The 72,089-nt window shown below is 38.1% G+C and overlaps 2 protein-coding genes and 1 pseudogene across 2 annotated transcripts in view; 2 read left to right on the plus strand and 1 right to left on the minus strand.

Annotated features, from left to right (window-relative positions):
* The window catches only part of PSMA1 (proteasome 20S subunit alpha 1), a 15,208-nt gene extending 9,630 nt beyond the window's left edge, over window positions 1-5,578 (plus strand). Inside the window, exons 9-10 of the mRNA XM_055423331.2 lie at window positions 3,668-3,778; window positions 5,212-5,578. Coding sequence (XP_055279306.1) covers window positions 3,668-3,778; window positions 5,212-5,268 — 168 coding nt within the window. The 3' untranslated portion in view covers window positions 5,269-5,578. The remainder of the gene's footprint in view (window positions 1-3,667; window positions 3,779-5,211) is intronic.
* On the minus strand, window positions 1,838-2,328 carry LOC129554487 (bolA-like protein 3 pseudogene; annotated as a pseudogene).
* A 7,354-nt stretch (window positions 5,579-12,932) lies between the features above and the next one.
* Window positions 12,933-48,234, plus strand: COPB1 (coat protein complex I subunit beta 1). The gene is made up of 22 exons (XM_055423332.2): window positions 12,933-13,079; window positions 13,825-13,985; window positions 17,270-17,499; window positions 17,922-18,091; window positions 20,316-20,430; window positions 21,628-21,720; window positions 23,297-23,434; window positions 25,284-25,403; window positions 26,786-26,893; window positions 26,977-27,123; window positions 28,412-28,557; window positions 30,011-30,107; window positions 31,646-31,806; window positions 32,616-32,736; window positions 37,284-37,511; window positions 37,665-37,844; window positions 40,123-40,267; window positions 41,220-41,339; window positions 44,079-44,224; window positions 44,826-44,915; window positions 45,856-46,011; window positions 47,888-48,234. The coding sequence occupies exons 2-22, from the start codon at window positions 13,895-13,897 to the stop codon at window positions 47,945-47,947; spliced, it is 2,862 nt and encodes a 953-aa protein (XP_055279307.2). The 5' UTR covers window positions 12,933-13,079; window positions 13,825-13,894; the 3' UTR covers window positions 47,948-48,234.
* Window positions 48,235-72,089: the final 23,855 nt, after the last annotated feature.

Consider the following 72,089-nt stretch of genomic DNA (forward strand, 5'->3'; position numbering starts at 1 on the left):
CAAGGGTACTCTATCCTTTAGAGATTAGAGGGTGAGAGTAGGAATCAGCAAAAAGGGACTGAGAAATATGCCAGGGAGGTAGGAGGAAAACATGGAAAATGTGGCATCTTTAAAAGGAAATGAAGAAACCAGTCATCCATTGGAATCAGTGGTAGGGGGATTAGTTCCAGAATCCCCTACCATGGATCCCTAAATCCAAGGGTGCTCAAGTCCCTTATGTAAAATGATGTCATACTTGCATATAGCCTATACACAATCCTCCTGTATACCTGAAATTATCTCTACATTACCTGTGTCACCTAATACAATGTAAATGCACGTAAATAGTTATAATTGCAATATAAGTGCTGTGTAAACAGTTGCCAGGGCACAGCAAATTTAGTTTTGCTGTTCAGAACTTTCTGGAATTTTTTTCCCCAAGTATTTTTGATCCATGGTTGGTTGAACCCACAACTAACAAATAAAGAACCTACTAATAGAGAGGTGAACTGACTTTTAAGGAGAAGAGAGTGAAACACTCACAGTAGGCCATGAAAGATGTGGACTGAGAATTAACATTTAGATTAGCAGTGGTGTTACTGAAACTTGACTAGACAGTCTTAATGGAATGGAGGGGAAAAGTACGCTAGAAATAGAGTCAGGAGAAAATGAGAGAAATTGGAGACAGCTCTTCAGAGGAGACTTTCTGTTACAGGTCCAGAGAAAGGGGGTGGTGGTTGGTAGAGAATGTAGGGGAAAAAAAGGGTTTTGGCTTGTTAAGATGGGAGAGATTACAGAAGTTTGCTGCATGGTTATAAAAATAATCCAGTATCAAGAAAAAGATTGATGGAACTTCCCTGGTGGTCCAGTGATTAAGACTGCACTCCAGTGCACGGGGCATGGGTTCCATCTCTGGTTGGAGAACTAAGGTCCTGCATGCTACATAGCACAGAAATAAATAAACAAGTAAAGATGTGCACTAAGTAGATTAAACATCATTATTAAGGAAAAAAAAGGTTAAAACATCTATATAGGATAAAATGAGAAGAACTGCTGGACCAATCACCAACAGTACCTAGGTGAAAAGGTAGACTTCAGAGAGGACTGGGGCTCTTCATTCCCAGTAACACGAAGGGAGAGAATCTAGGGATAGATATAGGAAAGATTGGATACTGTGGAAGCTTATGAACATTCTCTTCTGATTGCTTTCTCAGTTGAATAGAAGCAAGGTTTTGAGCTGCAAGAGAAACGGAGAATGTTAGAGTTGTCCAGGGAAGGGGAGATTGAATGATCTAGAAACTTGTATAATACAACAACTAAAGCCCTCCTTGAGGTTAATGATCACTAGAGAGATCAGTTACCATATTATAAAATACATTTTGTTATGATTGGGTAATTAAGTTAATGTGCGTATGAAGACTTTATAACCTGCATAATCTTTTTTTAAACAGCATTTCCTATCATAAAAATAATATTCTTTCAAAAAAATTAGGAAAGTACATTAAATTGTTTTTATTTGTTTTAAAAATACCTATAATGCCATCACTTCAAGATGACTGTCTTTTAAATTTTGGGTATACAGTTGACTGTTGGCATTTACAACTTGGAAAGTTTGGCTCAGGTATCTAGCTTTCTGATTTTACATTTTTAGTGAATCATAGAGAATGCCCTATATATCCTTAATGTCTCAAGTTCTCACTGAAATTTTATTTTATTTATTTTTTAAAATTTCATATAGTCTTTCTTGGTCTGCTTCTATTAATTACATTATCCCCATGTTAAGAATGTTGCCCAGGCACAGAGCAGGATTCAGTACGTATTTTGTAATGAAAAATTTTTACTTACCTGTTGCCTTTAATTTAATATCTAAATAGATACCATATTCTTCTATAATTACAATATGGAAATGTCTATGAACAAAATAGATAAATTTTTTGTCATATGCTGAGGAAAGAATGGTGGCAGTAAGATTCATCCAGAGTTTTAGCAGCAGCAGCAACGCAGCCAGAGTATGGTCAGTGTTTGGGGACAGAGGTAAATATCCGCAATCCATGCATACCTTTGATTTCTTCTTTTAGTGCCTGATTAACCATCTGGTGCTGCTGGACAGTTCTCTTCTCTTTAAATTCTTCTGATTCAATTTTAATTTCATACATTGCCCCACAGCCTCCTGAAATGTCAGTGACTTTGAGAGCTGTAGCTTGAGGAAACTTTTCTTTTGAGAATCTGGGTCACTTTGAGCTCCCCCTCAGTCTGTGAGGCAAACATGCGCTGGGCCCAGTGGAGAAGAGGAAGCTGGCGGGTTCTGCGAAGCAGAGGCGCTGCCGCAGCCAGGCTCCACACCACCATCCCGGCCGACGCGGCCCACCATCCCTCACTGAAATTTTAATCTTACAGGAGCTCTACTGTACTGGTTAGCATTCACTGAACATTTTAAGAGTTGCTTTTTAATTTTTCCATGTAGAACATAGTTCTAAGTCCCCTAAACTCAATATTTTAGAACCCAAAATTTATTTCCTTAAGAACCATCATGTCTTAACTTACACAAGGAACAAATTTAATTATTTCTTAGAATGTAGGCTTTACCTCTCAGATGGTAAAGAATGAAGGCTTCAGTTCAGTTCAGTCGCTCAGTCGTGTCCGACTCTCCGCGACCCCATGAATCACAGCACACCAGGCCTCCCTGTCCATCACCAACTCCCGGAGTTTACTCAAACTCATGTCCATCGAGTCGGTGATGCCATCCAGCCATCTCATTCTCTGTCGTCCCCTTCTCCTCCTGCCCCCAACCTTTCCCAGCATCAGAGTCTTTTCCAGTGAGTCAACTCGTCGCATGAGGTGGCCAAAATATTGTAGTTTCAGCTTTAGCATCAGTCCTTCCAATGAACACCCAGGATTGATCTCCTCTAGAATGGACTGGTTAGATCTCCTTGCAGTACAAGGGACTCTCAAGAGTCTTCTCCAACACCACAGTTCAAGAGCATCAATTCTTCAGCGATCAGCTTTCTTCACAGTCCAACTCTCACATCCATACATGACCATGGGAAAAACCATAGCCTTGACTAGACGGACCTTTGTTGGCAAAGTAATGTCTCTGCTTTTTAATATACTATCAAAGAAGGCTTGCTGCTGCTAAGTCACTTCAGTCGTGTCCGACTCTGTGCGACCCCATAGACGGCAGCCCACCAGGCTCCCCCCGTCCCTGGGATTCTCCAGGCAAGAACACTGGAGTGGGTTACCATTTCCTTCTCCAATGTGTGAAAGTGAAGTCGCTCAGTCATGTCTGACTTGTAGCGACCCCAGGGACTGCAGCCTACCAGGCTCCTCCGTCCATGGGATTTTCTAGGCAAGAGTACTGGAGTGGCTTGCCATTGCCTTCTCCGAAAGAAGGCTTACTTCTTAGCAAATGGTTTGTTTCCTCACACTGGTCTTCACATTCTGACTGTGAGCCAAGTTGCAAATTTCTAGGTGACATAGACCTTCAGGATTATTCGTAGTTATCAAAAGTGAATATTAAATCTGCAGATTACAAAAATTTACCAGTTTTCTTCTTTTTCTCCCTAAGTTTTTTTTTGTCTCATTCAAGTGCTGTATAAATTTTTATTCAGCTTTTTTTCATTTTATCATAAGCCTATTTCCAACCTAAATTCTCTCGATTTTTAATTTTTACCTTTTTTTCCCCCTTCAGAATGTTTCCATTGGAATTGTTGGTAAAGACTTGGAGTTTACAATTTATGATGATGATGATGTGTCTCCATTCCTGGAAGGTCTGGAAGAAAGACCACAGAGAAAGGCACAGGTATATAACTAATTATAACCAAGAGACTAATTCTTTTGTGAACTGCTGTTCCTACCACAACTGTGTAAATCTACTGTTTTTGTCTTTAATTTTTGAGATAGGCTCATAATTCATGTGGCAGTAGGAAAACTAAGAACTAATACTGAGAGGTTCAGTGATCTCCATAAAACACAAAAAGGGTGATTTAGTTCTCTGTTGTAGCTTCTGAGTTCTGTGTGTTGATGGGCTCAGCTAGATGGTTCTTTGGCTCATGTCACTTCGGGTTTCTCAAACATTGCAGTCAGTTGAAGGGGTAGGGCTGGAACATCTGAGATGGCTTTACTCTTGCGTCTTCTTTACTCACATTTGCTAGGTATCTTGGAGGGACAGCTAGAAGGGTGGCTGGGCCTCCGTCCATGTAGTCTCAGGGCCTCTCCTTCACCAGAGTATCTCTGGCAGGAAGCAGCTCAGAGGTTGCAAAAGTTCAAAAGCTCAGAAGTACAGGCTGCCAGGCATTCTTAAGGCTGAGGCCCAGGACTGGCACAGCATTCTTTCTTTACTTTATGTTGGTTAAAGCAAGTCATAGAGCCAGCCAAGATTCTATCAGAGGTGGGACTGAGAGAAAACTCACTGGTGACCAGCTTGGGAAACCAAGTTGACTCTTTACAAATATTGAGAAAAGGATCAAGAAGTACTGGTGAATCTCAGGTTAAATACTGGCCTTTTTTGTCAAAAGTTTGAATACACATTTGCTTTTATAGGTGCGTATTTAATAGCTGTGTAATTGGGAAACAAAGTACCTTGTACAGAAATTTCTTCTAAGCATGAATTCTTTTTTTAACTTGAAAAAGATGTTAGTATTATTTGGAGCAGCAAGATTTGCCTTATTTAACTGCTGTTGGGAACGATGCAGCTTAGTACCTCACAGCTGCTTTGTTGGAAAATATTTTTGCTGTGTTTATTAGTGCAAGATGGAGAAGGCAATGGCAAGCCACTCCAGTACTATTGCCTAGAAAATCCCATGGATGGAGGAGCCTGGTAGGCTGAGTCCATGGGGTCACTCAGTCGGACACGACTGAGAGACCTCACTTTCATTTTTCACTTTCACGCATTGGAGAAGGAAATGGCAACCCACTCCAGTGTTCTTGCCTGGAGAATCCCAGGGACGGGGGAACCTGGTGGGCTTCCGTCTATGGGGTCGCACAGAGTCGGACACGACTGAAGCGACTTAGCAGCAGCAGCATTAGTGCAAGAATGTCTAAAGTGTGCCGGTTCTATTTTTAAGGCTAGTAGTAGCAGCAGCAGTGATAGAAAAGCCTTTATTCTTGAGCAAAACAAAGTATGATGAAATGCTAGAGTTGTTCATTGATTTTTATTATGTAATATTTGTGAGTAAAAGTATATATTGGTTAAGTGTTCTTTTTACATACCTTGTTTTTTCTTCCTCTCTTAAGCCAACTCAACCTGCTGATGAACCTGCAGAAAAGGCTGATGAACCAATGGAACATTAAACAATAAACCAGTCTATATATGTATTGTCATACCTGTAAGAATGCAGGAGCACATACTGATGACAAAAATCTATACTTTGAACCAAAAGATGCAGAATGGTGGAACAGAATGGTATGTTTTAGGAATCAGTTCAGATGTGAGTTTTTCCTAAGCTGCCACCAAAACCATATAATTGGGTTCATTTTTCTTTAAGAGGGTCTCTATAATCATTTTCTAGAAATATAGTTCTCTTTACTAATGTTTTTATATGAAGAACATAGTGTCTTTGTGGTTTTAAAGACAACTGTGAAATAAAATTGATTCACCTGCTGATGTATCAGGGTTTTACTTTTTAAGTAGCTTCAACTGTAAACAGTAGTCTGAGATTATAGCTGTGTCATCATCATATGTGGTCACCATGTGTGCCAATTAAATTGCCTTATTTTTAGTGACAGGAAAAATATTACCTCTTAAATAAAACAGCCTGATGGACAGGGAGGCCTGGCGTACTGTGATTCATGGGGTCGCGGAGAGTCGGACACGACTGAGCGACTGAACTGAACTGAACTGATACTAATACCCCAGCGAATAGACTGGCTGCATGAGAAACCTCCATGGAGGTTTGGTCCAGAATACTGATTTTTAGACCTTAACCTTGGAGATTCTGAGTAAAATCTAAGAAAAAAACACTTTCTAATAATAGTAGTGGGAAGATTATTAACATGGGAATGATTTTTCTTTACAACCAGCAGATGGCAGTAATAGTATCTGTGGTCTCAGTGTAGGTAATTTTTGCAAAAATCAGTTCAGTTCAGCCGCTCAGTCGTGTCCAACTCTTTTCAACCCCATGGACTGCAGCACACCAGGCCTCCCTGTCTATCACCAACTCCCAGAGCTTGCTCAAACTCATGTCCATCGAGTTGGTGATACCATCCAACCAACCCATCCTCTGTCATCCCCTTCTCCCTCCTTCAGTCTTGCTCAGCATCAGGGTCTTTTCCAATAAAAAGTCAGTTCTTCACATCAGGTGGGCAAAGTATTGGAGCTTCAGCATCAGTCCTTCCAATGAATATTCAGGACTGATTTCCTTTAGGATTGACTGGTTGGATCTCCTTGCAGTACAAGGGACTGTCAAGAGTCTTCTCTATCAACACTGTTCAAAAGCATCAATTTTTTGGTGCTCAGCTTTCTTGATAGCCAACTCTCACATCCATACATCACTACTCGAAAAACCAGAGCCTTGACTAGATGGACCTTTGTTGGCAAAGTAATGTCTCTGCTTTTTAATATGCTGTCTAGGTTGGCCATAGCTTTTCTTCCAAGGAGCAAGCATCTTTTAGTTTCATGGCTGCAGAGTCACCATCTGCAGTGATTTTGGAGCCCAAATCAAAGATTCTCACTGTTTCCCATCTACTTTCCATGAAGTGATGGGACTGGATGCCATGATCTTACTTTTCTGAATGTTGAGTTTTAAGCCAACTTTTTAACTCTCCTCTTTCACTTTCATCAAGAGGCTCTTTAGTTCTTCTTCGCTTTCTGTCATAACGGTGGTGTCATCTGCATATCTGAGGTTATTGATATTTCTCCCGGCAATCTTGATTCCAGCTTGTGCTTCATCCAGCCCAGCGTTTCTCATGATGTACTCTGCATATAAGTTAAATAAGCAGAGTGACAGTATACAGCCTTGATGTACTCCTTTCCCAGTTTGGAACCAGTCTGTTGTTCCATGTCCAGTTCTAACTGTTGCTTCTTGACTTGCATACATATTTCTCAGGAGGCAAGTCAGGTGGTCTGGTATTCCCATGTCTAAGAATTTTCCACAGTTTGTTGTGATCCACACAGTCAAAGGCTTTGGCGTAGTCAATAAAAATAGCAAAAGGGAAATTTTAATCTCAAACCATCATTTCCTCATATTCTTGCCCAGCCCTACTTTAGCATAATCTTTAGCCTGCCTTCCATTATTCCTATGAAGTGTGTATGTAAATACTGCAGTACAATTTTTATCTTAGATCATGCAAAATTAGAGGAAATCTGTTTTAAAAAAACAAAGCGAGGGACTTCCCTGGAGGTCCTCTGGTTAGGCCTCCACACTTCCCCTGTAGGGGTTGCAGGTTCAATCTCTGATCAGGAAACTAACATCCCAGAAACCCTGTGACACAGCCAAAAAATAAAAGACAAAGCCTGTAATCCAGAATTTTACTGCTCAGAAGCCCAAAGGAGTTATTAGATTCATATCTTTCTAGAAAGGAACAGGTCATTCATAGATTGGCAATTTGGATTTTAGACTTAATTCTACTAATTAGCTGCTTTTGACTGAGCTGTTGACTTAACCCTGCTTTAGGGAAATCCTTTGGAGAATTATTGTGAAGTTGAACTGTGGTGTTGGAGAAGACTCTTGAGAGTCCCTTATACTGCAAGGAGATCCAACCAGTCCATTCTAAAGGAGATCAGTCCTGGGTGTTCATTGGAAGGACTGATGCTAAAGCTGAAACTGCAATACTTTGGCCATCTCATGCAACGAGTTGACTCACTGGAAAAGACTCTGACGCTAGGAAAGGTTGGGGGTGGGAGGAGAGGGGACGACAGAGAATGAGATGGCTGGATGGCATCACCGACTGTGGACATGAGTTTGAGTGTACTCCTGGAGTTGGTGATGGACAGGGAGGCCTGGCGTGCTGTGATTCATGGGGTCGTGGAGAGTCAGACACGACTGAGCGACTGAACTGAACTGAACTAAGTGGGAAAATTTATGTGAATCTTAATAGGTTTAACTCTTTTGTGACTTCTTGAAGGGAGAGTGGTAAGAGAAACTCTGGCATCCTTGTTGAAGGAATGAAAAGTGAAAATGTTAATTGCTCAATTGTGTCTGACTCTTCGACCCCATGGACTGTAGTTCGCCAGCCTCCTCTGTCCATGGAATTCTCCAGGAAAGAATACCAGAGTAGGTAGCCATTCCCTTTTCCAGGGGATCTGCCTGACCCAGGGATCAAACCCAGGTCTTCTACATTGCAGGCAGATTCCTTACCATCTGAGCCACCAGCCAAGGCCACCTATAACTAAATACAGGAATGTGGAGATACTGGTCTCCACTCTGGAATCAGCTTCAAGAGCCTGCCATTTGAGCTTGCAGTGAGCCCACCAGTGCCATTTGACCTACACTGAAGCTGTGTCAAGCTCATGAAACACAAACACACAACAGAGAAAGGGAGTCATTCCACATGTCTCCAGTCTCAGTGGGTGTACTGATCTGTATTGTACTTTGGGGGAAATTTTAGTAATTTTTTTCAGTATGTAGTTTTAGTCTAGCATACTGACTTTAGAACTTAAAATCCTCCCCACCCCAATAAGATTCAATTCTGTTTGTACAGAATTCATTTTAATGCCTTTTCATGTTTTATCCAGTGTGTTCTCATTCATTCCATTTAGTCTGTGTTAAATAATAAAATTCTTAATAACATCTTTATAAAATCTATCACTTTGATATAAGATAACATTTAATTCACTTTGAATTTTTTAGGCATCCATATATGCATCTTTGAAGAACTGGAATAGTTAAAAATAAGGTGCAGTAAAGTAGGTAACAGAATTCATCCTAGTTTTTTCAGTATTGAACCATTTTGTGATTTGGGGGACAAATCCCTTTTCTTTAGGCCTTGATTTTCTAGACATCTAAATTTTTCAGTTCTTACATGACAGGTTCTTGCACTCAATTTATAATTTAAAAAGCATTCAAAATGATATAATTACATGCTAGATAAAAAGAAGTCCCAAGACAAAGTGATGTTATAACAAGTGAGGAAGAATTAGGCTCTTTAAGATCCTGATACCTGTTAATAAACTCTGTACTTAATACACAATGGAATATCACTCAGCTATTAAAAATAATGCATTTGAATCAGTTCTAATGAGGTGAATGAAACTGGAGCTTATTACACAGAGTGAAGTAAGTCAGAAAAACACCAATACAGTATAATAATGCATATATGTGGTATTTAGAAAGATGGTAACGATGACCCTATACATGAGACAGCAAAAGTGACACAGATATAAAGAACAGACTTTCAGACTCTGTGGGAGAATGTAAGGTTGGCATGATTTGAGAGAGTAGCATTGAAACATGTATATTATCATATGTGAAACAAATCACCAGTACAGGTTTGATGCATGAGACAGGGCACTCAGGGCCAGTGCACTGGGATGACCCTGAGGGATGGGATGGGGAGGGAGGTGAGACGGGGGTTCAGGATGGGGAATACATGTACACTGATGGCTGATTCATGTCAATGTATGGCAAAAACCACTACAATATTATAAAGTAGCCTCCAATTACAAGTTAATTTAAAAAATATATACAATACTGTATATACACTGGCAATGACAATTTTCAGTGTAGGCTCAAACTGCTGAGCTTTTGTTACTGCTAAATTTAGTTTTTAATGCCTTTTGGGTCATTTCATGCTGATCAGTTCAGTTCAGTCGCTCAGTTGTGTACGCCTCTTTGCGACCCCATGAAGCACAGCACGCCAGGCCTCCCTGTCCATCACCAACTCCCGGACTTCACTCAAACTCGTCCATCTAGTCAGTGATGCCATCCAGCCATCTCATTCTCTGTCGTCCCCATCTCCTCCCACCCCCAATCCCTCCTAGCATCAGACTGTTTTCCAGTGAGTCAACTCGTTGCATGAGGTGGCCAAAGTATTGCAGTTTCAGCTTTAGCATCAGTCCTTCCAATGAACACCCACGATTGATCTCTAGAATGGACTGGTTGGATCTCCTTGCAGTCCAAGGGACTCTCAAGAGTCTTCTCCAGAACCACAGTTCAAAAGCATCAGTTCTTCGGCGATCAGCGTTCTTCACAGTCCAACTCTCATCCATACATGACCACGGGAAAAACCATATCTTTGACTAGACGGACCTTGGTTGGCAAAGTAATGTCTCTGCTTTTTAATATGCTATCTAGGTTGGTCATAACTTTCCTTCCAAGGAGTAAACGTCTTTTAATTTCCTGGCTGCAATCAGCATCTGCAGTGATTTTGGAGCCCCAAAAAATAAAGTCTGACACTGTTTCCCTATTTCCCAAGAAATGATGGGACCAGATGCCATGATCTTCGTTTTCTGAATGTTGAGCTTCAAGCCAAACTTTTCATTCACTCTCCTCTTTCACTTTCATCAAGAGACTTTTGAGTTCCTCTTCACTTTCTGCCATAAGGGTGGTGTCATCTGCATATCTGAGGTTATTGATATTTCTCCCGGCAATCTTGATTCCAGCTTTTGCTTCTTCCAGCCCAGCGTTCCTCATGATGTATTCTGCATATAAGTTAGATAAGCAGGGTGACAATATACAACCTTGAAGTACTCCTTTTCCTATTTGGAACCAGTCTGTTGTTCCATGTCCAGTTCTAACTGTTGCTTCCTAACCTACATACAGTTTTCTCAAGAGGCAGGTCAGGTGGTCTGGGATTCCCATCTCTTTCAGAATTTTCCACAGTTTATTGTGATCCACACAGTCAAAGGCCTTGGCAAAGTCAATGAAGCAGAAATAGATGTTTTTCTGGGACTCTCTTGCTTTCTCCATGATCCAGCGGATGTTGGCAATTTGATCTCTGGTGCCTCTGCCTTTTCTAAAACCGGCTTGAACATCTGGAAGTTCATGGTGCACATATTGCTGAAGCCTGGCTTGGAAAATTTTGAGCATGACTTTACTAGTGTGTGAGATGAGTGCAATTGTGCGGTAGTTTGAGCATTCTTTGGCATTGCCTTTCTTTGGGATTGGAATGAAGACTGACCTTTTCCAGTCCTGTGGCCACTGCTGAGTTTTCCAAATTTGCTGGCATATTGAGTGCAGCACTTTCACAGCATCATCTTTCAGGATTTGAAATAGCTCAATTGGAATTCCATCACCTCCACTAGCTTTGTTTGTAGTGATGCTCTCTAAGGCCCACTTGACTTCACATTCCAAGATGTCTGGCTCTAGGTGAGTGATCACACCATCGTGATTATCTTCGTCGTGAAGATATTTTTTGTACAGTTCTGTGTATTCTTGCCACCTCTTCTTAATATCTTCTGCTTCTGTTAGGTTCATACCATTTCTGTCCTTTATTGAGCCCATCTTTGCATGAAATATTCCCTTGATATCTTTAATTTTCTTGAAAAGATCTCTTGTTTATTCATGCTGATAGATTGCCACTCCTTGAGAAGTGGACTTGGAAACCAGATAACTGAATTTGTGAAAATTCCATATTAAAAATAAAGACAGAAATGGAATAACTTGTTGCACACATAGCTTGAGTTGATCTTAAGGGAATTAACCTTAAGTGAAAAACAAAGCCAAACTAAAAGGTTACACTGTGTAATTCATTTATATTGCATTCTTGAAATGACAAAAATTACATACATGGGGATCAGGTTAGTAGTATCCAGGGGTTAAGGAGGGAAGGGACAGTGACAGAAAGATGGTAGGAGGAAGCTTTGTAATGGAATTATTAGTGATCATATGAATCTTAGCATAATTGCCCGGAACTAAATACACAATGAATACATGTAAAACTGGTAAAATATGAATGAAGACTGAATTGTATCAATGTCAATTTCATGGATTTGATACTGTACTATAGTTATACAAGGGTTTTTTTTTTTTTACAGTTGGAAGAATCTAGGTGAAGAATATATGGGATCTCAAGAAAAATAGTTTTAATAAAATGAATGATAGGGTTTGAGGAGCACATGGCTTTTGTGATATATTTTGGGTTCTCAAAGAATTTACTTTTTGTCTGATGGTTCTAGAAAGAACAACCGTCAAAATGGCTGGATTCTGGATAGAGAGGCACTATTTGTGTTATATCTCCCGGAGGTGAGCCTGTTGATGTCAGGTTCTGTCAGGTCTCTTTGTATTCACATTATTTTGCTTAAGGCCTCAAAGAAGTTTTTATTATTAATGATTGGTCAGAAAATCCTCTTGCGGGGGTGGGGGGAGGTGGGAGGGATGAGGATGTGGAAACTTAAATGTGCAAAATCGGAGGTACTGTGGCTGATTATAGCTGTAACAATTAGGTCTTTGGAAACAGGTAAAATCCTTTAAAACAGTGACTGTCAATCTCCCCTTATGCATAAAAATATTTAATCTAGGTTCTTCTAAAGGATCATGAAGGGGACCGTTACTAAACAAAGACCAGAAATCATAACCAATGCGACTCTGATGTTCAAGCAACTCCAGCCTAACTGCAGAGGCAGAGGTGTTAAGAACTGAAATGGATCTTCATACAATCTTCATACAATCTAGTGTCTCTTGAAAGAACTGAAGTTACTTCCTCAAGTTGTATTTAGTTACTTTCCCAGTTTATTCGTGGGTGAGCTAGAAAAGGGATTCCAGCTCCTAGGATAGCATTCTTTCCCACCAGGCCATCAGTCCTGTAAAATGTTCTTGAGTCCAAGCACTCCCTCTCCTCCATTGGCTGCTGTGGAGTTTCTGGCAGAAAATACAATTTCTAAGTAGTGTTTAAATGACCTCAACGCTTAATTCAGGCTTGCAGGGAAAACTTAGCTTGTGCTTCCAGTCTCCTCTTCGGCCTAAAGCAGCCGACGATAAGAAAACAGAGCCTTTTCAAGTTCCTTCGGAACTGGAAATGCTTGCGACGTACTCGGAGCGCGCAGGCGCAGGACGGAGAGGGCTTGTCCTCTCCGAGTTGCCGTAGGGGCTAGGTGGCTGCGGCCTGGGTCGGCTCCCCACCCACTTCCACGTCAGCGGAGGACTGCGGATCTGCCGCTGCTGCTGCGGGTTGGAGCCGGAGTCTACGGTTCCGCCGTTGCCCCAGCTGCTGCCCCTCGGAGTCAGGTAACGGCCTACAAGCCCCCTCACCCTGGAGGCCCTCCCGGGCTGGGCAGACTCGGAGGAACTGGGCTCTAGCGGGGAGATTCGGAAGGGGAGCGACTAGGCCGCTAGCGTCCGGGCCTGGCGAAGTGGAGTGCAGGACGGGGAAGCTCTGAGCGGGCCGCCCCATCCTGGCCTGCCTACTGGCCGGGGTCTTCTCCCTCCCAGGCCCCCGGGGCTCGCCATTCCCGGCCGGGGCTTCCTTTGCAGGAGGGAAGGAACGGGGCAGGGGCGTGGGGGTGCAGAGCACCAGTTGAGGGACTCCTGGTCCAGAGTCGGGTCGCATGGATGAAAGTATTAAAGCGCTGTAAGGGTTTTAAGTAGAGTATTTTTGCACGGGCTCTTTTTAACTTCAGAAGTTCAGATTGTGTATTATGTTTAAAAATCACTTTTATATCGTGATGGGGTGGGGCTGGGGGACTTGTCACTGTATTGTGGGCTTTAATTCTGGATGTAGTACAGCTTTCTAGACTCTGGGCGGGGTTATGGGGTGGGAGATAATGTAACTTAGGCCAAGACTGACGAGTGTGTGTTTTAATACATCAGGATTTATTTCTATGCAACGTAATATAGATTGACCCTCCCCGTCTAATGCTTTAAAATTCATAAGCCAAGCTGAGTGAACTTTAGACAGAAAAGATCACGATAGTTACTGGTTCTGTTTTTATTTTGTTTTCTCGGTTGTAATACTTTATATTTCTTTTTCTAGGTTTTTTTTTGTGTGTGTGGCATCTGTTATCTTTAAATCTTCCATCGAGAGTAGGCTGTCACCGGGAACAATGACGGCTGCCGAGAACGTATGCTATACGTTAATTAACGTGCCAATGGATTCAGAACCACCGTCTGAAATTAGCTTAAAAAATGATCTAGGTAAATGTTGGTAATATTTTGAAAATGAAAGTATAAAGTTCACTTGCATTTCAATTTTCTTTATAATTAGAAATACTTCATTTTTTTAAAAGACCTCTTCAATAAAACTTTGTCTTACTAAAAATGGAAATGTGTTACTTTAGGCCTGCAATATTGGTTTTTGGAAATAAAAGAACATCTCAGCTTGTATCACGGTGGGGTGGAGCTAAATAAATGTAGTGATTTAGTGTTTAGCTATTCCTCAAGATAACATAATGGCTTGTTTAAATATAGCTGATAGTTCTCTGTAGATAACAGATTGAGAGTGTGCATTAGGATGTTTTAATCTCTTTGTGCACTTAGCTTGATATTACTTAGCTTGTTCTGTTTGTCTTACTGCCTGTTGAACAGATGAAGTCAACACTGGAACATATATATGTTTTCTGAGAAACATTTAAGCTTTTGATTTTTAAAGCATTTATGCAAAGAAGAAAACAAAAACTTTATTTCTGAATTTTAAAAGTGTGTACTGTATCTCCTTTTTGTGAGTGATTCTGTCAAAATTTTTTTAAAGTAATGCACGTTCCAAGATAATAATTCTTGCTTAATTGAACTAATAAAAATAAGTTTTACTTAAACTAATAATTACCATTTAAAACAGACTGGAGGGAAAATTATGCTTCAAATCTTGATAGTGTCTTTTAGAAGACAGTTTACAGTTTGAAAGGAGATGATATTTTAGTTGCATGTTCCTGCTCTTAATCAGCAGTAATGGAATACCTTGTGATTTTAGGTTACATAATATTCGGTTTCTATTGAGGTCTGTTTCTAGAGAAGGAAAAATAAATATTATTTTATGGCATTTAAGCTGATCTTTTTCGTTTACGAAAACCACACATACTGTATTTCCTTTTTTTCCCCATAATCATGTAAGAATGGAATACAAATTGAGTAAACTTTCATTACTTTTTTTTTCTAATTTCAAAATCTTCAAATTTTCATAATTTAAAGGTTTTCACTTTTAAACCCCCCAAATACTTAAGTTTATCGGTGGGTGATAAGGTAAAGGACAAACTTGTCCTTAACTGTAAAAATACTCTTTTCTTAATTATACTCCACCTACCAAGTAAATAAATAAGTAGTGTTGAATTTTATGTTTATCTTTGACTGTATTTCAATAGAGTTGAGATGAAAAGATTTAGAAATAGTTTTCAATTTGAATAACAAATAGTTTTGTTTGGTGAAACACTGATACGGTTTAATTTCAATTTACCTTTGATCTCTGGATATGAGCCCTGATGACTGTACATTTCCTGGAGTATATTTTGATGAATTAAATTGACATTTAAAACTATTTTTCATAAAGGAGAAGAAGGTCTGAAAATTTTGAGGATGTGAAAAGAAGCATTCTTCACCTCAGTTTGAATTGTTAGAATAAGTGGAAATAGGGATTGGGGAACTTGAAATAAATGGTGTTGATTTTTTACAAGTTTACTAATAAACTTACTTTTAAAACTTTTTAACCTTTAGTTACAAGTGGATTTTTCAGGATTTTCCCTGGTAGTCCAGTGGCTAAGATTGCATGCTCCCAATGTAGGGGGCGCTGGGTTTGATCCCTGATCAGGGACTAGATCCCACATGCTGTGACTAAGACCCAGAGCAGCCAGATGAATAAATACATATTGAAAAAAAGAAAAAGCTGAAGGGCTGCCCAGATTAATGTTTAACTTCATCCTTTTACATTTGTTCAGTTCTTGATTTGATGTGGCACACAGTTTTGTGTTTTTTTTTTCATGTGTAGCAGGAGATATAATACTGTGAAGCATGGAGAGATGCATAAGAAGTTAGTCTGTTTTAAACAAAAATATTGACACTTAGAAGGCTTCCCTGGTGGCAGCTCAGACGGTGAAGAATCTGCCTGCAATGTGGGAAACCTGGCTTTAATCCCTGGGTCAGGAAGATCCCCTAAAAAAGGGAATGGCAACCCACGCCAGTATTTTTGCCTGGAGAATTCAGACACAGGAGCCTGGGAAGCTGCCATCCATGGGGTTGCAAAGAGTCAGGCAGTCGGGCACAACTGAGCATAACACTTTGTCACTTCACATTGACACTTAAGGTATAACTGGCAGTAACCCTCACTGTGTTCGATTCTTTTAAAGAGATTATTTATTTATTTTTGGTTGCACTGGGTCTTCGTTGCTTCTCACAGGCTTTCTCTGGCTGTGGGGAGGTTGGGAGGGCGGCTGCTATTGGTTGCCGTGCGCTGGCTTTTCACTGTGGTGGCTTCTCTCGACGAGCATGGACTCTAGTCACACTGGCTTCAGTAGCTGTGGCTCACAAGCCCTAAAACTTGGGCTCAGTAGTTGTGGCTCAGGCTTAGTTGCTCTGAGACTTGTGGAATCTGCCTGGACCAGGATTCGAACCTGTGTGCCCTGCATTGGCAGGCGAATTCTTATCCATTGTACCACCGGGAAGTCTTGTGTGGCATCTTTAATGCATATCTTAAATTCGTCAGTATTCAGTATACTTGTCTCTTATGTTTCTGCCTTCAAATTTTGGATCCAGAAGATTTTAACCATAAATTCTTCAGTATGCAATAATGATGTGAAATTATAGATTGTTTTGCATAACATGTAGAACTTACTTTTAGGTTAAATAACACTAAACTAGCATCTGATCTTAAATGTGTCATCCTTAATTATAAATAATGTTTGTTGATCCAGTACATTTTAATTTTCTTCCAATTTTTTAGGTAATTTCTCAAGAAAGATTCTGAAGTTTTATAGTCTGTAGAAATATGATGAGATTTTGGAATTAATCTAGTCTGTTAATTCCAAACTTTTTCGAGTTTGAGGTTCTTCCTAATGTTGAAAAAATGTCACTTATCCCCATCCCCACCCTTCATAATAGTGGCTCTAACTTTGGTTTAGAAAATACATACTGACTAAAAGCTACTTTGAATTCCAAAGCACATAAGGTATCTGTTTACATTGAGATACACATTTTTTGGTATACCTATAGATTCATGGCTTCCACCTTAACTCCATTGGTTTAGGGTCGAAGATCTAATCCAGTGCTTTTCTATTATATGTAAATGAGGTTCAGAGATAAATGACTGTAAAATCATACAGCTTGTTTGCGGCAGAGCCAGGTGGAATACCCTTGTCACTTGAGTTGGTACCTTTATTACTATTGCCACTGATAAAGTGGAACATGTTTTATTTTGTTAATTGCTTTTAAAATCATCTGAGGAATTTTCTTTTAAAATAATTGTGCTTTTAAAAAAATTTTTTTTTTTTAATCAGAAAAAGGAGATGTAAAGTCAAAGACTGAAGCTTTGAAGAAAGTAATCATTATGATTCTGAATGGTGAAAAACTTCCTGGACTTCTGATGACCATCATTCGCTTTGTGCTGCCTCTTCAGGATCATACCATCAAAAAATTACTTCTGGTATTTTGGGAAATTGTTCCTAAAACAACTCCAGATGGGAGGCTTTTACATGAAATGATCCTTGTTTGTGATGCATATAGAAAGGTAAACCAAACTGTAATTATTTCCAAATATTGCTTTGATTTTTAAATAATTGTAAAGTTGGTGATGTGGGCTATGTTTTAATTTTTAAAATTAAATCTCAGAAATGATGTCAGTTTTAGATATTTGAAGCAGAAGTTGTAAAAAGTTATTGTGAAAAGTTTATTGTTGCTTTTTTCCAGACACTTTCCATGCATTTTTATGTGTTATTAATAAAAAATGGTGACACATAGAATATAAGACATTGATGTGAGAAGTAAAAATTGCTTTAATCTATAGGAATCTGATGGAAATTGTGTAATAATCTAGGTGTTTGTCCTGAAACCTACTTCCTAATTTTTTTTTTTGAAAAATTTTGTATTTAAACATTGTGGTTTTTTGTAAAATACTGGGACTCAGCATTTCATATTTGATTTTTATATCAGGATCTTCAGCATCCTAATGAATTTATTCGAGGATCTACTCTTCGTTTTCTTTGCAAGTTGAAAGAGGCAGAATTGCTGGAACCTTTAATGCCAGCTATCCGTGCTTGCCTGGAACATCGACACAGCTATGTTAGAAGAAATGCTGTTTTGGCCATCTATACTATCTATAGGTAAATAAAGGTCTTCCTTTGGCTTGCTTCTATATGGACTGTTTAGTCTTTCAGACCAGTAGAAGTTTCAGAGTGGTTCCTTACAGATTTTATGTATCTTACAAATATGTTCTGATTAGCCTGAACATTTTTCCTTATTATCATTGAGTTGTTAACATTGAAAAGTCAAAAGATCTGGTAGCACCAGGTCCTGGTTTCTGCATGACAGCAGTCTGCTGGAAGTGAATGGCAGGGGCCCCGTTTAAACAGGTGGGATGCTTTCCAGTTTACGTCACTACCTATCTTTCTCAATTTTAGTGCTCCAGCCCAGTTAATTAAATGGCACCCCACTCTACTGCTCTTGCTTGGAGAATCCCATGGACGGGGGAGCCTGGTGGGCTGCCATCTGTGGGGTCGCACAGAGTCGGACACGACTGAAGTGACCTAGCAGCAGCCCATAACTTTGAGGTTTTGACCTTATTTTAGAATTCTCTTTTTGTGGGACGTGGATCTTGTCTTTTTATACTTAGAGGAGGAAACTTTTTAATAGGAAGGGTTGCACTTCTCAGCTGATTCCTGTTCTTAGAAAACTGAAAATTTTGGACTTTAAAAAAGCAGTTCTAAAAAGGCAGTTTTAAAGTTTGAACTTTAAAAGAGTGAGTTAGATAGGCTGGAATGCTTGGTTTTTACAGTCACTGTTGTCAGTCTATTTAGAATTAGGATGTAATTTATATAAACATCTTTGTACTTTAATAGTCAATAATTTAGTAATTTCACAGTTCTTTCACTGTTATGTTGGATTTTGCTATCTGTTCAGGAAGGTGGTAGTCTGGTTAATAATGTAGAGCTCTTTGAAAGTTATCATTACAGATTACACAGATTTCAGAATTTAAACTTACAGTACACACAAAAAAATTATGATGTCTATAGGACAACTGGAAATTTGAACAGTCTATATGATGATACTAAGAAATTGTTACAGTTTTTACTACATGATAATGTTAGTTTTAAAAGAAAGTTCTTAACTTTAGAGAAGCATACTAATACATTTACAGAAGAAATGTTAAATGGTCTGGGATTTGTTTCAGAATAATATGGGAGGAGAGGAAGTGAGACATAAGTGAAACCAAAATGACTATGAATTAATTATTGTTAAAGTTAGGGGGAAAAAAGCTAGGGGACGGTTTTTATTAAGCAGTTGTTCATTGTTGTGTATATTACAAACACTTCTAAGTTTTCAAAGTAAGAAGTTAGTAGATAAAAGCAGTGCATAAATAATAAAAGTGAAGGGATTATTTCTTCTCCATTAATTCTTTTTTTTTTTTAATGTTTAAAAAAATTTATTTGGCTGCATGGGATCTTAGCTGCAGCATACAGAATCTTTAGTTGTAGCATGTGGGATCTAGCTCCCTGAGCAGGGATTGAACACTGGTCCCCCTCCATTGCAAGCACAGAGTCTTAGCCACTGGGCCACCAGGGAAGTCCCTCCAATAATCCTTAATGTAGCATCTTTCAGTACCTTGAGGTTGTCATTATAACATCAATATTATAGCCCTATGGATGTGAGAGTTGGACTGTGAAGAAAGCTGATCGTCAGAGAATTGATGCTTTTGAACTGTGGTGCTGGAGAAGACTCTTGAGAGTCCCTTGGATTGCAAGGAGATACAACCAGTCCATTCTAAAGGAGATCAGTCCTGGGTGTTCATTGGAAGGACTGATGCTAAAGCTGAAACTCCAATACTTTGGCCACCTCATGCGACGAGTTGACTCACTGAAAAAGACTCTGATTCTGGGAGGGGTTGGGGGCAGGAGGAGACAGGGACGACAGAGAATGAGATGGCTGGATGGCATCACCGACTCGATGGACATGAGTTTGAGTGAACTCCAGGGGTTCGTGATGGACAGGGAGGCCTGGCGTGCTGTGATTCATGGGGTCGCGAAGAGTTGGACACGACTGAACGACAGCTGAACTGAACTGAACTGAAAAGTATATGAAAGAGAATTATTAGAGCTGTCCAATTGATAGATAGCATGTTAAGTAAATCAGCTTTCTCTAATTTGAACTAAAAAACACAATTTGATAAATAGATGAAGATGTAAATTTTTTATTCATACTCACAATTTTCTAATTGATTTAAAGTTTAAAAAATCAAAATAATTAATAGTGGTATAAGGTTTGATAAATGTTAATTTTGGTAGAGTCCAGAGAGTTACTAAATATGAATATTACCTGTTTTATTTGAAGAAACTTTGAACATCTTATACCAGATGCTCCTGAATTGATACATGATTTTCTGGTGAATGAGAAGGATGCAAGTTGCAAAAGAAATGCATTTATGATGCTAATTCATGCAGATCAGGTGAAGTACTTTTTAAAAAATACTTTTACGACTATTTAAATGAGAATTAAAGATATTACAGACTCACAAGTTTTTAGTCAGTAATTTTGTTTGTAGTACATATGATTTGTATTATTTTGATTTTTTTAGATTTTTGAATTTATATGAAAGTGAGTTTTAAAAATTCATTTTGTGGTATATTGCTTATGTAAGTGTTCTTTTCTTTTTTTAAGTAAACATCAGACAGACATTTTTATTAACAGCCATTTTACAGTTCTTCAGATTGAAATTATTGTGGCCATATGCGTTGGCACCCAGGTTTGGGGCTTTATTTTTCCTTCTGTTGGTAAAGATCAAAAATTGTTTAATGGAGAAAAACAGAAGTTCTTTATAGAGTCTGTCCTGAGCCATAGCTTTGAAAGAGGGTGGACTTCAATGTAGATGTATGTTTTTGTTAGGCTTTACAAACTTCGTAAGTAAATGTCAGCCCTATATCCAGCTCTGCTGGTGATTGAAGTTTATTCTTCTGCTGGTTAGCAGAGATTCTGCACCCGTTGGTGGCATTTAATCTTGGAACTTTTGCCATCCAGTATTTATTATCAAAATATGCATGAAGACTGAAAAAATAATGGAATCTATCCATTCTTCTGAAATCTAGATGCTATCATTTTATCTTTGTAAACAAGATTATAAGAATGCTGCTTATTTGGGCCACAAAGTTTTGTCCTTTTGTACAGTTGGTTTTATTGACCTGTGTTTTTGGTATTACGCTGTTTACCTACATAATTAGAATTTCAATAAAATGTATTGATACTTTTACTGAAGAGATGTTGATGAAGCCATAGTTTTCTGTGTTACAGTGTTCAGGGTGTGAGAATCAGTTAGATTTTTATTTTAGGTCTCAGAAATAGGAGTAACTGTACTCATAGGCAACTGGTTTGTTTAGATTGTGTAGATACCCTGAATCAGATAATAACATAGTGTTTTTCTCCTTGGGTTAGCTCCTAGAAAATTCTGATGCTAGATTTGTGGCCCGTTTCTATTAATAGAAAATGTATTTGACTTTGTATCTTATGTGTTAACCTTTATTTTTTTCTGTCAGTTAATTTTTCTTTGCCCTGATTTCCTCATTGGTTTTAGGTGTATGTTTTTTTAAAGTTCTTTAAGTCCTTTTATTGAATGAGGTTGAGTTTGATAAATATATTCTTATTTTTTCAGGATCGAGCTTTGGATTACCTAAGTACTTGTATTGATCAAGTTCAGACATTTGGAGACATTCTTCAGTTGGTTATTGTTGAACTAATTTATAAGGTAAAACTAATCTATAATAGGTAAAATTAAGAGTTTGAGATAAGATTAAACAGTCTTGAGGACACAACTTAATTGGTAGGGTAATATGTTTTAACAGTAGAAATATTTTGCAGCATGGCCTATTAAAGTCTTCCCTACTCCCTTTGGTTTGTCATATTTTCCAAATTCCTCCATTCTTTGTATATCTCTGTAAAGAATTCTGTAAAAATTCATGGTTTGACCCAATACACATGTGAAGAAGTTGTTGTGTACTGCTCAGTCACTGAATAGACTGTGAATTAGGCTTTGAACTAAAAGTCAAGATCTTTTCTTGAATACGTACCCAACTACTTTGGAAATCTAAAGACAAACGAGAGAAAGTCTTAAATATATTTTTGTTCCTCGTTTGTAAAAGAGAATAGAAAGATTTTAAATATGTTAATATGACATTTTATGCCATTGACTCACAGGAATTTTAAAACTTGATCAGAGATTTGGATTTTAAAATGACAACATTTTAATTCAATATATCCTTTGAAAGATTGATTGCATCTTAATATTCTGAGAAAAAAGATGCAGTAACATCCAGTTTTGCTATTAATACCATTGGAAGCCAACAAAAGTATATGTGAGGAATGACTTATTGCATAGAATGGCATGAACAGAATACATAGCAGACCCTGCTAACTCATTATATCCTCTGCTTCTGCAGGAAAGAGGCCCCTTTCAACAAAGGGTATCCAATCATTTTGAATTGGCATTTAAGATGAAGCCAGAATTATATTACATATGTAAATATATAAATGTTATTTGTCTGTATGGTTTAAGGATGCCACTGAGATTCTCAAAAGGAGTTCTCTGCTATCCCATGACTTCTTTGTCTAGTAGGGTCCAGGTTATAGTAAGAGGAAAGAGGTTTTGAGTCTTAGTGGAGTAATAGAGATTTGACTGTGTACATTTTAGAAAAATCTAACATAAATGCTAACTTCAAAAGAGAAAAAATAAGAAATATTTGCTTCACAAGTAAAAGTATTAAGATGCATTTAGAATGGAATAGAAAATGTTAATTGTCTTTTCAACATTGAATATGGTTCCAAATAATAAGTACAATAGTAGTACTTGAAAAAGAAGTGCTCTTGCTTTATTAAAAAGCTAGTATTTTTCAGTTATTATCTATTGAAATTCATATAATCCATCATGTTTACCTTTTTGATGTGACATCCAGAATAGAAATGTAGGACCAAATTTAATACCTGTTACAGTACTCATGTTACTTACTTGGTTAATGTCTTGTGTATAGTGTGCATGTCTTTAATTATAAGCCATCTGAAAATGTTTTATGAAAGAGTGGAAATATATATTATTATTGAATTAATAAATGAATGAGTAGCTGTAACAGTTAGTTATTTGAAGTAAAATCTGTTTCTTCCTGAAATTAGCAGTGTTGTATCATGATGTCTCATCCTGCGTTGGCCGACATCTCTTAGCTTTCAAATGAAGAAAACTCATATCCCATAAGCTGACATCTGTCCTTAAGAATGTGTTTGAAAGCAAGTGTTCCTGAATTCAGTTGAAACCTAAATGTTTTCTTCTCCAGGTCTGTCATGCTAATCCATCAGAAAGGGCTCGTTTCATTCGCTGCATCTATAACTTACTGCAGTCATCTAGCCCTGCTGTAAAATACGAAGCTGCTGGAACGTTAGTGACACTCTCTAGTGCGCCTACTGCCATCAAGGTACTGTCCTTTTTTGTATGTCTGTGTGCCAGTTAGATGATAGATATGCTGTCTTCTCACTTTTGATTTAGTGACGTTACAATCAACTACAAATTTTAGAAAATTCTTTGATTTCCAATGTAGTCAAACCTTCTTTTCTTACTTTCTGCTTTCATATGTATATAAAGAGTAAAAGTGACAGAATAGCAGTATTTCTAGTTTCTGGAGCATGATACTGAAATTTTAAGATCTCCACCCCATACTTCAGTTACATTAAGAACTAAATCTGGGGAAATGGATGCTGAATCCTAAATGATGGACCCTAAAAAGGTTCCAGTAAATGTTTTCGATAATGAAATATTTTAATGTACTCTGTCAAGACTATGTGAGGAACCCTACTCTATTCATAGAATGAATTATTGTAGAAAACCAGATTGTATAAATAGGGGAATATAGTGCTTTTACCACCAATACTTAAAAAATTCTTTTTAATGTATTATTTTGAAATAATTTTAGACTTAAAAGCAGAAAAGTTGCAAAAATAGATCAAAGTTCCCATTACCCTTCACCCACCATCCCATGATGTTCATGTCTTAACGTAACAGTTGTGTACTTGTCAAAACTAAAATTATCATTGGAACAATATTGTTAACTAAACTATAGACTTTATTCAAGTTTCACCAGTTATCCTATTAAAGTGCATCCTCTGTCCCAGGACTCAGTCCAGGATCCCATGTAACATTGTTACCATGTGTTAGTGTCCTCCTGTCGGTGACAGTTCCTCAGCCTTTCCTTATTTTTCATGACATTGATGCTTTACAAGAGTGCTGGGTCAGTTTGTTTGTAAAATATCTCTTAATTTTGGTTTGTCTGGCATTTTCTCCTCATTAGTTTAATATGCATTTCAGGGAAATACCACAGAAGCGGTACACCATTCTCAGTGTATCCTATCAAGAAGTACATGATGCTGATATACCTTATTACTGGTGATGTTCACCTTGATCATTCGATTAAGGTGGTCTCTGTCAGATTTCTCCACTGTTGACTTACAATTTTTCCTTTTGTAATCAATAAGTGTCTTGAGAACATACTTGGAAACTGTGCAAATAGCCTGTTTCTCCTCAGACTTACACCAACTAATTTTAGCACATATCAGTGAATCTTTTCTACAACAGTTTCTATTACGATGTTCTAATGGTGATTTTTTGTTACCCTCATTCTACACTTATTATTTGGAGTTCTGCAGGGAAGAGCTGTCCCTTCTCCTTCATCCCTTCTTCCCTCCCTCCCTCTCTCCTTTCCTTCTTTCCTTCTGTATATCAGTATGGATGTTTTATGCTATGGATTATAATCCAATATTATTATTTATTTTGTTGATCAAATTGTCCTAGCTTTAGTCATTAGAAACTCTTTCAGAATTGCTTCTTTGTCCTTTGCTTTTAGTGACTCAGAGACATCTTTATATTCTTGATTTTTTTCTGTTCTATAATGCAAGTGGGTTAGAGTTTGTAACTAAAAGTTTCTCAGTAGCTAAACTGTTTGGAATTCTCATCTGCTCTTTTCTGCCTTGTTCCTTAGGTTCAGTCCTTAATTATTGGCTGTTAATGAGGGTTTCTGCCTGTAACAACCTCTTTTCATCCTTTTAATTTGCTATGCTTCTCATTTTTTGTAATCTTAAAAAAATAATGAAATTAGTTAGAACTTGGGTAGCAGAGGGATACATTCCCCTGAGAAAAATGCATAAACTTTCAGTGCAGGAGTAGTGAACGTGTTTTGGCTTCTTGGAGGCTTTACTTTCTCTTATTTTCAAATTCTGTGTTTAAGATAGGTGAATGTGTTCTTAAAATGTATTTCTTTTTTTTTTACATAGGCTGCTGCTCAGTGTTACATTGATTTAATTATTAAGGAGAGTGACAACAATGTAAAGCTTATAGTTCTAGATCGATTGATAGAATTAAAAGAACATCCTGCTCATGAACGAGTACTACAGGTAAATATTTCTGAAACAAAGAAATCCTAAATAGAATCTTCTTTCAAATTGAAATAATTCCCAATACTTGCCGTCTTGGTTAGCTTAAATGCTTGGAGATTTGGCAGTTTAAATTTTGGTCAACTAAAGTATAACTCTTGAAGAACCGTAGCCTTTTGGGGTATTGTCTTTGTTATTAAAAAGAATTTCTAACATGAATTAATGTGTTACCTTTTATCTTTTCTATTTGTACTGCACTTGGTGTTCTTACCAGTAGAGATATATTTGTTTTATTTTTAATATAATTTACATTTTTTGCAAAATAATTAACACCAACTGAGAATGAAAGATGAATAGATTCTAGAAAATTATCAGTATACCTATTTAATCTGTGACAATGATTATTGTAAAACTAAAGCCCGTGATAAAAATAAAGCTACATTCAATGCTGATCCTGGATCAGAGTAACAACAAAAACATTTTCTATAAAGGACATTATTGGGACAGTTGGAGAAATGTGAATACAAACTCTGTATTAGTTAATAGTATTGTTAATCAGTGTTAAGTTCTCTACATTTTATAATTGTGTTATATACAAAAGTTTTCTTATTCTTGGGTATACAGTGAAACATTTAGGAGTATAGAGAATAAGACACAGCAAATGTGGTGAGATATTAACAACTCGTGTATATATATAAGTGAAGGTTATAGAGGAGTTCATCCTTAAAAATTTTTAAACATTTTTATCAGCATTTTTTAAAAATATAAAGTTTTAAAGAACTGAAATCTTTTGTTTTGCTTTATTTAAAAATACTTGCTATAGAATTTTAAGTATGCTTCTTTAAAATATTAGTTTCCTGCAGAGCCAAAATAACATTATCACACTTAACAAAATTGTTAATGATTTCTTATTATCATCCAATTTTCCCAGATATTCCTAAAACACCCTTTTGGTTTGATTTTTCCAATTTATAGCCATACACCACACTTGGTTGTGATGTATGTAGTTGTGATGTGTGGTTCCTTGAGTCTCTTAATTTGAGCAATATCGTTTTTTTTCAGAACACTGACTTGTTCAAGAGACTCCTTCTGGATGTGTCTGGTTACTTTTTTTGGTGTCATTTAGCTTGTTGCTCTGACTTCTGTATTTCCTATAAACTGCAGGTTTGAGCTAAAGCTTGACAGAGTAAACATGTTCAGTTTGAATGTATCATATGTGATATTACATACTTCATGTTGCCTTACAACAGGCAACTCAAATTACTGTTTTGTCCAACAGTAGTGATTTTATTATTGATCAGAGAATTAAGGTCATGATAGAACCCTCTATTCTACAGTTAAGATTTTCTTCTTGTGACCAGAAATACTGATATTAATTCTAGATTATTTTTGTTCTTTTTCAGGATCTGGTTATGGACATCCTAAGGGTATTGAGCACACCAGACTTAGAAGTACGCAAGAAGACGCTGCAGTTAGCACTGGATCTTGTCTCCTCTAGGAATGTTGAAGAGGTAAAACAAAATTCTGATAGCACTTTGTAAACTGTCAAGCCAAACATGATGTCATTCTCACTTATTTTTGCTTTGTCCTACAGCTGGTTATTGTCCTTAAGAAGGAAGTAATTAAAACAAATAATGTGTCAGAGCATGAAGATACTGACAAATACAGACAACTCCTTGTGAGAACATTGCATTCCTGTTCTGTCCGATTTCCAGATATGGCGGCAAATGTTATTCCCGTGGTATGTAATTCCAGTGATCTTAATTGATCTTAATTTTGAAATTCTCTAAAAATAAAAATTAAGAGATTTTAGTTATTTGACAGTTAAATTCTAGAAATCTCAGCTCTTTGTAATCACTAAATCTCATGGTCAGAAGAGATCTTTATGTCTGCTACTAAGCTCAAGAGGATAAGGACTCCTTTCTCTCATATCTTCACTGAAAAAACAACAACAAAAAATAATGACAAATATACCTCCATATACTATTATAACTAATGTTTGGTGGTGGTGCTTTAGTTGATAACTCGTGTCCGACTCTTGTGACCCCATGGGCTGTCTGCCAGGTTCCTTTGTCTGTGGGATTCTCCAGGCAAGAGTACTAGAGTGGGTTGCTGTTTCCTTCTCCAGGGGATCTTCCCAACCTAGGGATTGAACCCAGGTCTCCTGCATTGTAGGCAGATTCTATACCAACTGAGCTGTGAGGAAGCCCTTAATGTTTGTTACTATTATCTGTAGTAAAATATTCTGTGTATATAAATCAATCAATAAGGCAAATAAGTTTCTTTCAGATATCAATAATTTTATCTCTTAAATTTGAAGGATTTAGTTAGAGGAAAAATTAGCATACCAAGAATGTTTTACTTTCTGTCATTGTCAGACAAATGAGGTATGTTATTGTAATTTGAAAATTTGACTTTGAGCTCTGAATTTTCTCTAAAATGATTTTACTTTTAGTTACAATTTTGTGTGTCTCCAGTTAATTTATTTTAATTATGGATTTTCAGCTTCAGTTTTTGTTTTTTGACTAAGCTGGGCCTTTGTTGCTGCTCATGGGCTTGGCTTTCTCTAGCTGCAGCGAGCAGGGGCTACTCTAGTTGTGGTGTGCGGGCTTCTCATTGCAGTGGCTTCTCTTGTCGCAGCACAGACTCTAGGGTGATGGGCCTCAGTAGTTGGGGTGCACGGGCTTGGTTGCTCTAAGGCACGTGGATCTTCCTGGACCCCTGGACCAGGAATCAAACCTGTGTCTCCTATGTTGGCAGGTGGATTCTTATCCACTGGACTAGCAGGGAAGTCCTCTAGCTTCAGTTTTATCATGTGTTTTGTAATAAACTGCTGCATGTAAACTGAAAAGTCATCATGCCTTTGTTTACACAATGGTACTTGTCTCTCAACTGACATTTTGCTATGTATTTGGAAAAGTATTATTTATTTTCTTTGTAAACTTGTTCAGGTTACTCATTAACCTTAGGTAATATGTAATTTTCTTTCTGAAAATGTGTAATTGTTATCTTTTTTTTTTTTCTTTTAGTTAATGGAATTTCTCAGTGACAGTAATGAAGCAGCAGCTGCAGATGTCTTGGAGTTTGTTCGTGAAGCCATTCAGCGCTTTGATAACCTGAGAATGCTTATTGTTGAGAAGATGCTTGAAGTCTTTCATGCTATCAAATCTGTCAAGTAGGTTTAAAATCTGTTTAAATGTAAAGTTAAGTAAACATTTTACCAATTGCTGTCTTTAAGGGTAAGTTGATAGAAAATATAAGATAGGAGAGCTGTCTTAAAACAGTTAAGACAAAATGAGACAAAATAAATGTCAGAGACATGTCACCCCTACTCTCACCCTTAGTGAATCCATAATCAGCAAAAAAAATTTTGGTAGGTAGGTATGATTTAGATAGGTTTCTCCATTCTCATTTCCTCTAAAGCATCATAAATTCTAAAATGACTAAGAAATGTATTTTTATTTATTTGTTTTGTTATGTACCTTGACCAAGTGGGTTTATTACAGGAATGCAAGACTAGTTAAAAAAATTCAATCTATGTAATCCACTGTATTAACAAGGGAAGGAATTACCCCCACTCCCCACCCCATGCACATAGAAGCAAAACTATTAGAGCTAATAAATGAGCTCAGGACTGCAGCTTACAAGATCAGTATTAAGTATCAATTGCATTTTATACACTTGCAAGGAATAATCTGATAAGGCAAATATTTTTAAAAGGTACTATTTTGGGATACCATTATTATTTATATTCCCTCTTTAGCATTTACTGAAGTGGAGGATTGGAAATAACAGCCTAAATCTGTTATGTTTCCCATCAGATAGCCTTTGCTAATGAGAAAGGACTATTGCAGCTGAGTTTGCTTCATTTAAATCATCTGATGGATTGTAGTAGACTTGCCTTATATCTGCCTGTATAGAAAAGAAGGGAGTACAATGTTGGTTTTATGATATGAAAATGTATTGAGATTTATGGAAGTGAGAAAGATTTGTTTCCTTTCTGGGAAAAAAAAAACCATGTCAAAGTTTAGCTTTTGGCAGCCATAACCTCTTAGGGTTTCAGTTTCTAGAATTTTTTTGGAATAAATTTAATGAAAATCTTAGGGAAAAGATGACTGAAGACAATTCACGTCAACATTTTTAACTAGAAAATTGTTGTTTGCTTTATTTGAGGTGTTTTTTGTTGTTTTGATTTTCTGCATTCCTTCCTTTTTCATTGGTCTGTTTGGCGTCCCTGCCTCTTCAGTGAATTACTTTTTATATAAAAATAATACATACTTTTAATAGTGGTAGGTTGTAAAATCAAATTTACCTTAAATTCTGTCTGAAATGAAAGACAACATGTTTCTGGGAAACATTTGGGTATTTTATTTTTTAACCTCCTGGGTTTACCAGTTGTAGAATGTTCCTAAAAATGGTAAGAACACTTACTTTCCTTTTAATTCTTGTGACTTCAGGAGAGAATCAAAGAAACTTAGTATCTTGTTATATTCTTTCTTAACATTTCATCCATAGTCCCTTGGAACTGCAGAATTTTTTAGTCCTTAAGCTTAAACTCACAAAAAAAGATAACTGCTTCAAGATTTGTTGGCTGAGTCAGTTCTTCATAGCTTGTATTCTTGCCTTAGGATTTACCGAGGAGCATTGTGGATCCTGGGAGAATACTGTAGTACCAAGGAAGACATTCAGAGTGTGATGACTGAGGTCCGCAGGTCCCTTGGGGAGGTATGTTTTACTTAATAAATGCTATTTTATGCGGTGATTTTTATTTTAGTAAATCTGACTTTTATGTGGTGATTTACTTTTGTGTTTTTATTTAATAGTGTTTGGGCTAAAGAACATTGAAAAAATTTTAATTACCCAGATAATTAAGCCTCTGGTCAATGGGAAATTAGGGGAGTTGCCCTCCCCTGCATTGAGCCATAACACGTGTTCTTTTATCTGTATTATTTACCATTCTGGGTAAGATTTTATTTGAACAAAAGGTTATATATTTTAAAAACGGAAAAAGAATTATAAAACTCTGCTTAATCCTCTGTGTTATAAAAAAAAAAAGAATTCTTGTAAGAACAGGGCTGACTTCTGAATACCTGTTTATGTACTAAAACTGGCAGCATTTCCTCATCTAAACAACCCCATATAGTAGAATAGAAAGAACAGTGCTTGTTAAGAACCTGGATTCCAGTCTTGCTTCTGCCAGTAATAACTCTGGGACTTTGGATATAATTTCCTTAACCTGACTGGACATCAAATTTTTCATCTATAGAATAATGGAGTCGGTAGTTCTTGCCTGGAGAATCCCAGGGACGGGGGAGCCTGGTGGGCTGCCGTCTATGGGGTTGCACAGAGTCGGACACGACTGAAGCGACTTAGCAGCAGCAGCAACAGCAGCAGCAGCAGTTAATGATTGACGATTCTTGAAGCTCATAAATTAGATGATAGACTGGTATTAAGAAATAAATACATAGTATTATCTACTTGGTTTAAAAGAGAGGAAGTTGGGTGACTTCCCTGGCAGTCCAGTGGGTAAGACTCCACGCTTCCTGTGCAGGGAGTGCAGGTTCAGTCCCTGATTGGGGAAACCAAGATCCCATATGCCATGTGGCCAAAAAAAAAAATTAAAAGAGGAGTTTGGTAAATCTGACTACATACACATAAGTCAGATTTATTTCATTTTAAGGAAGGATGGGTGCTGATTTTGATTAGTATTTCAACAAAAGTGAGGGAGAAGAGGAATAAGGCTTAGTCACTGTCCTAAGCGTTTTCCTTTTCAGTAACTTGTATGTAGAGAATTAAGATTTCTGTTTAACAGATTAAGAAAGTGAGGTTCAAAGTAGTTTTAATTAATTTGCCCTGAAGGCTCAGACAGTAAAGAATCTGTCTGCACTATGGAAGACCTGTGTTGGGTCCCTGGGTTGGGAAGATCCTCTGGAGAAGGGAGTGGCTACCCACTTCAGTATTCTTGCCTGGAGAATTCCATGGACAGAGTTGCCTGGCGGGCTACATACAGTCCTTGGAGTCACAAAGTGTTGGACGTGGCTAAGTGACTAACACATTCAACACATACAACTAAAAGTAGCATCCAACTCCAAAGCCCCTCTTCTCACTACATTATTCTGGGGAGGAAAGAAAATTGGAAGCAGAGTCCCAAGTTCCAAAAAACCCCATTGAGGGAATAGTTCTGTAGAGAACTATAGAAATTATTGAATATTTAAATATGTTTCGCTTCCTACTGATATTTGATGTTTCCATTTGATTTTTAGATCCCAATTGTAGAGTCAGAGATTAAAAAAGAAGCTGGTGAATTAAAACCTGAAGAAGAAGTAACTGTGGGACCAGTTCAGAAATTGGTAACTGAGATGGGCACCTATGCAACTCAGAGTGCCCTTAGCAGTTCTAGACCAACCAAGAAAGAGGAAGAAAGGTAATTTGCAGCACCTGGGACCTTCAGGCTATACTTCTGTGTGTAAAACAGTCAGAGGATTTTTTTCTCTTATTAGTTTACTCTTTTGACCCAAATAGAAATCTTCACTATTTAAGATACTTGGAAGGAAAAGGATGTTTAAGTTCTTTCTTCCAGAAATTGTGTTAATAGTTTTAATTCTCTGCTCCTACTATTCTCATTGAACTGTGTTCTATTTAAACTAAGATTACTCACATAGAAAATATTAAGTGGAGGTAGCTAAATGGTATTTGAGTTTTATTTCCAAATAACATTTGGAAAACATATTTTCAAGATTTTGCCCTCTAATTGATGGAATAAAATTTTGATGTTTTCCTCCATATTTGCTCTCCAGTTATATAGTGAAGATGATGAAAATTTTGATGATGTCTAAAATTTTAATGGTTACTATGTATTAGGCATTGTATTAAATAAATAGCTTGTCTCTGATAGTCTTTGACAGTATCCTATTGATTAGCCACATTTCATGGAGGAGGAATTTGAGGCTTAAAGAGGTTTGGAACTACCCAAAGGGACGCAATAAATGAATATACACCTTTAACCATTTTCTATTTATTTAGCTCTTGTAACATTGCAGATGTGTTAAAGCCATGTATTTTTTTAAATCTTTTTCCTTTTTTATTCTGAGAGGTAAAGAGGGAGCTAGTTGAGAGCTTTATCATCAAAGGGTGGCAGTGAGAGTATGAAACAGGCTTCCTTGAGTCATTTATACAAAAGCTGTTTGCTGCTTAAGAAGTTGGTGGGTTTCATTTGCCTTGATTGCTTTGCAGACCTCCCCTAAGAGGATTCCTTCTGGATGGAGATTTCTTTGTTGCTGCCTCCCTTGCCACAACTCTGACCAAGATTGCCTTGCGCTACGTGGCTTTGGTTCAGGAGAAGAAAAAGCAAAACGTAAGTTCATTTATTCTACATTTACCCAACATGAATATTGAGTGACTGCTATATGCATTGAACAGTGAGGACCCAAAAGTGAATGAATGCTAAATTCCTGTCGTAAAAGAGCTTATGCTTTAATTGGGGAAATGGACATAGTAATATAATGAAATATATATATATATATATATATAATGTAATGATTGTAAAATTGACATAGTAATGTAATAACAACACAGTATGATTAGTCCAGTGGAAGTGATACACGAGTTTATGAAGTTATTTCTGATTGCTGGTATCAGTCAAAGCCCAGTGAAGGAAATGCCTCTCTCCAGCATCTTCATCCTGCCAGTCATTTGTCTGTTTTATCCTAGAAATGCCTCTTAAATATATTCCCATTTTTGCAGTTCATATCTTCTTCATAGCTTCTGACCATTCTGACTGTATACTCATTTATAATAATGTACTGTCATTCTACCCAAACCCTATTGCCATCCTTTATGTTATTGTCCTATATTTTATTTCTGCACGTCATTTAATCAACCCTGTGATGCATTATTATTTTTGCTTTAAATAGTCAATTATCTTTTATGTATGTTTGTACCGTTTCTTTCCCTTTTCTTATTTACCTAGTGACTGGACACGACTGAGCGACTGAACTGAACTGAACTGAGACTCAGGTTGGGAAGGGATATACTTAGCAAGTTTTAAGTAGTTGAGAGTTGGAAACAGGACAAAGTTCAAGTACCTTTCTGGGTGGGGTTATTTTTTTTTTCATTTTTGTTTTGTTTGTTTTCATATCTTTCTTCCTGGTAAAATACATGTAACATAAGTTTACCATTGAAACTATTTTTAAGTGTACTGTTCAGTGTCGTGAGTACATTCAAATTGTTAGCCATTACCACTGTCCCTCTCCAGAACTTTTTCATCATCCCAAACTGAAAATAACCAGCAAACAATAATCCCATGTTCCCTCCCCTAGTCCTTGGTCACCACCATTCTGCTTTTCTGCCTCTATAAATTTGCCTATTATACACATCTAGTATAAATGGAAGTATACAATATTTGTCCTTCAGTGACAGGCTTATTTCATTTAGCACAATGTCTTCAAGGTTCATTTGAATGATAGCATTGTCAGAACTTCTTTCTTTTTTCAGCCCATCTAAGAATATTCTGCTGTTACTGTTTATCCATTCATCCATTATAAATAGTCAGTTTTCTTTTAAATATTTTTTAATGAGGAAAAAGTTATACTTAGAGTTTTTAATTTTTTGTATACATGCAGATTTCTATCTGATATTTTCTTCCTGCCTGAAGAAGTTGATTATTCTTATAATGCAGGTCTGCTGATGATGAATTCTCTCAGCTGTCATTTGCCTGAAAAAAATCTTTGCTTACATTAAAAAAAAAATCACTTTGTGTTAAAACTGAATGTTTTTTATTTTATTTTTATGTTTTTTCACATTGCTAAAATAAGGAGTGATATAATGAAAATTAATGAGAAAAAAATCAGTCATGGTTAAAACACTGAAGTACAAATCTTATTAATATTGTAGTGGAGATAGAAACATCAAAAAATAGGATTACATTACCAAATATATTAACGAAAACCTTTCCTTCCTCAGAAAGAGTTTATTATGACTTTTATCTTTGAGACACTTTTTCCCTAGTAGTGATCATTTTGTGTTTTACCATATTGTAGTTTCATTTAACATTATAACATTTTCCCTATGCTATTCTAAACCCTTCCTAATCATAATAATATTTAATAGTTCCATAATAATCCATTAGATTCTTTCATATAGTCAGACCTCCATATAATAAGACATTTTATTTTTAGATTAGGGATTTTTGAAGGATTTTTTAAAAAATTTCCATCATATAGCTTTCCTCATAAGTCCATAAATAAGATTCAGAGGATCAGGTAAATTTTAAGATGTGTTATCTCTTTTTAATCAATTGCGTTTATTTATGAGGAGTAACTTACTTTGTAATTCTGAGGGCCTTTTTTTATTTATTTAGGTCTTGTCCTTTAAATTATGCTTCTTAAAAATTTCCAACATTTTATGTCTTGGTTCTGCAAGGTGGGAGAGCATTTGCTGCAATCTGTTTTAAGAGAACCAGCTTTCTGCTAACATACTAGTTCAAGAAATTTGCCACCTTTGGTACAAGGCAGAAGGAAGTTTGGTTGTTCATCACCGTGCTGTCTTGGCTTTCCTTCATTTATGCCTTTCCAATACTCTTCATTACTTAATGTAAATCTGACTTTCTCTCTGGTTTCATACACCTTTTGCCTAAACAATTTGCTTTAACTTCTCTTGTTCTCTTTTTCTTCTTCTGTTGACAGTTAATTCTTAAGGTTTTTGCTTGTCTAAAAAAGCCCTTATTTCTCCTTCAGTTTTGAAAGATACCTTTGTAGGTGTAGCATTCTAGATTGAGTTTTTTCTTTTAGCATTTTAAAGATGTTGCCTCATTGTTCTTTGACTTTCAGTACTATCAAGATGTTGCTCTTGTGCCTCTGTGGACTGTGTCCTGTTTTCCTCCAGCTGGTTTTGGATTTTCTCCTTATCATTATAATTATAATTTCAGGTTTCAATCATTTGATTAGGATATGCTTTAGTGTGATTTTCTTTATGTTTCCCTTGCTTATGGTTTATTTAGCTTCTTGAATATGTGGTTTTATAGTTTTTAGCAAATGTGAGAAATTTTTGGTTATTATTTCTTCAGCTACTTTTTTCTGTCTCCCTTTCTCTTTCCTTCTGGATACCATATCAGGATTCAAAGGATTATTACATTTATTCTTCCCAGGCTTCTGATAATTTTTTCATATATGTATGCTGATCACAATGTGTAGATATATTTACATCACAATGGTGGAAAACAATACAAAAACCAAGGGACCCGTCTAGATTAAAAGGAGCTAAAGAGAATAATAATCAAATAAAATGCATGAACCTGATCCTGGATTAAAAAAAAACATTTTGTGACAATTAGGAAGATTTAGTTGAATTTAGAGAAGGCAATGGCAAGCCACTCCAGTACTCTTGCCTGGAAAATCCCATGGATGGAGGAGCCTGGTAGGCTGCAGTCGTGGGGTCACTGGGAGTCAGACACAACTGAGCGACTTCACTTCCACTTTTCACTTTCATGCACTGGAGAAGGAAATGGCAACCCACTCCAGTGTTCTTGCCTGGAGAATCCCAGGGACAGGGGAGCCTGGTGGGCTTCCGTCTATGGGGTCACACAGAGTCGGACACAACTGAAGTGACTTAGCAGTAGCAGCAGTTGAATTTGGAGTGTAGTAGATATATTTGGGAATTGTTACATTTCTTGGGTGAGATAATGATATTGTGATAATCCAAGAAACTGTCCTGAATCAAGAGATGTTTGCTAAAGCATGAAGTAAGGATTCTTACTTTCATAGGTTAAGCCAAAAAAAATTGTTATTGTTGTTGTTTAGTTGGTAAGTCAGAAGTCTGACTCTTTGGGACACCAGGGACTGTAGACCACCAGACTCCTCTGTCCATGGGATTTCCCAGGCTAAAATACTGGAATGGGTTGCTGTTTCCTTCTCCAGGGGAACTTCCCAACCCAGAGATTGAATCCATACCTCCTGCATTGCAGGCAGATTCTTTACCATTGAGCCACCTCAGAAGCCCAAGTCAAAGAATAAATGTGCATATATGTTTAGAATAAGAACACAGTTTTGGCAGAATATTAACAATTGGTGAAGTGTATCATTCTTTGGCTCCAAAATCAATGCAGTGACTGTAGCCACGAGATTAGAAAGATACTTGCTCCTGAAGAATAGCTGTGACACACCTAGACAGTGTATTAAAAAGCAGAGACATCACTTTGCCACCAAAGGTCCATATAGTCAAAGCTATGATTTTCTGGTAGTTTTGTATGAGTGTGAAAGTTGAACCATAAAGAAGACTAAGAGTTGAAGAATTGATGTTTTCAAACTGTGGTGTTGGAGAAGACTCTTGAGAGTCCCTTGGACTGTAAGGAGATCAAACCAGTCAACCCTAAAGGCAATAAACTCAGAATATTCATTTTAAGGACTGATGCTGAAGCTGAAGCTCCAATACTTTGACCACCTGATGTGAAGAACAAATTGGAAAAGACCCTGATGCTAGGAAAGATTGAGGCAAGAGAAGAAGGGGGCAACAGAGGATGAGATGGTTGGGTGGCATCACTGACTTGATGGACATGAGTGATCAAACTCGGGGAGACAGTGAAAGACAGGGAAGCCTGGTGGGCTGCAGTTCATGGGGTCACACAGAGTCAGACATGACTTGGAGACTGAACAGTAACAAAAAATCATTCTTTTAACTTTCCGAAGTTGAAAAGTGTAAGAGAAAATAGTTTAAAAATCTCTGCTCTCAATCAGTTGAGGTTTAATGAAGGTTTTAGAGGGTGGCAGGAACGAGAAGGGTATAAAAAAATAAAACTTTAAAATATTCAGGTTAAGTGATATTAGGTTTAATTTCTTGGATTTTGAGTTATATTCAAGTGACATTATTGCACCTGACAATAAATAAACCATTTCTCTCCTTGTCTAGTCTTTTGTTGCTGAAGCAATGTTGCTCATGGCCACTATCCTACATTTGGGAAAATCTTCTCTTCCTAAGAAGCCAATTACAGATGATGATGTAGATCGAATCTCCTTGTGCCTCAAGGTCTTATCGGAATGTTCACCTTTAATGAATGACATTTTCAATAAGGAATGCAGACAGTCCCTTTCTCACATGTTATCTGCTAAACTTGAAGAAGAAAAATTATCCCAAAAGGTAAGGTATATATAGGATAAAGGCATAAAAGTGCTTTGTGTTCTTTGTTGTTGATTTTTCAGTTCTCATGTGTGAGGAGTGTCTATGTTGAAGGCCTCCAAAAAGCTTTTTTTCCAAATTAAATAGAGTTGGTATATTGTTTTTGCAACACAGAAAGAATCTGAAAAGAGGAATGTGACAGTACAGCCAGATGACCCCATTTCCTTCATGCAACTAACTGCAAAGAATGAAATGAACTGCAAGGAAGATCAGTTTCAGCTGAGTTTGCTGGCAGCAATGGGTAACACACAGAGAAAAGAAGCTGCAGATCCCCTAGCATCTAAACTTAACAAGGTAACCATATATCAGATACACCAGTGATTATTTAAATTGGCTGCTTAAGAAAGTAGTAAGCAAGAATTTGTTGGTCCTGCTGCTTATTATAAAAGAAAAATAACTAGTACAGCATATTTTTTTGTCCTTACTGTGATTGATAGGTTCATTGAACTGAATTGAAACTCGGTGGAACCTGATACTTTTCCATATGCTAGTACTGTTAGTCCCATGGCTGATTTCATAACTTATTCCAGTTGTGTGTCAAATTACCGTAAACTAAAACATAGAGCCAAGGGATCCTAAGAGGTTAACTAGAGCTTTTAAAAAGTAGAACACTAGCCTCCTCCCCGACCCCCTGCCCTCAGTTTGTCCTGTCCCCTGCTACTTTAAACAGGGCAACTCCATTTCTATATTCTTAATGTATTGAGTTCCATATAGGATTTCATTAGGAAAATTATTCTGATATCTCTCTTTTCTCAAATATTAAACTTACACATCTATGACCTAGTTTAATCCTTCCTCTGTTAGATAAGTAAACAGTCTCAAATTGATTTTGTTGCCCAAGGTAAGATCAGTGGCAGAATAGGAACTACTAAAACACTTTCTCCCTTAAAATTGATATTGACAGTATTACAGTTATAAAACTTTTTCACTTTGTTTTTTTAAATTGTGGTAAAATTTACATAAAATCAAATTTACCCTCTTAGCTTATTTTAAAATATATGTATCAGTTGATTTGGCTATGTTCTGTCTTGCCTATGACACTTGCTTAGTTGCCCTGCGACATAAGAGATCTTAGTTGCCTGACCAGGGATCAAACCTTCATCTCCTACCTTGCAAGGTAGATTCTTGACCACTGGACCACCAGAGAAATCCCCTCTTAACTGTTTTTAAGTGTCCAGTTCAGTGGCATTAAGTGCATTCACATTATTATGTAACCATTAGCACCATCTATCCCCTGAACTATTTTCATTTTTCAAAACTGAAACTCTATGCCCATGAAACAATATTTCCCCATTCCCATCTTGCCTCAGCCCTTGGTAGTCACATCCTACTTTTTATCCCAGTAAATTTGACTATGCCGGGTACCTTATATTAGTGTAGTCATACATTTCATCCTTTTGTGACTGGTTTCTAAGGTTCATCCATTTTGTAACATGTGTCAGAATTTCCTTTCCTTTCAAGGCCAATTATATACCACATTTTGTTTATCTGTTCATCTGTTGATGGACACTTGGGTTGCTTCCACCTTTTGGTTGTTGTGAGTAATGCTCCCTGAAGGTGGATGTTTGCATATCTCTTTGAGGTCTACTTTTGTTTGTGTTAAACCCAGAGATGGAATTGCTGGATAGTATAGTGATTCTGCTTTAGTTTTTTGAGGACCGCTGTACTCTTTTACATGGCAGCTGCACTGTTTTATATTCCAACCTTCAATGCAGAAGGGGTTCTGATTTCTCCAAATTCTTGCCAACACTTATTTTTCATTTCTATTATAGTAACCATCCTAATGGATATGAAGTGACATCTTATTTTGGTTTTGATTTGCATTTCCCTAGTGACGTTGGGTATAATGTCTACTCAAGTCCTTTGCAAGTGATTTTAATCTGGTTAATTGTTTTCTTTATGTTGAGTTGTAGGATTTCTTTATGTATTCTGGATACAAGTCGCTTATCAGATGTATGATTTGCAAATATTTTATTCTGTCCTGTGGGTTGCCTTTTCACTGTGTTAATAATGTTCTTTGATGCACAAAAGTTTGTGATTTTTAATGTAATCTAATTTACCTATTTTTTTCTTTTGCTGCCTATGATTTTTGAGAAATGTTATGTTTTACATTTTTAAAATATTATATATACTCTGGATTTTTCTTCTTTTTTTTTTATGGAGTTGCAAAGAGTTGAACACGACTGAGTGACTGAACTGGATGTCTTTTTAAAACTTTTGGTGGGGGTACATCTAAAAATTTATCTTCATGGAATTACAAGAATTTCTTGCTTATAATTATTTTTCCCAAGTTTGAGTAACAACCAGTGAGTGTATGTGCTGAGGGATTTAACTGAAAATCTGTTCAAATCTATTTGGTTCCTAAGCTGGGATAATGTTTAATGCATTTGCTGAACATATTTAACATGGTAATGTGTTAGTTTCAATTACCATGTCTAAATTATAAAACAATTTTATTACACCCATTTTGAATGACTGGTATAATCTGAGTACATCTGTTAATCACCTAACATTCCTAGTCATTTGGCTAGGATATATTTGTCTTAGTCATTTGATCATTTTTGTTTGACAGGTTACTCAGTTGACAGGTTTCTCAGACCCTGTGTATGCAGAAGCCTATGTTCATGTCAACCAGTATGATATCGTCCTGGATGTACTTGTTGTGAACCAAACCAGTGACACCTTGCAGAATTGCACGTTAGAGTTAGCTACTCTGGGTAAGGAAATTTACCGTAAAGGGAAAGTTTTATTATATGGTAAATCTTTATGACAGGTTATTAAGAAAAGTGTACAAGTTTTAGTATAAGAATTCTCTTGAGCCCTTTGTGACATATTGAATCAAGTCTTAGTTTCTGAGCCTCTGTGATACTTTCTTATGCTTATGTTCTTTGGTACTCCTAGGTAGGTTTATTCAATGAGCTTGATCTAACATATGTCAATTTTTAAAAATATATATAAGAACTGTTTATATTACAGATTTACCAGATAGCTTAGTTTCAATTGGCTTAGTGCAGAACAAGGTATTTTGTGAGTTCATAACTAAATACATACCCCATGTGTGGCCAAAGTAATACATTATCACATTTAGCAGTGTGAGTTTTTTTTTCTTCTTCTTAATAAAGACACATGAATTAGACTTTCTCTGATCATTTACACTTCTGGCTTTGAAGTTGGAAAATACAAATTGTATACAGGAACAGTGCACTTTCCCTACAAAATTCTATATGACTTAAGCAAGAGTTAAGAGGCTTTAAGAAATCACGGGAGAACATAGTTCTGCCCTGTCTTCCTCAGCATAGCTTGAGTCCTACATAAGAACTAATTCTTTTTTCAGGTTGTTTTATCTTTCTTTGTGATGGAGTGTATAGTTTAAGACTTTAGCTTTTTGAAAAGTTTGTATCCATTCACTGAAATAAAATGGTGTGCCCAAAATACACCCCCCCACATAAAGGAATTTAAATATAGGATTATTCTGAGAAGCCTATTACCTTTTAAAAGAAAATGTGCATATTGATGTGAATAATAGTGTTAAATGATTTTTTTTGTCCTCATATTTGAATCATAATCCTTCTTTTATTCCTTGTTTTGCTAGAAACTATTGAGCTTTAAGGTTTTATGATTGGAGAGGTTAATATGTATCTTTTTAGTCATGTCTAAATTTTTTTTCAGGGGACTTGAAACTTGTGGAAAAGCCATCTCCTTTGACTCTTGCTCCTCATGATTTTGCAAATATTAAAGCTAATGTCAAAGTAGCATCGACAGAAAATGGAATAATTTTTGGTAATATAGGTAAGGAATTGTTTTATAGCCTGTGATGTTTGGATGTTTTTATTAAATAATTTTTGTAATGAGTAGCTATGTGACATTTCTTGAGGACAGGACTTGAATCCATTCATTTATTGATTTATGGGGCATCTGCTGTGCTATTCAGGGTTGTACTATGTTCTGGATGTATAGAAATGAGAGTCACTGTCCTCAAACTGTCAAGCAAGAGGAGAAGAATAAGTAATATATAAAGTTACAATACAGTATGCTAACAGCTAGTTTATATACTATGTGCTTTGGGATCATAGGGGGAAAATGCTAACTATGGAAGGCTTTATAAAGGAGGAAGGAATGTTATCAACCATTGAACTAAGTCTAAAACTGTACACAGGTGTTTGTTGCCAGGCCACCTAGGGATTAGCTTGCACAAAGGTATTTAGTCAATAAGCTCTCTTTTTTTAAAAAGCAGTTTCTATGGTAGGAACAAAAAAATCTCTGTCCTCAGATAGCTTCTAGTTCAGTAAGGGAAAACAAATACATGAAATAGATAATGTGCAGTACAGAATGTTAAGTGCTGTGACAGAAGCCTGTGCTGGGTGAAGTGAAAGTCTATGCAGAGATTCAGTTATTTCTCACAGAGTGGGGGTTTGGGAGGAAAGGCTTTGTGGAGGGGCTGAATCTCAAGTGGGGTTTTGAAAGATCAGTAAGTGGTCTACAGACAGAGATTCATTTGAATCAAATTCTAGTAGTTTGATATACCTGGAGTTGAGAGTGGGCTAGAGCCTGATGGTAGAAAAGAGTGAGGTTGAGAAGGTTAGTGGCAGCTGTACTATACTTGTCATGCTGAGAATTTCAGACTTGATCCTGGATATAAAGAGGCCACTGAGGAATTACTGGTGAATCACATGATTAAATATTTCTGTGGCAGCACTAAAGAAGACTGATTGGAAGAGGCAGGAAGGTTAACTAGTAGACTTGGAGTAGCCCAGGTGAGAGATGATGGAGAGTTTGAACCAGCACAGGAATGGCCAGGATGAAGAGAAGGGCTGAATATAATAGATATTAAGGGAGTAGAATGTCCAGGGCATGGTTACTGATAGAACAGTAAGTGGCTAGAGCAACCCTCAGATTTCCTTCTTGGGTGTGTTGGGTTGTTTTTATGTTAATCACTGAAATGGAATACAGGAGAGAAGGACACATTTGAGAGAGGTAATAAATTAAACGGTCTTTAAGTTACTGAAGAACAGTTCGAGATGAGCCTGGAACTTGAACAGTAGGTCTAAAGTAGAAATGAATATTTGTTTTTAAACCATAGAAATGGAAGAAATTACCTAAAGAGGGCATAAAGAGTTAGAGAGGGGAGATTTGAAAACTGAATCCAAGAGAACAAGAATATTAAAAGCTGTTCAGAGTTTTTTATTCAGAGAAATATTAAAAGGAGAAGCCTGTAAAGGAAGTGTGGTTAGAGAAGTAGGGAAAAATCTTGAAGACGTGTCCAAAGCTGCAGAAGATCTACAAGAAGGATCCTTCAGATTGACTATCAGTGATACTAAAACATTGCTTATGGTATGTCTTGGGCAATGGTGGTAGGTTCAGGGCTACATTGGACTTGGAGATATAAAGATAGTGAGTGTAGATCACTCTGATTGTAGGACCTTGGTTTTGTTAAGATTGAGAGGGGGCAGTAGCCAGAAAAGAAGTAAAGGGTAAGGGAAGATTTTTTTTTGAAGATAAGAGAGCCTTGACTATGTTCATAAACTCTAATGGAAGAAAGTCAGTATGAAGGTAAAGACATTAAGAGTGAAAGAGGTGATGACTGGAGTGAGGTCCTAAACCAAAGCACGGATGGCAGCAGGTGTTAACCTTGAAGAGAAGAGGCAGCAAAAGTGAGGTGGTGAAAGTTGATAAGTTGATTCAGAGAAAAATACATTTATTTTTAGACGTGGGGCTGAAAATTAAAGGAACTTATTCTTGGTAAGCTTAGTTTTCTCTAAAAGTAGATACCGTGGGGGAATGTCAAGAGGAGAGGCTAAAAGGAGGAAAGTAGGCTCCAGTCAGATTATGACTTTCTACTATGGAAGAAACATTTATAGAATCAAACAGTATTGTGTCATTCAGTACTATCAGTTCAGTTCAGTCGCTCAGTCGTGTCTGACTCTTTGCGACCCCATGAATCACAGCACGCCAGGCCTCCCTGTCCATCTCTAGCTCCCGGAGTTCACGCAAACTCACGTCCATCGAGTCGGTGATGCCATCCAGCCATCTCATTCTCTGTCGTCCCCGTCTCCTCACACCCCCAGTTCTTCCTAGCATCAGACTCTTTTACAGGGAGTCAACTCGTCGCATGAGGTGGCCAAAGTATTGGAGTTTCAGCTATTAAGTACTATAGCTCAGCAGTATTCATCCAGAAATGTTTGTTAGGCACCTGTTAATACTATGGGAACACTATTACCTGTATATCAAGTGCAACCACTATGTACGCACTCATTGACGGAATCCTGGCCTCTACCACTTAACCAGTTTTGTGACCTTGAGCAACTTAACTTTTCTGTTTTTGTTTCTCTATAAGATGGAAAGTAATAATACTGTAACATAGAATTGATGGGAATATTAAATAGGTAATTAATTTGTAAAACATATAGAATAGAGCTCAGTATATAGTAAGCAAAACTATTTGCCTAATATCATGGTTGTTATTTGGAAATATGAAAACTTTTAAATTAAAATTTGCCTTTGGTAATTGGGAATCTTTTTAAATTGCAGTTTATGATGTCTCTGGAGCAGCAAGTGACAGAAATTGTGTGGTCCTCAGTGATATTCACATTGACATCATGGACTATATCCAGCCTGCAACTTGCACTGATGCCGAATTCCGTCAGATGTGGGCTGAATTTGAATGGGAAAACAAAGTTAGTCCTTAGATGATTTTCTTAAACTCCTTATCTTTCTTTTTGGCTAGTGTTGAGGGATTCTTTGATAAAATTAATCCCAGATGTGAAAAGCAAAGTCTTTCAGTATCTTTGCTTACAGATTAGCCTTAAGTGGAAAGCATGCAACTGGTTTGGTTAATTTACTGTTGTAAATTGGTGAGAGTAACAGTTCTATAATTAATCTAATTGTTCAAGACATTATAAACAATGTTCCATTCCTTGTGTGTATGAATAGAAACTTAGCATTGAATCAGTATCCAATAGAAGCTTTGCAAAACCAGTAGCTTGTTAGCAAACTTTGTTCCTGTGAGCCTTGATTTTTATTAGAACTATTTTATATACATGTTGACTGTCTATGAAGTTTTCTGTACTCGAAAGTTCTGATACCAGCCTGCAGAATTTGTTAGATTTTGTAGTTGTCATTTACTTTTCGTTGCCCACCCTTTCCCCTTAAATACTTGGAAGGAGGTTTTAATATGACACATAAGTGATTGTTTTATCAGCCCCAAGATAAGAAATTCACAACTTTCTCTCTGTTAAAAGTATAATCTCTTGACTTTTTTTCTCTTCCTCTGTACAGGTGACAGTTAACACAAATATAGTTGATTTAAACGACTATTTACAGCATATATTAAAGTCAACCAACATGAAATGCCTCACTCCAGAGAAGGTAAGATTTGCCTGGATACTTCTTAAATCTGATTCAGAGTAATGGTAGATTCTTGGCTTTCTTGTATTTCCTGTAGTATATTGTGTTTTTACTTAGCCTGAGAAAAGCAGTGTCATTCTGGACTGTCATTCTGGATAGTTAGAAAAAACTATCCCATAGAATGTGTGAATCTGCTTACTGCTTTCTCCAGAAATTGGAGCAGTATCTGCTTGTCCCTAGAGCAGTGACCCAACTAAATAGATTGACTTTTCTTTTCAGTCTTCTCCCTTTCAACTAAAGACTTATTCCAAAGTGTACTAGGTTAGAAAATGTCCATGACCTCTTTTGATTCTGATTGTGGGTCAGAATATATCTGATCAAGTATGGAATTGTTAATATACTCTGGTTTTCTGCTGTGTTTGTGTATGTATGAAAAAAAGACACAGAAAGACCAAAAACTGAAGCTGAGAATGTAAGGAAGTTTTCTTTATAAAATTTCTGCTAATGTGATACTGATTTAATCAGTGAAAGAATACTGCCAGACCAAATCAAGTAGGCTTTAATTCATGTTAGTCTATTCAACAGATATTGAGTCTGATAAATATTATATGCCCGATACTCTGTGAGCTGCTGGGTATACAATAATGAAGAAAATAAAAATAGTCTCTCTTCATAGAGCTTAAAGGTCTGGTGTAGGAGGCAGTCAGACAACTCTAAACAAAGAATATAGAAGTGCAAATTAGGATAAGTGCTATTTCTTTAAGATCAGGTTTATCGAGATACAGACACAGTAAAGCTCACACATTTTACACATAGAGTTCTGTGAGTATCAACAAGTTCATACAGTCATGTATGAATATGTGGTGAATAAGCTTTTTTAAGTGGTGATAATTTACCTATGCTGTTTAGTCTTGCTTATGTGTAGTTCTCTAGTATTGAGTTTATCACAAATTTCTTGCAGGCACTTTCTGGTTACTGTGGCTTTATGGCAGCCAACCTCTATGCTCGTTCCATATTTGGAGAAGATGCACTTGCAAATGTTAGCATTGAGAAGCCAATACAACAGGGACCAGAGGCCCCTGTTACTGGGCACATAAGAATTCGTGCAAAAAGTCAGGTAACGGTTGCTTTTTTTGAGATCATCTCTGAACTGAATAAAAAGAGAAAGAATCTGTGTCTCCTCATTTCTGTATATAGTATCCTCTGGCATACTAGTCTTTTGTACATTGCTTGTGCTCAGTTGTATCTGACTCTTTGCAACCCCATGGACTGTAGCCTGCCAGGCTCCTCTGTCCATGTGATTTTCCAGGCAAGAATACTGGAGTGAGTTGCCATTCCCTTCTCTGGGGGTCTTCCTGACCCAAAGATTGAACCCACATTTCCTGCATTGGCAGGTGGATTCTTTACTGTCTGAACCAGAGTGAGGTTGCATTAGATGCATATATATTATATATAATTATATTATTAGAAATATTAAAATAGTATATAGTATAGATATAAAATAATGTTATAAATATAAAATTAATATATATCATTATAAATATAAAATAATATAAATATAAAAGTTATATATATATATACATATATATATGCATCTAATGTCAACAGTAAAAGTCTGTGAGGAAAGACTGGCTATAATTTCCAACAAGGTAGAATTTTTTTTTTAGAAGGAGTTATTTCACAAGAATAAAGAAATATTTAGATGATTATTTTAAATGGGATAAATAAAATGGGCATTTATGTGATTAAAACAAGATTGATTATTACTATACTACCTAAGGTTAAATGGGCCAAAAGGGAACCCCTACTGGTCCCCAACATTAATAGCCAAACACGTCTGTTCTATTTACCCAGTTTGAAAATATCCATTTAAGAGGCTACAAAAATTTGCACTGAGATATTTGACCAGTAATTATTGGGGCAACAGTTAGACCAAAGGGCCTGAACTCCTCAGCTCAACCTCACTCTGGAGATGCCAGAACTTTTTATACAAAGGTCAGTAAAATGGACAGGAAAAAAAAAAAATTTCTAAAACTCCTCCCTCTAAGACCAAGCTTGTTGATTGGATTCCAAATGAAAACAAAGGTTAAAGGCATAAAAATTTACAGAATTGAGATGAAAGTATATAAAATTGGTATATTTAAATGGACTTTACAAAAGATGGTTGGCATCCCAGGTAGCTCAGTGGTAAAGAATCCGCCTGCCAGTGCAGGAAACGTGGGTTCAATCTTTGGGTCGGGAAGACCCCCAGAGAAGGGAATGGCAACTCACTCCAGTATTCTTGCCTCGAAAATCACATGGACAGAAGAGCCTGGTGGGCCACAATCCATGCGGTCGCAAAGAGTCGGACACAACTGAGCAACTAAGTACACACACATATTTATAACAATCATACTTGGGTAAAGAATCCACCTGCAATGCCGGAAACCCCGGTTCGATTCCTGGGTCGAGAAGATCTGCTGGAGAAGGGATAGGTTACCCACTTCAGTATTCTTGGGCTTCCCTGGTGGCTCAGCTGGTAAAGAAGCTGCCTGCAATGCAGGAGACCTGGATTTGATCCCTGGGTTGGGAAGATGAGAAGGGAAAGGCTACCCACTCCCATATTCTGGCCTGGAGAATTCCATGGAGTCCATGGGGTCACAGAGTCAGACATGACCTAGCAACTTTCACTTTCACTTTTCATTCTTGAAATATAACTCCTTCCTTTATTAAATGGCCCACCTTTTGGGTCTGTCATTCTGGTTTATTTGCAATCAGGTTAATTCCTGTGGAGTATTTGTGAGTGTATTCTTTAGTTTTTTGAAATCTAGTGACTCTTTGTAAATCTAGCACTACAAGTACTTAACCAAGTAAAGTTTGTTGAGTCTGTTTTGTACATCTTAGTTTCAGTGTTGATGTGGTATCATTGAATGGAGTCTTGGTAAGATGGAATAACCTACTGATTACATATAGTTTTAATAATTATGTATAAATATCTTCATTCTTTCTTACAGGGAATGGCCTTAAGTCTTGGAGATAAAATCAACTTGTCTCAGAAGAAAAATAGTATATAAGAATAAACAAAAAAGTCTTTGCAGCTTTACATTTAAAATTTAGGTATGGGCTTACTGGACTTCAACATCTTTTGTACTCTTTTTGTGCTTTGTGTTATATAGAATCTGAGTTCATGCTGAATGCATTCCAGCCAATAATTTATAGCCTTTCCCTTAAATCAAGATTGATTTTAAAATTATAGTTTGTCTTTTGTCTTAACAGTTTTGAATGCTGTCCTCAAAGTATATAATGTTTCTCACATGTATCAAGACCATTTTCACAGTACAATAAACAGATCTATTCCTAAGTCTTTTGTTGTTTTTTGAATAAATGTGCAATTATATAATTTTAGTTATGTAACAATGAATTTCTTTCAGTTGCATTATAGATTTCTATTATGAATTTAAATTGCTGTTTGAGTTGCGAATATATGAACTTTATTAAGAGAATTTAAAGATACAGTGATATGAAATGAGATAAGCCTTGATTTATTTGATTAATGGTTACTGATTTAACATTCTGACATCAGTGTATCTAAAAATGCCTCATCGTGTTCTAAAGGACTTTTCTCTGAAATTTAGGTCCTAGAAGAAAGTATCAAATACCTTGAGAAAACATACCATCTTCATTTTATCTTTTAATTAATTTTATTGGCGTATAGTTGATTTCCAATGTTGTGTTAGTTTCTGCTGTACAACAAAGTGAATCAGCTGTATGTGTACATGTATCCCTTTTTTCTTAAGATTTCCTTCCCATTTAAGTCACCATAGAGAATTGAATAGAGTTTCCTGTGCTATACAGTAGGTACTCATTAGTTGTCTAGTTTATACATAGTAGTCTATATATATATATTCCAGTCTCTCCATACTCCCATTCCCCTCTTCCCCCTTGGTATCCATATGTTTGTTCTTTACATCTGTGTGTCTGTTTCTGCTTTGCAAATAAGTTTATCTGTAAAAATTTTTCTAGACTCCACATATAAGTGACATTATATGATATTTGTTTTTCTGACTTCACTCTGTATGACAGTCTCTGGGTCCATCCATGTCTCTGAAAGTGGCACAATTTTATTCCTTTTTATGACTCATATTCCATTGTATATATGTATCACATTGTTTTTATCCATTCCTCTGTTGATAAACATTTAGGTTGCTTCCATGTCCTGTCTATTGTAAATAGTGCAGCAGTGAACATTAAGGTGCATATATAGTTCTAAATCATTGTTTTCTCCAGGTATATGTCCAGGAGTGGGATTGCTGGGTCATGCAGTAGTTCTGTTTTTTCTAAGGAATGTCCATACTGTTCTCCGAAGTGGCAGTACCAACTTACACTCCCACCAACAGTGTAGGAGAGTTCCCTTTTCTCCATACCCTCTGCAGTATTTGTCATTTGCAGATTTTTTGATAATGGCCATTCTGACCAGTGTGAGGTGATGACCTCATTGTAGTTTTGATTTGCATTTCTTTAATAATTAGTAATACTGAGTGAACATTTTTTTCATGTGTTTGTTGGCTGTCTGTATCCATCTTCATTTTAAAAAGAGTATTATAAGCTCTGACTAAAACACACTATTCTTAATTATTCTGAATCATAGTGAAAAGCAGATAATCCAAAAATAGATTTTTAATCTTCACGTTTAGCTTTGGGTGTTCCTTTTTGTTTGTTAGGAATTAAGTTGATTCCAGCCAGCCAGTTACTGAAGCCGCACTGGAGGATTCAACCGCAGAGGATTCAGAAAGCTGTCCTATTTCCATGTTGCCTGTGTGCCTCACCTTCTCCTCCCCTTTGCCTCACTTTATGCCAGGGCTGGGCGCCATCCCCAGGATGCTTCTAAATGCCTTTGTGAGCTGAGCTGAGTTCCCTGAGGTCAGATTGTGCTGTTCTTTTGGCCCTTGCTTTCCTTGGGGATGACTGAGGTAGTCTGCTCTGCTACCTAAGTCTGAACATTAAACTATTATACTTTGTCTTCCAGCTAAGATTCAGGCTGAATTCAGGATGAGTCCATAGATAAGGTCTATGAAAGAGTGAAAGCGGCATCTCCTATTTCCACACTTGAGTGAGAATGAAATGATGTGTTTGGAGTGTGAAGGAGACAGATACATCACATGATGTCAGAAACTTTGAAGCCACTTGCTTTTTTAATCAAATGAACCAGGGGATCATAGGGCATTTGAGATTGCAGAACACCAAGATCTCAAAGCAAAGTCAGTGGCTACCAAATAGGAAAGATACTGGGAATGCTGAAAAGGGATCAGGTAGGTGCAGTGTCGAGCGTTGGAGATTTGTGATGAGAAGAACTGATGGGGTTTTGGATTAGATCATTTCCCAAGCTCTGTTCCAGTGAATATTAGTTTCCTTGATGCCATTAGATATTATTAGAGAAAAGGGATTTCACAGTCAAGTCAGTTTGGAAAAGCTTTATACTGTTCTGTATTGGCATTTCACTACCCACCATTAGCATACTGAAAATGTTGAGAGGTCCTTCAGTGAAGTTTGGTTTAACCCAGCATATCTTAATCTTACATAACCAGGGAATCCTTTTTCTGTAGAACACCTATTGATGATAACATGGGACAGGAAAAGTGGCTTAGCACATTAGAGATTTTGGTTTTGTGTTCACAACCATTATTTCATGTTAAATCCCAAGGCTTTATCTTTCTGTATGTCCAAGAATATGTCTCTGTTGATACTCTCAGAAAATTATCTAACACGCTGGTCAATTTTGTTGGGCTAAAATTGGCTCACATGGCCATTTTCTTAAATTCATAAATAAGGAGAAAAAAAGAGAAAAAAATTAAAACAGTTGTCAGATATCTATACTGCATTAAAATATTTATTAGCGTTTTATTGGTTTTGTGCATTTACTAAATGTAAATTGAGTGGGATAGCACTGTTTAGAAAAGCTGTTTACACTGTGCTCTCTTAATTGGGATTTAAAATACACTTTATATGCTCACATTTCTTTGCATTGTTCATTTAAGAAGGCTTTTTCAATAGAATGGGAAAGACTATAGAGATCTCTTCAAGAAAACTGGAGTTATCAAGGGAACTTTTCGTGCAAAGATGGGTGGAATAAAGGACAGAAATGGTAAGGACCCAGCAGAAACAGAAGATCTTACAAAGAGACGGCAGGAATGCACAGAAGAACTATACAAAAAAAAAAAAAGGCCTTAATGATAACCATAAAGGTGTGGTCACTTACCTAGAGTAAACATCCTGAAATGGGAAGTCAAATGGGTCTTAGGAAGCATCACTACAAACAAAGCTAGTGGAAGTGATGGAATTTCAGTTGAGCTATTTCAAATCGTAGAAGATGATGCTGTGAAAGTGCTGCATTTAATTAATATGTCAGCAAATTTGGCAAGCGCAGCAAATGGCCCAGAGGTAAAGAATCTGTGTGCAATGCAGAAGATGCAGGAGATGTGGGTTCGATTCCTGGGTAGGGAAGATCCCCTGGAGGAGGACATGGCAACCCACTCCAGTATTCTTTCCTGGAGAATCCCAAGGAAAGAGGAGCCTGGCATTCTACAGTCCAAGGCATTGCGAAGAATCAGACATGACTAAGTAACTGAGCATGCACAGCAGTGGCTACAGGACTGGAAAAGGTCAGTTTTCATTCCAATCCCAAAGGGCAATACAAAAGAATGTTCAAACTACCATATGATTTGCTCATTTCACATTCTGCTGCTGCTAAGTCACTTCAGTCGTGTCCGACTCTGTGTGACCCCATAGACGGAAGCCCACCAGGCTCCCCCGTCCCTGGGATTCTCCAGGCAAGAACACTGGAGTGGGTTGCATTTCACATTCTAGCAAAGTAATATTCAAAGTCCTTCAAGCTAGGCTTTTCAATAGTACATGAATTGAGAACTTCAAGATGTACAAGCTTGGTTTAGAAAAGATAGGAACCAGAGATCAAATTGACAACATCCACTGGATCATAGAAGAAGCTGAGAATTCCAGAAAAACATCTGCTTGATTGACTGTGCTCAAGCCTTTGTGTGGATCACAACAAACTGGAAAACGATTCAAGAGATGGGAGTACCAGACCACCTTACCTGTCTCCTGAGAATCCTGTATGCAGGACAAGAAGCAACAGAACCAGACATGGAACACGGTCTGGTTCAAAATTGGGGAAGGAGTATGTCAAGGCTGTATATTGTCACCCTGCTTATTATCTTATATGCAGAGTACATCATCAAGCTGGGTTGGATGAGGTACAATCTGGAATCAGGATTGCCAGAGAAATATCAACAACCTTAGATATGCAGATGATACCACCCTAATGGCAGAAAACAAAGCAGAACTAAAGAGCCTCTTGAGGGTGAAAGAAGAGTGAAAAAGCTGGCTTAAAACTCAACATACAAAAATCTAAGATCATGGAATCCAGTTCCATCACTTCATGACAAGTAGATGGGGGCAAAGTGGGAACAGTGACAGATTTTCTTTACTTGGGCTCAAAAATCACTGTGGACAGTGCCTGCATCCACGAAATTAAAAGGTGCTCCTTGGAAGGAAACGTATAACAAACCTAGATAGCGTATTAAAAAGCAGAGACATCACTTTGCTGACAAAGGTCCATATGGTTTTTCCAGTAGTCATGTATAGATGTGAGAGTTGGACCATAAAGAAGGCTGAGTGCCAAAGAATTGTTGCTTTTGAACTGTGGTGTTGGAGAAGACTCTTGAGAGTCCCTTGGACAGCAAGGAGATTCAGCCAGTCCATCCTAAAGGAAATCAGTCCTAAATATTCATCAGAAGGACTGATCCTGAAGCTGAATCTCCAGTACTTTTGCCCCCTGATGCGAAGAGCCAGCTCATTGGAAAATACATTTATGCTGGGAAGATTGAGGACAGGAAGAAAAGGGAGCACAGAGGGTGAGATGGTTAGATAGCATTATCTACTCAGTGGACTTGAGTTTGAGGAAACTCCAGGAGGTGGTGAAGGACAGGGAAGTCTGGCATGCTGCAGTCCATGGGGTCTCAGAGTGGGGCAAGACTTATGGACTGAGCAACAACAGCAATGCTCACATTATAAAATATCATATAATTAGGACCATAATATCTAGTAAGAGGATAGGCAAAGTATCTGACACCAGCTAAGAGCTTAAGTAAATGTATTGAATAAGTGTTGTAAATCTTAACAAGAAAATTAAATGGCCTTGATACTTTGCTGTCTTGACACTAGAGGGAGCCATGTGCAGTTACTTTCATTTTGGGATTAGAAGAGATTGGAGTTTAGAGTTGTTTTTATACAAAGAAAAACCAATATAATTTCTTATTAGCAAGGAGATTGATATTTTGCTAGCTGTGAAAAAATTTTCCACTTGATTTGTAAATAATATAGAAAACAGAGGAATTTGTTTTAGGATACCTAAAGTGACAAGAGAACCAAAATTATTTTTTAAATATGTATTTATTTATTTGGCTGTGCTGGGTCTTAGTTGCAGCAAGTGGGATGTAGTACCCTGAAAGGAAGAAGTAGAAGTGATAGTCGCTCAGTTGTGTCCGACTCTTTGCAGCTCCATAAATTGTAGCCCATCAAACCCAGGCCCCTGGGACTGGGAGCAAAGAGTCCCGGCCACTGGACCACCAGGGACGTCCCCAAAATATTTTTGAAAACTCAAATAACATCAAGTATGAAGTATCTGTGCTATATATTGGATAAAGTAAGTAGTTCAACTGGTGACCTTTTTCTTCCACACTGGAGAATGTCCCTTAGCTCATAATTTATATCCTTTCCCTCAAACCAAGATCAAGTTTACAGTTATAGTCTTTTGTCCTAATAGTTCTGAACGCTGTCCTCAAAGTAGGGTCAGGCATATCATCTCCCTGCCTTAGAGTCCGCTCCAGACTCTGTGTTATCTTTTCCCATCCTTGAACATCAATCTCTACCCTCAGGAATCTCAGGAGCCTGAAGTGGTAACCAGCTACAGTGCAGAGGTTCAGTTTAGAATCAGAAGAAGTGTAGAATCCTGTCTGAATGTACTTGTTTTGTGGTCTTAGACAATCGTGAATAGCTGATTTATTGAGTGCTTACGTGTGTCAGGCAGAGCACTGAGTGCTTTTGCAGTGGCATATATAAACCCCCTCGGTGACCCTTATCAGGCACATATTATTAAAATCATCATTTGCAGATGATGGTTATAGTCATAAGGGAGGGTGTTACTTCCTATCAATTAAGACTTAATTTTAAGAGTCGAACTCAGGTATAAAGCCTGGGTTTTATATCTGACATAAGAACCTTGCAACTAGTCATGCATTGACACTACTGCCTCATCTCTTTGTGCTTCGGTGTCCTCATTTATGAGATGCTTATAATATCTGGGGCTTCCCTGGTGGCTCAGACGGTAAAGAATCTGCCTGCAATGCAAGAGACCTGGGTTTGATCCCTGAATCTGGAAGATTGCCTAGGGAAGGAAATGGCTACCCACTCCAGTATTCTTACCTAGAGAATTTCATGGACAGGAGCCTGGCAGGCTACAAAGAGGAGCCTGGCAGTTCACAAAGACTCAGACACAACTGAACGACTAAAACTTTCACACTTTCACTATAATGTCTATTACATAGAATTTATGTGAGGGATGAAATGATATAATGTATTATACATTGACACATAGTAGATGTTAATAAGTATTCACTCATTTCTTTCCCCATTCACCTTCCTTACACTACAGAAAAGACGGAAACCTATTCTTCACACTATCTTCATACCTCCCTTAGAATTTAAATCCTAATTTTATACTCTGTTTGATTGCTTTGTTTTTTTTTCCTAACGCCAGAAACTTACTTAGAAGAAGCTTCATTTCTCAAGAATTCTTTATAATAGTATTCATCATGTCAGTTTTTTAATTAGCTTTAGCACTTTTGCATATAAACTGTTATTTTCACAGTTAAATGAAACTGTCACAACCCATACACCTCATGTGATAGATGGTCTTTGATGAACATACTGGTTTTATTTTCTTTCAGGATGATAGTGGAATGATTCTTTAACAACTGAGTACAGAAATATGTGCATCCAGATCACAATAACAATTATTTAGAATTGCTCGCTTGGATCAAAAGTCACTTCTAATAATTGACCACTTTCTCTTGTTTTCTCTATCTAGCATGGCAGAATCTCTTTGATTAAGAAGTTAGTTATGCAGTGACAAAAGCAGGCAAGTGGGATTGTGCCTTTTATCTGATTCTGTATATAACTGTGGGATTCTGAGAAAACTATGTATTTTTGATTAATTGTAAAACCAACAAAATACACAAATGAAATGCAGCATGAAACATGCTGAAACACCCCTAAATGAGATTCTTCCTAAATTGAATCTCAGTTCTCTTTCTGAAAATTGATATGTCTATTTGGGTCTATCTCTTTACCTGTAAAATGAAATAATACAGTTAACTGAATGCAGGGTTAGTAAGAAGCCTTGTGTTTTTACATATACCTCTTCAACAAACCTTGTAAATCAACTGGGATATCAGTTCAGTGCAATTCAGTTGCTCAGTTGTGTCAGACTCTGCGACCCTATGGACTGCAGCATGCCAAGCCTCCCTGTCCGTTGCCAACTCCCGGAGTTTACTCAAACTCAATTCCATTGAGTCGGTGATGCCCATCCAACCATCTCATCCTCTGTCATCCCCTTCTCCTTCTGCCTTCAATATTTCCCAGCATCAGGGTCTTTTCCAACGAGTCAGTTATTTGCATCAGGTGGCCAAATTATTGGAGTTTCAGCTTCAGTATCAGTCCTTCCAATGAATATTCAGGACTGATTTCCTTTAGGATGGACTGGTTGGAACTCCTTACAGTCCAAGGGACTGTCAAGAGTCTTCTCCAACACCACAGTTCAAAAGCATCAATTCTTTGGCGCTTAGCTTTCTTTATAGTCCAACTCTACATCCATACATGACTACTGGAAAAACCATAGCTTTGACTAGATGAACCTGTGTTGGCAAAGTAATGTCTCTGCTTTTTAATATGCTGTCTAGGTTGGTAATAAATTTTCTTCCAAGGAGTAAGCATCTTTTAATTTCATGTCTGCAGTCACCATCTACAGTGATTTTGGAGCCCAAAAACATAAAGTCTGTTACTGTTTCCACTGTTTCCTCATCTATTTGCCATGAAGTGATGGGACCAGATGCCATGATCTTAGTTTTCTGAATGTTGAGTTTTAAGCCAACTTTTTCACTCTCCTCTTTCACTTTCATCAAGAGGCTCTTTAGTTCTTCTTCACTTTCTGCCATAAGGGTGGTGTCATCTGCATATCTGAGGTTATTGATATTTCTCCCAGCAATCTTGATTCCAGCTTGTGCTTCTTCCAGCCCAGCATTTCTCATGATGTACTCTGCATATAAGTTAAATAAGCAGGGTGACAATATACAGCCTTGACGTATTCCTTTTCCAATTGGTAACCAGTCTGTTGTTCCATGTCCAGTTCTAACTGTTGCTTCCTGACCTGCATACAGATTTCTCAAGAGGCAGATCAGGTGGTCTGATATGCCCATCTCTTTAAGAATTATCCACAGTTTGCTGTGACCCATACAGTCAAAGGCTTTGGCATAGTCAATGAAGCAGAAATAGATGTTTTTCTGGAACTTTCTTGCTTTTTCAATGATCCAGCGGATGTTGGCAATTTGATCTCTGGTTCCTCTGCCTTTTCTAAATCCAGCTCAAACATCTGGAAGTTCACAGTTCACATACTGTTGAAACCTGACTTGGAAAATTTTGCGTATTACTTTACTAGCATGTGAGATGAGTGCAGTTGTGCAGTAGTTTGAGCATTCTTTGGCATTGCTTTTCTTTGGGATTGAAATGAAAACTGACCTTTTCCAGTCCTGTGGCCACTGGTAAGTTTTCCACATTTGCTGGCATATTGAGTGCAGCACTTTCACAGCATCATCTTTTAGGATTTGAAATAGCTCAACTGGAATTCCATCACCTCCACTAGCTTTGTTTGTAGTGTTGTTTCCTAAGGCCCATTTGACTTCACATTTCAGGATGTCTGTCTCTAGGTGAGTGATCATAACATCATGATTATCTGGGTGGTGAAGATCTTTTTTGTATAGTTCTTCTTTATATTCTTGCCACCTCTTCTTAATATCTTCTGCTTCTGTTAGGTCCGTACTATTTCTGTCCTTTATTGTGCCCATCTTTGCATGAAATGTTCCCTTGGTGTCTCTAATTTTCTTGAAGAGATCTTTAGTATTTCCCATTCTATTGTTTTCCTCTATTTCTTTGCATTGATCACTTAGGCTTTCTTATCTCTCCTTGCTATTCTTTGGAACTCTGCATTCAAATGGGTATATCTTTCCTTTTCTCCTTTGCTTTTCCCTTCTTTTCTCAGCTATTTGTAAGGCCTCCTCAGACAACCATTTTGCTTTTTTGCATTTCTTTTCCATGGGGATGGTCTTGGTCCCTGTCTCCTGTACAATGTCAGGAACCTCTGTCCATAGTTCTTCAGGTACTCTGTCTATCAGATCTAATCCCTTGAATCCATTTCTGTCCTCCACTGTATAATTGTAAGGGATTTGATTTAGGTCATAACTGAATGGTCTAGTGGTTTTCCCTACTTTCTTCAATTTAATTCTCAATTTGGCAATAAGCAGTTCATGATCTGAGCCACAGTCAGCTCCTGGTCTTGTTTTTGCTAATTGTATACAGCTTCTCCATCTTTGGCTACAAGAATATAATCAGTCTGATTTCAGTGTTGACCATCTGCTGATGTCCATGTGTAGAGTCTTCTCTTGTATTGTTGGAACAGGGTGTTTGCTATGACCAATGCATTCTCTTGGCAAAACTCTTACTAGCCTTTGCCCTGCTTTATTCTGTACTGTAAGGCCAAATCTGCCTGTTACTCAAGGTGTTTCTTGACTCCCTCCTTTTACATTCCAGTCCCCTATAATGAAAAGGACATCTTTTTTGGATGTTAGTTCTAAAAGGTCTTGTAGGTCTTCACAGAACCATTCAGCTTCTTCAGCCTTACTGGTTGGGGCATAGACTTGAATTACTGTGACATTGAATGGTTTGCCTTGGAAATGAACAGAGATCATTCTGTTGTTGTTGAGACTGCATCCAAGTACTGCATTTCAGACTTTTTTGTGGACTATGATGGCTACTCCATTTCTTCTAAGGGATTCTTGCCCACTGCTGCTGCTGCTGCTAACTCACTTCAGTCGTGTCCAACTCTGTGTGACCCCATAGACGGCAGCCCATCAGGCTCCCCCGTCCCTGGGATTCTCCAGGCAAGAACACTGGAGTGGGTTGCCATTTTGTTCTCCAATGTGTGAAAGTGAAAAGGGAAAGTGAAGTCGCTCAGTCATGTCTGACTCGTAGCGACCGCATGGACTGCAGCCTACCAGGCTCCTCCATCCATGGGATTTTCTAGGCAAGAGTACTGGAGTGGCTTGCCGTTGCCTTCTCCGTCTTGCCCACAGTAGTAGATATAATGGTCATCTGAGTTAAATTCACCCATTTAAGTGAATGGGTGAATCCATTTTAGTTCGCCGATTCCTTAAATGTCGACATTCACTCTTGCCATCTCCTGTTTGACCACTTCCAGTTTGCCTTGATTCATGGACCTAACATTCCAGGTTCCTATGCAATATTGCTCTTAAAACCATCAGATTTGCTTCTATCACCAGTCACATCCACAACAGGGTTTTGTTTTTGCTTTGGCTTCTTCTCTTCATTCTTCTGGAGTTATTTCTCCACTGATCTCCAGTAGCATATTGGGCACCTACTGACCTGGGGAATTCATCTTTCAGTGTCCTATCTTTTTGCCTTTTCCTACTGTTCATGGGGTTTTCAAGGTAAGAATACTGAAGAGGTTTGCCATTCCCTTCACCAGTGGACCACATTTTGTCAGAACTCTCCACCATGACCCGTCCATTTTGGGTGGCCCTACAGGGCATGTCTCATAGTTTCATTGAGTTGGACAAGGCTGGGGTCCATGTGATCAGATTGATTAGTTTTCTGTGATTGTGGTTTTCAGTCTGTCTGCCCTCTGATGGAGAAGGATAAGAGGCTTATGGAAGCTTCCTGATGGGAGAGACTGACTGAGGGGGAAGCTGGGTCTTGTTCTGATGTGTGGGGCCATGCTCAGTAAATCTTTAATCCAATTCTCTGTGGATGGGTGGAGCTGTGTTCCCTCCCTGTTATTTACCTGGGGCCAAACCATGATGGAGGTAATGAAGATAATGGCGGCCTCCTTCAAAAGGTCCCATGGAGGTACTGCAACACTCAGTGCCCCCAACTCTGCAGCAGGCCACCACTGACCCACACCTCTGCTGGAGACTCCTGGGCAAGTCTGGGTCAGTCTCTTGTGGGGTCACTGCTCCTTTCTCCTGGGTCCTGGTGCACATGAAGTTCTGTTTGTGCCCTCCAAGGGTCTGTTTCCCAGTCCTGTGTAAGTTCTGGCAGCTCTGTAGTGGGGTTAATGGTGACCTCCTCCAAGAGGGCTTATGCCATACCCAAGTCTGCTGCACCCAGAGTTCCTGCCCCTTCAGTAGTCCACTGCTGACCTGTACCTCCACAGGAGACACTGAAACACAGTTCTGTCTCAGTCTCTGTGGGGTCTCTGGGTCCTGGAGCGCACAAGGTTTGTTTGAGCCCTCTGAGCGTCTCTAGCGGGAATGGGGTTTGATTCTAAATGCGAATTCGCCCCTCCTACCACCATGCTGGGGCTTCTCCTTTGCCCTTGGACGTGGTGTATCTCCTTGCAGTCGCTCCAGCGATGCGCAGCCACACCACACTGGTGCCTACCGCTTGCTGGCTATTATCCAGAGAGACCTCAAAATCCACATTATGAAATGAAACTTATGTTACTGCTCAGACTTGTTCCTCTGCTGAGTCTCTGTCTGGTTAGTTATGCTAGAAACCCAATAGTCACTGTTAGCTCTATCGTCACCCCCTATATCTCATCAGACACCAAGCTCAATGTTCTCCCTTCCTCAGTAGTTTTCTCATCTTTTTTCCCACTCCTATTGCCATTGCTCTGGTTTAGACTTTCGTCATCTTTATTGTGTTCTGTTACAGTGGCCCAACTATGAACTTCACAAATGATTCTAAATTTAAAGCTGACACTGCTGCCCTAACCACACGCAACAGTAGCTATGTGATTCCTTGACCTGGTCAGACCTTTCCCTGGTAATACCATTTTGGAAGACATAACTTAGAAAAAAATAAGTCCAAAAACTTTGACATTATAAAAAACATTATAAATAATGAAAATTTAAAATGTTGCGACACCCTAAAATGAATATTGATAAGCAAATGGTGTTAAGTATATGATGTGTACCAGAGTACCCAGTAGATAGTAGATAAATATTTATTGAGTAACCAAATGAGTGAAGCCTGTAGCCATGGAGATAACAGTAGCCATAAGAGATAACAGGTTGTGGATATGAAGTGTTAGGTAGGGAAAGTGAGTGAAGTTGCTCAGTCGTGTCTGACTCTTTGCGACCCAGTGGACTGTAGCCCGCCAGGCTCCTCCATCCATAGGATTCTCCAGGCAAGAATACTGGAGTGGGTTGCCATTTCCTACTCCAGGGGATCTTCCTGACCCAGGGATCAAACCCAGGTTCTCCTGCATTGCAGGCAGACGCTTTAACCTCTGAGCCACCAGGGAAGTCCTAAAGATTATGCTTAGTCATGTCCAACTCTTTGCGACCCCGTGGACTGTAGCCCACCAGGCTCCTGCATCCATGGAATTTTCTAGGCAAGAGTACTGGAGTGGGTTGCCATTTCCTTCTCCAGGGGATCTTCCCAACCTAGGGATCTAACCCAGGCCTCTCGCATTGCAGGCAGATGCTTTACCATCTGAGCCACCAGGGAATCCCAGAAGGAAGGGGTAAATTAGGAGTTTGGGATTAACATATACACCCTATTATATATAAAATAGATAATCAACAGGTACCTACTGTATAGCACAGAGAATTCTACTCAGTATTTTGTAATAACTTGAAAGGGAAATGACTCTGAAAAAGAATTATTATATATATATATTCATATATTTATGTATAACTGAATCATTGTGTTAGACACCTGAAACTAACACAGTATTGTAAGTCAGCTATGCTTCAATTAAAAAAAAGAGAGAATATTAGATGAGAAAAAAGACCCTACTCTGTAAGAATGTCTCCTATATTGAGACGAATCAGGGTGTGTTATGGATATACTGCCTGTCTCTCTCTGAAGGTGAATACAAAATCAAATATCACTTCAGTCATGTCACTGGTACCTCTTGAAAATAAATGCTGTTTACTGCCTCAAGTCACTGGATGTACCTAAGATATTTCATTAGCTGGGGTCCCTTATTCTAGCTCTTGTGATTTTTAGATCTGTAATTTTGATGTCTTAAACCCACCTGGAGAGCTAGCATCTCCTTGTAAGTGAGCACTGCATTCTCCTATAAAGAGGGTGGGGACTGAATCTTACCACATGGGGCTTCACCAGCCAGAATGTGGGGAAAATGCAATGTGGCTCAAAAAGTCTGTCCAGGAAATTTTCTGAACTCTGTTAAGCTATGCATACAGTTTCCTAAAGCCCAGCAACATAAAGTGAATTTAATTAGTTGTAATCAAAATGTTCTTATATGAAGTTATTTAAGGTCATACTTTTTTTTCCCTAATGACCCTGTGCTTTGAGTAAAAATATGATTATTACTCATGCATTGAATAAAGGTATGACTCTTAAGAGCTTATTTTCAAACATATCTGCTTCAGTTCAGTTCAGTTCATTTTAGTCGCTCAGTCGTGTCCGACTCTTTGTGACCCCATGAATCACAGCACGCCAGGCCTCCCTGTCCATCACCAACTCCCGGAGTTCACTCAAACTCATGTCCATCGAGTCAGTGATGCCATCCAGCCATCTCATTCTCTGTCGTCCCCGTCTCCTCCCACCCCCAATCCCTCCCAGCATCAGACTCTTTTCCAGTGAGTCAACTCGTCGCATGAAGTGGCCAAAGTACTGGAGTTTCAGCTTTAGCATAATTCACAAACTGGACCAATGTATTCCCACAGCTAATATCAAATAATGGTGGTCTTTTTTTTCCAGGCCCAAGAAAATTTGATAGAATTTTGTCACTTTTATGTTTCTTCTCCATAAATGTTAAAACTGGCTCCCAAATTTTAAAAGTAATAAAGAAGCATTAGGGGAGTGTTTGAGTTTCCCTGGTGGCTCAGATGGTAAAGAATCTGCCTGCAACACGGGAGACCTGGGTTCGATCCCTGGGTTGGGAAGATCCCCTAAAAAAGGGAAAGGCTATCTACTCTAGGATTCTGGCCTAGAGAATTCCATGGACTGTATAGTCTGCGGGGTTGCAAAGAGTCAGACGCAACTGAGTGACTTTCACTTTTACTTTTCACTTTCAGGGGAGTGTTTGGCTAGCTGAATGTTCTTGATCTAATAACTTGTTTTTGGGACTGTTTGTGCTCATGGTGGTTTTTTGTTTTCTGCTAGTAAATTGTTTCTTGTTCGTCAAATTGAATTAAATGTGTCACCATCATTGTGGCAACAGAGGACAACTTGATTCCTAGATGCTCCACCACTGGCCTAGGTGTCTGTGTGAAATGTAACTTATAAACTCGAGATGTTCTTATGTAACTCATGCAGATTGTATACTCATAGGCACTATTTAATGAAAATAAGTCTTGATAATGGAAAAATAAACCCAAGTTCGGGTAGTCCCTGGCTTATGCCTTTACCATAAAGAACTCTGGAAAAGCCATGGAAGAGTGTGCCCTGGTTTGGGGCAGTCAACCTGAAGTAAGATTTTCCTCTCATTTCCCCAGCCTAAGGCACAAGTCAGGGCCTTACCAAGACCTTTGGGTTCTGACTGTAATACCTGCTGTAAGTGCTGTGCATTATCTTGGAGTTACTGAGGATGAGATACAATTTGGTGAGTATTTTAAGAACACATAAATACCCAATCAAGGACTGTTTGATAAGCTATGAGAACATAGAAAACTATCAGAGGAAAGTCAAGAAAATTTTCACAAAGAGATGACATTTGAACAAAGCCTTGAAAAGCATAAATTTGCCTGCTGAATGTCAGGTAAGGGATGGGAAGAAAGTATGGGGAAACCATCCAGCCACAGAACAACTGGATAAGTCACAGACATGAATAGCACAGAGAGGCAACTCCTACTCAACATAAAGTGTGGTGAGACTGGAGATGGTAGACAAGGATCCAGTTGTGAAGGCTGAGGCCTTTGAATTTCATCTTGCAGGGAATGAAGTACTGAGAGTTTTAAGAAAGCAAGTGAAACGATCAGATTTGCATTTAGGAAGACCTCTGGCTACTGTTTAGAGAATAGATTGGGGTGTGGGAGACGAGTTAGGAGCCTGTCATACGAGTCAAATTAAAAAATTATTTTGACAGAATGCGAGGTGGAGAGTGGGATAGCGGTGGGGGCAGGTAGAAGCCTTTTAAAAAAAAATTATAGCTTTGCCTAAGGGCAAATGCTGCTCTGGTAAGTCAGGTTGGGTTGCCAAACCTGCTTTTCCTCATATATAAAATGAAAATGATTATCGTTACCCTTCCCATTCAAAAGGGTTACTGAAATTGCAATGAAATATATAAAGGTGTGGACAAATGAGTGATGGAGTGGTTATCAGTAGTGTTTTCTCTCTTTCAAAAAAAATTATTTATTTTTGGCTACATCATGTCTTAGTTGTTGCATGCGGGCTCAGGAGTTGCAATGCATGGGCTTAGTCACCCCATGGCGTTTGGGATCTTTGTTCCCCCACCAGGGATTGAACCTGTGTCACCTGCATTGGAAGTCAAATTCTTAACCACTAGACCACCAGGGAAGTCCCTGTTAAATAGTATTTTCATTGTGATCTTCATTCTCAGCACATATACCATGGGGCTGAATGATGTGAAATTGCCTCTTTTATGGGCTTTAAAAAAAATCTACTAATAGCAATGTCATGTGATTCAACCTAATAGTTTGTGGATTACTTAGTTTTTCCTGTTACTTCCTGCCTACTTTTAGGCCATATTATTGCCTTCTCTCTCTCTCTTTCTTTTTTTTTTAAAGATGAGCAATACATTTCATCAAGGGGATTTCCAGGAATGCTAGGGAGGCAAGTGTGGTAGAAAGAGTGCAGGCTTTGGAGTCAAGTAAACCTGGAATCAGATTTTCCTCTGTAATTTATTAACTGTGGTATTGGGCAAGTCAATCTGCTTCAGCCTAATTTTTTTTTTCTTCTGGAAATGGAAATAAATAATGCCTGCCTTGCAGGGTTATTAAATGAGAAAATTCATTCCTTGTTAGTATGTGGCATGTAAAAAGTGTTGAATAAAAGTCTCAGCTCTTCCCTCCATACCCTCTCTTCATTGGTCCTACTTCTTCAGAGAGTGTGGCATAGAACTCTAGTTACCTGCTTCTTTGTGTCCCAGAAAAGCTGAGTTACAGCTGTCTACCAGGAATTTTGGTGTGTGTGAAAATTTTTCAGTTGTCAAAACTTCAGGCCAAAACCTTTTAAATGAAGTGACCATTTAAACTATCAAACATCATTCCATGGGATTACTTTAGTGCATAATATGTGTCAAATTTTTCCGGAATGCCACAAGCCTCATCACTTTTCACATCATTCAGGAAATTACTCATTTAGCCCACACTTCCAATAAACTCATACATACAGGCTGTGTCATATTCCCCCGGAAGTGTCACCTTTTTTTTCTTTTAATATGCAAAGGAAGTAGTATTTATTTCCTTATACTCCTGACTCTGAATCCAACCCCAAAAGGTAAACTCACAATTGCTGACCCTCCATATTTCTGGGTTCCAGTAGCACAACTAGATTTCTGCCTCAGTTTCCTTGCTTAATATTTTTGTTCCTTGATGAGTTTTGATTTTGCATTAATTGAGTTTTTTTTAGTTGAGCTTCTTTATGCAAGACTATTCTTGTCACAGCTTGTATATGGTGAACAAGACAGAAAAATCTTTGCATTCATGAGTTTACATTTTTGTGCCAAAAATCAAATAAGATGTTTTCAGAGTGGATGAGTGTTACCAAGGAAATAAACAGGCTAATGGGGTTGATAGAGCCTGGTAGATGGAGGATAACTTAGAAAGGTTGTCAGAGAAGTAAGGAGGTAAGAAGACCCTGAGGTAGAAATGAATTTGGCATATTTTGAGGAACCAAATGGCTGCTTTTGTTTTTTTCTTTTTTGCATTAGAAGGATGAAATGGTAGAAGATGCAGTAGGAGACATAGGGAAGAGACAAAAATTATTTTTTGAGCTTTGGCCTCCAGTCCCCTGGAGGGTTGGATTCTGCATCTAGACACTCCCAAGGCCTTCCTTTAAACCAGAAGTGTGCTGTCTGGGAGTATGCTGTGACTGCCAACCTGGGTCCATCTCTATTGCATAGAGTCTAGCTGCCTTGCCTAACTCCTTTGAATTTGCCCCTGGCTGAAATCAAGCCAGAGTCCTTGATTCTCTACTATGTGATGGCCTTTTTCGAACTTACAAATTAATTACTGTTAAATAATGTCTGCTCACTGAAGACAGAAAATGAATAAAGGCAAAATTTTTTTAAATTGTCCACAGTCTCATCACCCAGAGATAAATACTGGTTAGCACTTTGAGATATAGCATTGCAGATATGTATTTATTTTGATATATTTATTCAAAAAATGGTCATAGTGTGATCTCTTTATATGAATGATATAAATTTCTATATCAGCAAGTCAATGTCTGCATCTGCCTCACTTTAATTTCAGTCACTACTGTGATGATCTACCACAATTGATTCAACTCATTCACTGTTTTAAAAACTAATTGAGTTATAATTATGACAATCATAGTAGTTAATACACATTAGGAATGCTGGTAAATTTTACACACATCATTTTTAAGTTAAAGAATGTTAAGTGACTTGTCTCACAACCATACAGATAAAAAGTGGCAGTGCTGAAGAAGAGGTGACATCTGCTAAGCAGGTACTGCTGGCTAGGCATGGTGCTAGTCTCAGCAGGAAGACAGCTTCTGCTGTTTTCCTTCAACCTCACAGGGTAGACCTCTGTAACCCTTCAGCGACCATAGTGGGGAATAGGCACCTGGATGCCCATTCCCACCAAGACTGCACGTAATCAAGGTGGTGTTAGGAGGATGGATGCTAGACAGCAAAAACTTGGCAGTCCTCATTCCCATGCCTTATGATGCAGTCCAATCCCATGTTCTGCTGCCCCTCCAAGAAGCCTCCCCCACCCTAAGGCCCTCATCTCTTACCTTCTCTGAGGCTCTTACCTTCTCTATAAAATATACCATGGCTTTTATTACTGTTGACTATTAAATAAGAATAGGACCCATGTTTCCAAGAACAAGGCTGGTCCTCATCAGTGCCCTTCGAAAAAGTGAGAAGGAGACCAGCAGAGTTTGGGAACTAAAGGACTGAGGAGGAAAGGAACCAGGCAAGATCTGGTTTTTCCTCAAGGTTATTAAAGGAAACAGTGAAGGGAGAAGGGATGTGCTTGACAAGTCATGATTCCTTTAATGCCCTGCTGGTTTCCTGGGGAAACTACTCATGATTTGACCTCCTGACCTCTCATTGGTTCCCACATCAGGGCAGGGCAATCATTCAGTAACAGGCATCATCAGGCAATCGGGAAGAGGCTAGGAGGTGGAAACAAGCAGGATGCCTCATGTCTGGAGGATCTGAGCTGTACCCTGTACCCTAATAGCACATTACAAAGGGACTAAGCAAAGATGGTGGTGTTCCCATGGCAACCAGGCCCTTAGCGAAACAGAGAATAAGCTCCTGGGTGGAACCAAAGAGGCTTTTCTCCCTTTCTAAGAGCACTGGGAGGTAGCACGTAACTGCTTGTCTGTGGCCCTGGGTTCTAGTGGGGTCTCCATCGCTAACTTACTGGGCATGGCATATCCTCTTCCCTAGCTTAATCTTCAAGACCCAGCTCACATGCCACTTCTCTATAAAGCTCTCTCAGACTCTCCCTAGTTCTTTTTTTTTTTTTCTGTGCTCACACAATACTCTGTATTCCACTATTATACCAGGTAGCACAACTTAACATGTTACTGTGTCTGTCTTCTCCATTAGTCTGTGAACTCCAGCAGTATGGATTGTGTGAGATTCATCTTACTATCCCTTTTCCAGCTCAGTAACTGACATAGGATTAGTGCTCAGTGAGGTTTCTTGAATAAATGAACCTGTAAAATGGAGATAGCCTTTGTCCTGCCTTCCTCGCATGATGTTCTAAGAGTTAAGAATTACAAACTTTTGTCCACATGCTACCATTGACTCACTGGGCAATAATGATAATAAAAACTCATAAGTGGACAGTACTTTACAGGTTACAGTGCGATTTTGCATCCAATCATGTATTCAATCCTCATAGTAAGCCAGTTATGATATTATCATTTAGAGCCAATGTAAATGGAAACACTGAGCTCCAAGAGGTGAAATAACTAGCTAAGGTTGATCAACTAGCAAGCAGTGGGGCCATAAATGGAACTCTGATCTCTAGTCCAGAGCTTGCCCTCTCTTTATTACACATTGCTTTTACTTTCACTGTTGGAAGAACACTTGATCCATTGTAAAACAAACAGACAAAAATCTCTCCTGTAAACTATAAGTTCATGGCAGTTTACTTGTCTCTCAAGACCATGCCTCCCAATGTCCTCTTCCAATCTCTTGATTAAAAACTGCCTATTCTCTCATATTCCACTGGAGCCTCCATTCCCCATTGATACTAACCTACCACCACGCTTCTGTCGCATGCAAAAGTTATTTTTCCTTTGAGGCTTATGCCATCCAGTTCAGCCCATCAGACACTCTGTCCTGGGACCTCAACTCTTGAATGAGTGATCCAAGAATGGAAGGAATGAGGGGAGGACCTGTCTTTGAGGCTCATGCCATTTATGCTATCTTTGCAATGGTTATCTTTTGACCACTTCTGTCCCTAAATTCTCTACTTCAAGTCCTGCCATCACCCAGGTGGCTTTACTATGTGAAGATATTTAACATTCTAGCCTATTTCTTTCTTAATATTGGCAACAATAACCACCACTTCACTGCCACAGTTATATCTTGGACCTTCTCTAGACCTGGAGCCACTCCACTTTAGATATCTTAAGGTCTAGTATACTAAATCTTTGACTATCATCTCCTGGCTCCCCAACTCTCTCACTTTCACTCCCACCATACCTCCCCCTTGACATCCAGAATACCTCCAGGCTTTTGTCCTCACAATCTTCTCTCTAGTCCCTCACTCCTCTTAATATTTCCTTTTCTTCCCTACTCTGCCTAGATCTGATAATGCTGCATGAAAACCAGCCTATTTTCCTCCTGTCAACACACTGATTCTGAAAACTCTAAACTTGTGTCAGTCCAACCATCCACCCCTATATGTGGGCTGCTGAGTTCAACCAGGCAGATTGGCTCTAAAACAATTCTGTGCTCTTCACCCTTGATGGGGCTTTCAGAGGTATTGTAATCTTGGTTATCTCTTCACAGCTGTTGTTGTCTCTTATGCACCAGGCAATGTCCTGCATGTTAAACACATAACAGTAGACAGAAACAGACGCAGTGCCTGCCTTCATAGAATTACAGTGTAGAGAAGGAGAGACACTTTGTCCTCTATATACAAACATATAATTATGGTTGCGAAGAGTGCTGCAAAGGGAAAAACTCCAAGTACAAGAATGTACTACAGGAAGAGCTACCCTAAGTCTGAAGGGTCACGAAAGACCTTCCTGAGAAAGTAACATTTAATTTCAGACCTAAAGGAAGGGCTCAAATTAGCATAGTGAAAGAAGCGGAAGCAGAATGGAAGGGGTTTCGAGGTAGAAGGAGGGGAATCTGTGAAGGACCTGAGACAAGAAAGAGGAAGTGATTGAAATGTGACCTTGTACGGATGTATGGAGGGAATTGAGGGCAAGGTTGGAAAAGTCAAGGTGAGTCATATCTTTGGGACATTTTAAGGATTTTTGAAACAGGGGGGTTTCATGGGTTTCTAATGGCAACCCACTCCAGTACTCTTGCCTGGAAAATCCGATGGGCGGAGGAGCCTGGTAGGCTGCAGTCCGTGGAGTCGCTGAGAGTTGGACACGACTGAGTGACTTCACTTTCACTTTTCCCTTTCATGCATTGGAAAAGGAAATGCCAACCCACTCCAGTGTTCTTGCCTGGAGAATCCCAGGGACGGGGGAGCCTGGTGGGCTGCCGTCTATGGGGTCACAGAGTTGGACGTGACTGAAGTGCCTTAGCAGCAGCAGTAGCAGCAGGGCCTTATGCAGAAGATGGCACTATCTGATTTCCCTTGTCTTTTAAAAAAGGTCAACCCACTAGTAGTATGTTAAAAGGGTTGAGTGCAGGTAAGTAAGCCAGATAAGAAGCTGTCATAGTTGTCCACTCGAGGGCTGATGGCTTAGTGGAGATAGATTTGAGAACCTTCTCCAAACTCCAAAATGCTCACAACCTGCCTTTGATTCCTCCCACCAGCACCACCACTAGTACCACTTTTATCAGTTGACTTGCTTCCTACTTCTTCAGTTTAGTTCAGTTCAGTCACTCACTTAGGAAACTAAAAATATCAGGTGTGAGCTTCCTCAGTTTCCTGCCTATACACCCACATATTAGCTATCTATATTTCCTTCTCTTCCTTCCTGCCAATCTCAAAGAAAGAGGGCCAAGTGTTCTTTCTGAAGCCCATCGTTTGCTCTTCCACCTTCTCCAGAACCAATAACAGGCTTCATTGCTTATCTGTACCTGTCCTGTAAACAAACTCAATTCTCTGGCAATCAGAAGAACAAAATGCACTCATTGCCTGCCACCCAAGCTACTACTTTATCTCTTTCCTTCCCTTTATAACAAATTTTATATGGTCTACACTGCCTATATCAGGGATAGTGGTGCTTACCCCATATTCCATCTCCTTTGACTGGGACCAGTATCTCATTCTGGACCAAAGCAGAGAGCAGCTGGCATGTGACCTTCCAACTGACTCTTCAATAACTGAGACAATTGTGGAGGGGCTTCTGTCTTCTAAAAGTTAAAACTTTAAGATGATGGAGCCTTCATCACTCTGAGTTCCTAAGTGACTGTGTGGAGCTTTCCACCCAGGACATGGAGTATAAGAATCTAGAAGCAATGTAAGGCACTGAAATTTGAGGGTGGTTTGTTGCTACTGCAGATCCTAGCCTAACAAATACATTTACTGCCTCTACCTCCTCATTTCCCATGTGTTTTTTTTTTTAAATTATGTTATTTGTGACATATACTTTCAGCTCTCAGACTCCTCCTGTCCATTGATATTTTACTCAGATGAATGCCACCACAATTCTTTTATTGCTTAATTGTGTAATTTGATTTCTCTGTATCATATGACCTAGTTGGCTATACCCTTCTTGAAGCTTCTACTCTTCTGGGTATGGTACTAGCATCCCTTGGTTTTCCTCCAGTTTCTCTAGAACATAGGTTTTGGAAGTCAGCTTTTTTCTCACATTATCAAAGTGGAGTAGAATGGCTCTCATCAAATCAAAATCACACTTAAAAGGTTTCTATGGCTTTCCAAATCTACGTTTATTAAGCTGACAGTTGAGACCCTCAGTGATTTAGCCACAGTCTCGTCTTTCCAGCCTTAGCTTCAAGTCTTCTTTGCATAACTTATACTTTATCCAATACAAGCTTGATGAGCTCTCCTCCTCTTTGATTTTCATCACGCATCTCTCATATGTCTCAGTCCAGGTTTCTTCTGTCAAATAACCTAGGTATGTATGCAAAGATGCTGGTACAAGGATTGCTTATAATAACAAAATATTGGAAATGACCTAAATGTCTGTCTCTAAGCAACTGCATAAACAGGTTATGGTAAATTCATACAGTATATACTATGATGTTAGTAATGATATACAGTCATGGAAATTGTTCACAATTTATTAAATACATAAAAGCAATGAAGTATACATCATTTGATATTTATTCAAATACATAGAAAATATCTGAAAAAGTATCTGGAAAAGTCAAAATGTTAATGCTCACAAGTGACAAGAAAATCAATAAATTGGGCTTCTTTCAAATGTTAAAACTTTTGATTTCCATATTCACCATGAAGAAAGTGAAAAGAAAAACCACAGAATGTGAGAAAACATTTGCAAATCATTTATCTGATAGGGGACTTGTAAGTAAAATATATAAAGAACTCTTACAACTCAGCAATAAAAAGACAACCCAGTTAAAAGTGGACAAAGGATCCAAATCAGCATTGCTCCAAAAAAGATACACAAATGGCTGATAAGCACATGAAAAGATGGTCAATATCATTAGACATCAGGGAAATGCAAAACAAAACTACAATGAGACACCACATCACACCCACCAGAAAAAAAGGACGGATTATAACAAGTGTTAACAAGGATTTGGAGAAACTGGAATCCTCATATACCACTGGTAGGAATGTAAAGTGGTGCTGCTGCTTTGGAAAACAGTCTGGCAGATCCTCAAGAAGTTAAACATCAAGTTACTATATGACCCAGTGATTCTATTTCTAAGTATAAACCCAAGAGAAATGAACACATATCCACACAAAAGCTTGTATATGGATGTTCACAGCAATATTATAACAGCCAAAAAGTAGAAACGACCTAAATGTCCATCAACATAGATAAGCAAAATATGGTATATCCACACAATAGAATATTATTCAGTAATAAAAAGAAATGAATTCATGATACAGAGTATAGCCTGGATGAACCTTGGAAACATTATGCAAAATGAAAGAAGTCAGTCACAAAATACCACATGTTGTAAGATTCCATTTGTATGAAAGGTCCAAAATAGGCAAATCTATAGAAATAGTAAGTACATTCATGGTATTCTAAGGCTGAGTGTAGAGGACCATTGAGGGTCAACAGGAAGTGATTGCTAATGGGTACAGAGTTTCTTTGGGGGGATGAAAATATTCTAAATTTGTGATGATGATTGCACAACTCTGAATACACTAAAAACCACTGAACTGTACAGTTTACATGGGCAAACTATATGGAATATGAATTCATCTCATTAAAGCTGTCTTAACTTAAAGATGTTAATGGTATTGCTTTTATAAAGTTTGGAAAAGGGTAGCAGCATCAGTAGAGAAAAGGTGATAAAATTTTATAAAAAACTAACATACAGCTCTGGCTTAAGCAAAAGCAAAATTGTGTGAG

Source organism: Moschus berezovskii, chromosome 14 (genome assembly GCF_049115385.1).
Source record: "Moschus berezovskii isolate FMDL1 chromosome 14, NW_MosBer_1.0, whole genome shotgun sequence".
Classification (NCBI taxonomy): Eukaryota; Metazoa; Chordata; class Mammalia; order Artiodactyla; family Moschidae; genus Moschus; species Moschus berezovskii.

Excerpts from the sequence above, each read along its gene's own strand:
- COPB1 (XM_055423332.2), top strand. The coding sequence starts at position 13,895 with ATGACGGCTGCCGAGAACGTATGCTATACGTTAATTAACGTGCCAATG. Across the intron at positions 13,986-17,269 it reads TAGCTTAAAAAATGATCTAG|AAAAAGGAGATGTAAAGTCA; the intron begins GTAAATGTTGGT and ends TTTTTTAATCAG. Across the intron at positions 26,894-26,976 it reads CCTCTAGGAATGTTGAAGAG|CTGGTTATTGTCCTTAAGAA; the intron begins GTAAAACAAAAT and ends TTTGTCCTACAG.